Source organism: Musa acuminata, chromosome BXJ3-2 (genome assembly GCF_036884655.1).
Source record: "Musa acuminata AAA Group cultivar baxijiao chromosome BXJ3-2, Cavendish_Baxijiao_AAA, whole genome shotgun sequence".
In the NCBI taxonomy this organism is placed as follows: Eukaryota; Viridiplantae; Streptophyta; class Magnoliopsida; order Zingiberales; family Musaceae; genus Musa; species Musa acuminata.
The window spans coordinates 31,638,547-31,700,137 of record NC_088350.1 but is presented as its reverse complement, the minus strand read 5'-3'; the positions used below and the strand labels follow the sequence as shown (position 1 = coordinate 31,700,137).

The 61,591-nt window shown below is 39.4% G+C and overlaps 10 protein-coding genes and 2 non-coding genes across 19 annotated transcripts; 6 read left to right on the top strand and 6 right to left on the bottom strand.

The window, feature by feature from the left end:
• The first annotated feature begins 5,518 nt into the window (after window positions 1–5,518).
• On the top strand, window positions 5,519–8,269 carry LOC135631900 (tubulin alpha-2 chain). Of its 2 annotated transcripts, XM_065139992.1 has the most exons (5): window positions 5,519–5,726; window positions 6,595–6,829; window positions 6,920–7,290; window positions 7,364–7,822; window positions 7,911–8,269. In XM_065139992.1, the coding sequence occupies exons 1-5, from the start codon at window positions 5,634–5,636 to the stop codon at window positions 8,148–8,150; spliced, it is 1,398 nt and encodes a 465-aa protein (XP_064996064.1). In that variant the 5' UTR covers window positions 5,519–5,633; the 3' UTR covers window positions 8,151–8,269. The 2 variants fall into 2 exon arrangements, with proteins under 2 accessions (XP_064996064.1, XP_064996063.1); XM_065139991.1 differs by having other exon boundaries at window positions 5,520–5,726; window positions 7,364–8,269.
• A 7,275-nt stretch (window positions 8,270–15,544) lies between these two features.
• LOC135631089 (basic leucine zipper 4-like) lies at window positions 15,545–16,213 on the bottom strand. The gene has a single exon (XM_065138492.1). The coding sequence runs from the start codon at window positions 16,165–16,167 to the stop codon at window positions 15,754–15,756; it is 414 nt and encodes a 137-aa protein (XP_064994564.1). The 5' UTR covers window positions 16,168–16,213; the 3' UTR covers window positions 15,545–15,753.
• A 7,477-nt stretch (window positions 16,214–23,690) lies between these two features.
• LOC103975305 (uncharacterized) lies at window positions 23,691–29,294 on the bottom strand. The gene is made up of 4 exons (XM_018822490.2): window positions 28,882–29,294; window positions 27,905–28,586; window positions 25,716–25,903; window positions 23,691–24,541 (listed from the first exon to the last, which is right to left on the bottom strand). Exons 2-4 carry the CDS (start codon window positions 28,551–28,553, stop codon window positions 23,870–23,872), a joined length of 1,509 nt encoding a protein of 502 aa, XP_018678035.2. The 5' UTR covers window positions 28,554–28,586; window positions 28,882–29,294; the 3' UTR covers window positions 23,691–23,869.
• A 423-nt stretch (window positions 29,295–29,717) lies between these two features.
• TRNAL-UAG (transfer RNA leucine (anticodon UAG)) lies at window positions 29,718–29,797 on the top strand. The gene has a single exon. It is a non-coding gene; the product is annotated as a tRNA-Leu (tRNA).
• A 249-nt stretch (window positions 29,798–30,046) lies between these two features.
• On the top strand, window positions 30,047–30,119 carry TRNAK-UUU (transfer RNA lysine (anticodon UUU)). The gene has a single exon. It is a non-coding gene; the product is annotated as a tRNA-Lys (tRNA).
• Window positions 30,120–30,677: 558 nt separating this feature from the next.
• On the bottom strand, window positions 30,678–31,136 carry LOC135631603 (uncharacterized). The gene has a single exon (XM_065139343.1). The coding sequence runs from the start codon at window positions 31,134–31,136 to the stop codon at window positions 30,678–30,680; it is 459 nt and encodes a 152-aa protein (XP_064995415.1).
• A 1,052-nt stretch (window positions 31,137–32,188) lies between these two features.
• LOC103975307 (cytochrome c biogenesis protein CCS1, chloroplastic) lies at window positions 32,189–37,963 on the top strand. The gene is made up of 8 exons (XM_009390233.3): window positions 32,189–32,802; window positions 34,954–35,173; window positions 35,254–35,365; window positions 36,300–36,572; window positions 36,686–36,951; window positions 37,028–37,184; window positions 37,262–37,345; window positions 37,485–37,963. The coding sequence occupies exons 1-8, from the start codon at window positions 32,370–32,372 to the stop codon at window positions 37,623–37,625; spliced, it is 1,686 nt and encodes a 561-aa protein (XP_009388508.2). The 5' UTR covers window positions 32,189–32,369; the 3' UTR covers window positions 37,626–37,963.
• A 1,027-nt stretch (window positions 37,964–38,990) lies between these two features.
• LOC135631928 (BTB/POZ domain-containing protein At3g50780-like) lies at window positions 38,991–43,374 on the bottom strand. 5 transcript variants are annotated; one of them, XM_065140077.1, is made up of 4 exons: window positions 42,823–43,128; window positions 42,459–42,714; window positions 41,491–42,298; window positions 38,991–40,169 (listed from the first exon to the last, which is right to left on the bottom strand). In XM_065140077.1, the coding sequence occupies exons 3-4, from the start codon at window positions 42,148–42,150 to the stop codon at window positions 39,231–39,233; spliced, it is 1,599 nt and encodes a 532-aa protein (XP_064996149.1). In that variant the 5' UTR covers window positions 42,151–42,298; window positions 42,459–42,714; window positions 42,823–43,128; the 3' UTR covers window positions 38,991–39,230. The 5 variants fall into 5 exon arrangements, with proteins under 5 accessions (XP_064996149.1, XP_064996148.1, XP_064996147.1 ...); XM_065140076.1 differs by having other exon boundaries at window positions 42,829–43,128; XM_065140075.1 differs by lacking the exons at window positions 42,459–42,714; window positions 42,823–43,128 and adding an exon at window positions 43,200–43,374.
• Window positions 43,375–46,566: 3,192 nt separating this feature from the next.
• LOC103975310 (small ribosomal subunit protein uS9c) lies at window positions 46,567–51,591 on the top strand. 3 transcript variants are annotated; one of them, XM_009390242.3, is made up of 3 exons: window positions 46,567–46,980; window positions 49,638–49,971; window positions 51,434–51,591. In XM_009390242.3, exons 1-2 carry the CDS (start codon window positions 46,603–46,605, stop codon window positions 49,923–49,925), a joined length of 666 nt encoding a protein of 221 aa, XP_009388517.2. In that variant the 5' UTR covers window positions 46,567–46,602; the 3' UTR covers window positions 49,926–49,971; window positions 51,434–51,591. The 3 variants fall into 3 exon arrangements, with proteins under 3 accessions (XP_009388517.2, XP_009388514.2, XP_009388515.2); XM_009390239.3 differs by lacking the exon at window positions 51,434–51,591 and adding an exon at window positions 50,637–50,843; XM_009390240.3 differs by lacking the exon at window positions 51,434–51,591 and adding an exon at window positions 50,632–50,843.
• An 81-nt stretch (window positions 51,592–51,672) lies between these two features.
• LOC135631768 (protein JINGUBANG-like) lies at window positions 51,673–53,562 on the bottom strand. Its single transcript, XM_065139644.1, has one exon. The coding sequence runs from the start codon at window positions 53,446–53,448 to the stop codon at window positions 52,039–52,041; it is 1,410 nt and encodes a 469-aa protein (XP_064995716.1). The 5' UTR covers window positions 53,449–53,562; the 3' UTR covers window positions 51,673–52,038.
• Window positions 53,563–54,671: 1,109 nt separating this feature from the next.
• LOC135631769 (cytochrome b6-f complex subunit 7, chloroplastic-like) lies at window positions 54,672–55,452 on the bottom strand. Its single transcript, XM_065139645.1, has 2 exons — window positions 55,295–55,452; window positions 54,672–55,212 (listed from the first exon to the last, which is right to left on the bottom strand). The coding sequence occupies exon 2, from the start codon at window positions 55,187–55,189 to the stop codon at window positions 54,800–54,802; it is 390 nt and encodes a 129-aa protein (XP_064995717.1). The 5' UTR covers window positions 55,190–55,212; window positions 55,295–55,452; the 3' UTR covers window positions 54,672–54,799.
• Window positions 55,453–60,406: 4,954 nt separating this feature from the next.
• Window positions 60,407–61,309, top strand: LOC103976222 (LOB domain-containing protein 36-like). Its single transcript, XM_009391433.2, has one exon. The coding sequence runs from the start codon at window positions 60,407–60,409 to the stop codon at window positions 61,307–61,309; it is 903 nt and encodes a 300-aa protein (XP_009389708.2).
• Window positions 61,310–61,591: the final 282 nt, after the last annotated feature.

The following is a 61,591-nucleotide window of genomic DNA, read 5'->3' as shown; positions in this document are numbered from 1 at the left end:
ACAAAAGCCCAATTAATTCTTCCTACGCAGTGATGATAGTGAGGAGAGTTGGTTGGACAAACTCGAATCATAGAGCTGCAGCGCGTCAAAACACGTTCGCTGACGGCTCCATCACTGAGCCAAAGTAACGTAGACGATTAGCGTTAAGTCGTTTTCCGTGTGATTGAATCGTATCTCCTCCACCCAACTAGTGGGCAATTCGGAACAAAAAAGGACGGCCAGGTTTCCTTCCGCTGGCCCGCACGTGAGCGTGACATGCTTGGATTATGTGTCAGCATGACTCTCTATGGAATTGGGACGACTGACCGAGTCAAACGATTCACTACGAGACAAATGAATTGATGTCGCAGAAAATCCAACTGGCATTTAAGATCGGAAACGGCCACAGCATTATTAATTTTCTCGAAGACTTGAATATTTCATTAGCTAATTGAGACTTCGATTCGGTACGTGTTGAGATTGAATGTTTACGTTCTTAAAATGAATAAATGAATGAAATCTCAAGATTACATAGAATCCCAAGTTAACAGAAGCATGGAAAACAAGGAATTCGGCCTCGCTGGGGGTTTATTGGGGCTGAGCCCTATTTGTTTAGGTATCCGACAGGAACGTGTAGCACGAGTTGGCATTAGTCTGAATTCCAATTTAAGACCTGCTAATGACTAGTTCATGTACCAACATATAGTTGACTCTATCTTTGAGTCTACTCTTCTCCTAATCTATATCCAAGACTAACTCGGTTACAACGTGAGTGAGTTACCTTAGACTTTTTGTGACTGCGATCTATGGAGGTCGAAATATACTGATGGAAAACTAGCAAGCTATCCATATAGAACCAAGCCGCCGTATTGCGTCTTGAGAACAACCATTGACATCTCTCATTTGGTTTTGTGTTAGCTCGAAAGGTCATGATGAAAGTTTGAGTTCATCCTCTCTTTCGGTGTCTTCGTTCGTAAGGGTCGTCGATATGATTTGTGCTTGGAGAACTATTGATGAGAGTCACCTTCTTTTTCATGTTTGGTAGCATGGCTAGTTTCACCCCATGGAGACGTGACATCCAAGCTATAACATTATTGATTTAAAAAAGAAAAAAGTTTTATCATTTAACATTTCATTTAAAAAAAACTTTATATAGATATGATATACATGCGACTTTTTCTCTTTCTTTCAAAGTAAATTTTTTTTTTAAATATCTCAACATAATAAAGTAAATTTCAAAGTAAAAAAATTGAAAAAACTTAGTTAAACTTAGATATAAATGATGGAATCATCCCAATAATTTTTCGTTTCGATTAAATCTGTTTCGTAAAGGTAATAACTTGGAAGCGTAGTGACTAAGTAAAGCAGTTTACAGTACGTAAATAACAATAATAGAAATGTAAACTAGATTTTAGAGTGGTTCGGTCGTCGTGACCTACATCCACTTCGCTGATTCATCTTCCGTCAAGGCCACCGGCATCCAATATCGATATTCCTTTAATAGACGAAGATCAACCTCCCCTCTTCTTTTATTTACAGGTTTAGGAGTCAACCTTTATAAGCACTCACTCATCTCTCAAGCTATTCTAACACGACTATAGGAGAATTCTCACAAAAGATTTATACAGCATTTTTTCACTTTAAATTTTCTGTGCTTGTGTATGTTAACCATGGATGAGAGGTGAATTTATAGGCTTCAAGTTGATTCAAACTTGGAGCCTAAAAATATCTCATCCCGAGTTTCCTAGGTACGGACGGTACCATCGCCTATGCTAGGTAGTACCACCGCTTATGTTGGGCGATACCATCGCTTGACACCTTGCCAAGGGTGGTACGATCTCTTAGACTAGCGGTACCATCGCTTGATATAGTCTCGGGGACTGTGCCACGATAATGCCACTTCTCGGGACACTATTTGGGCTTCTAATTAGGCCAAACACAGTCCTTACATGAGCCCAACTAGCCCATAATTGGGTTGGCTCAATTCCAATCTCAATTACATGCTAACTACGATTCCTAAAACATATTCTAAGCTAAACAAGTATGTAAGTCTAGTTTCTTCCGACGAGCTTCCAGCGAACTTCCGACGATCTCTCGGTAATGTTCTAACAGACTCTTAGCAAGCTCCTAGACTTCACGAATATCTTATTGGCGAGTTCCGACGAGCTTCTTTGGCAAGCTCTTAGACTTCTCGACTGGTTCCTGCAGAACTTTCGATAAACGTTTGGACTTCCGACGAACTCTCGAACTCCTAACGAAATCATGTCTTTAACTTCGGAACTTTATTTTGCTTTATGCCTTGCTATCGTAGTTAATCCTACACATATAAAAACACACTTCGATCTAGATAATCAATACTAAGCATTAATCATGTTATCCGACATGTCATTAGTCCCTCGACGCTTCGTCCGATTCTTCGGCGCATCATCCTCTCTTGTAGCCTATTGCCCAATCGGCCAGTTGACTCCGCAACTATGATATCCTTGGCGTAATATCCACTCTTCTTGGCCTGATGCCCGAAGCCTTCTGTCGATACATCGACCGATCATCCAGCCTAACATGATTCTTCCTGCATTAATTGTCTCATCATGATCGAAGCATCATGCATCACTCAAAATGTAGATTAAATCATAAACACTTATCAATTGGTTTTACCATCAAAATTTGAGATTCAATAAATAATACTATCAATATTTAGTTGATAATGTTCGCTTTAAGCTTATTGGTTACTAAAAGGGCTAATATTATTTAGGTTGAGCTCTTGTTTTTTTTTGGGATAGTTTTGACGACCAACATGAAAATACATTGATTTGTGTTTCATGTGCTTAAGCGTAATTGCGAAAAAAATTTGATAGGATTTTAATGATCATAACTATCATTGTGTGGGGTGTCTTCCATGGATTCGGATTCTTACATTCCTCGTTTACTCATGTCTAAAATGAGAAACTCAAGAATTGATGGTAAAAGGTCTTATGCATAATATTATGAGCATCAGAGATTGATATCTATGAATCGATAGTTTTATATCTATTAATTAGTCCATAAGCTGTGGGATGAGGATTTTTTACTGTTCTACTTGACTTCTCAGTTCTCCAAATGGTTTTTTGAATCGATGAAACATTGTTGTTTCTCATGTTATCGGGTTTGACATTGAACATGATCGAGCATGATTTGCAGTCATCATTTGTCCTTTTACTGCTTTATTATTTCATATAATATGTGAGCTTTGTATGTTAATACTAATCTTTTTTTTTTAGAGTTGCACCCCTTATCTATAATTGGCATTTGGCTAATGTTCCTAAGATATTTTTTTTAAACAAATATAAAATTTATTAAGTAGTTAAACAAGCACCTTTAAAAATCAAGACATCCGAAACTAGAATCTTCGATAGATGAGAGAAAAAGTTCTCATCCCATACATACGACATGCACTTTACGTGCTCTAACTTGTCTAAATATATGATCGGAGAAATTTTGAAAAACACTTCGTTAGCTCATATTAGGAAGACCAGCATGCAATACCGTCACACAAAAACTATTAAGACTATTAGTCTTGTTTGTTAGAAATCAAATAGTGTTGATTTATCAAATTCAGACTAATCAAAGTTAATGTATCAATTCAAAATATAACCGAAATCAAATTCAATATATAATATGACTCTTTCTGTCATCACTATTCTCTTATTTCATTTTCTTTAACATGTCTATTTTAGTCCATATAATTTTGGTGATAAATCACTTAGGCCCTTATTAATCGTATCTAAAATAACTCATATATTTTAAAAAAACATAACGTATAAGTTCCTCATATCAAATTTGAGTTAATAGACGTTAGACTATGCTTACGTGACATGTTGACTTACAATAAACCATTAATATAATGATACATATAATTTTAATTTAAAAAATATTAATATCTATTTTAGCTCTTATGATTTTAGTCATGAACTACTTAAGCCTTTGTGATTTACTTATGTCTAAAATAACTCTTATATTTTAAAAAACATAGCATAGAGCTATTCTCATCAAGTTTGAGTTAATGGACATTAGAGTTTGCTTACGTGACATGACATGTTGACTCATAATAAATTATTAATATAACGATATATATAATTTAAGTTTTAAAAAAATATTTAAGATCCATCTTATTGAAGAAGATGAAGTGACGGATGCCATAATGACGGACAACGGCGAAGAGAGACTGGAGGTAAAGGTGAGAGAGAGTTGGACCACCACATTATAGGCATGACGGGTGAGGGCACATGAAAGAACGAGTTGAGAGGTGATGGGGATGAAGACGCTCATGAGGAGGAAAAGGGACCAGGAGACCATCGTGTGCCTAGCATCGAACTCGTCAAGACACATTTACTTGAGGTAGGACTGAAAGCTCTTGAGTTCATCATAAGTGCGAGAGAGGTTGCGTGCATATAATGTCTTGCTAGGCAGCAACAACTCGGTGCTACTAGTGGTGTTCGATTCCACGATAATGCCTCATACTACCGTTAATGATAGTTTAAGTTTTTTAACTTAAATTATATATATTATTATATTAATAATTTATTATGAATCAGCATGTCACGTAAGTAAACTTTAACGTCTTTTAACTGAAACTTAACGGGAGAGTAATATATACTATATTTTTTAAAATATAGAGGTTATTTTAGATACGAACAAACCATAAGGACTTAATTAGTTCATAACCATAATCACAATGGCTAAAATGGATATTAATCTTTTCTAAAATTTAAATTATATATATTATTATATTAATAATTTATTGTGAGCTAGCATATCACATAATCAGACTATAACGTCTATTAACTCATATTTAATTAGATTATATGTTATATTTTAAAATATATATAAATTATTTTAGACACAAGTAAATCATAAATAGTATGACCAAAATTACATGATATAAAATAGACTTTAACTCGTTGATGTCTCTCTTTTTTTTAACACTAACATAAATAAATCAAAACGAAAACGCTTTATAAAAATAAAAAAAAAACTTTTGAGAATTTACCCTATATTTTTTCCTCTAAGGTATGCAGTATTTTCTAATCTTGTTAGTTGGAATTAGTCTCTTAAATTAAATTAAATTATTTCTGATTAAAGTAGATGGTAGCGGGTCTTGCGTTGAGGTGTCCCATCGGTTGTCATGACGTGCCCGTCTAACCAACGTAGACCAAGACCGAAGCGGAACCCCAGAAGGTCCGCCATAACCGTCGTATGTAGAAGGCTAGTTACGATGTATCACACCGCATCTTCTCGCCAACAATCTCCACGCGGCATTGTCCGTCAGATCCACATCCATCTAGTGGCAAGAGAATCGTAATTTTTGTACGGCGGCGAGTCCATTTGGAATTCGAAATCGAATTCAGGCGCCAAAAATAGACGTTAAACCTTCGACGTGGGCGGTTAACCAATGGCCAGATCAGCTTAACAAACCACGGTAAGCTAACCCCGGTTTAGGAGGGGAAGCCCTAGCATCGCGCTCCGCCACCCCCTCTGTCCTATAAAAGGCGCTCGAGGGACGCGAGGGCTTGCAGACAACCTTAGGCGTCTTAGCACACGCCTGCTCTCTACATTTACATTTGCTCTCTCTTCTCTTGATCTACCTCTTCTTGTTTTTTTTGCTTGGATCGGCGAAAATGAGAGAGTGCATCTCGATCCACATCGGGCAGGCCGGGATTCAGGTCGGCAACGCCTGCTGGGAGCTTTACTGCCTCGAGCATGGCATCCAGGTTCGATATCCTCCTTCTATCGGTGGTTGATCTATTTGTTCTCTTTCATCATTCGTTTTAGGCATTATAAGTGTCAGATTAGTAGATCTGTCACACATTGTTCAGATCTATGAAATTTCGGTGGTTAGTGGTTGTATCCTGAGTTCTTGCAGTTTAATTTGTGTTTCCTGACGTATTTTGGCCTTTTTTTCGCTTGATCTCACTTATTGAGCGGTAGATCTGTACTTGCGTACTTAATGTATGGATCTGGAGTGTTAATAGCTATTTCTCAGATCTTCACAGGCTTCTTGGTTTTGGCGCTTTGTTCATTGTTTATTATTTGATGTTCTTTAGTTCTGATATATTTTGAGGCTAATGGACGAACGTAAGTAATGATCAATGTATGTACGTTTTCAACAAATATTTACTCATTAAAATGTCAGATAAGGCGCATTTGATCGTTGAAGGACAATAATCTCTGGTCTTGGACATGCAATAGGTGTAGTGTAAATATGGGTTTCAGTAGGCATGCTAATTATTCGAACACTGTAGAATGTATTCTTTTCGCGGTTTTGTGAACAGATAGTACTCTTTTCAGAATGCACTTGCAACATTTGTTTCTTCGTATACCAGATCGTGTCTACATGGTCAGATCTGGATTGCTAATATGAAATAATCGTAGATCTGTGAAATTTATGGCTTTATTCATCAACTCTCTCTTTCCTGCCAATTTCAAGCAATATGATTATTATTTAGAGGTGTTTGTATAGTATTTTCCTTGCACAATCAATGCATAGATTTTGCTAGCGTTTTTGTTCCCAAAACATTGTAGATCTGGTCCCAAGCAATGCATGTTGTTTGCCTGTGTTGATACCGCCCACTTGTGCAGCCTGATGGCCAAATGCCTGGTGACAAAACCGTTGGTGGCGGTGATGATGCCTTCAACACCTTTTTCAGTGAGACCGGCGCTGGAAAGCATGTTCCTCGTGCAGTCTTTGTCGATCTGGAACCCACCGTCATCGATGAAGTAAGAACTGGAGCTTACCGCCAGCTCTTCCACCCTGAGCAGCTCATCAGTGGCAAGGAAGATGCTGCGAACAACTTTGCTAGAGGCCACTATACCAGTAATTATCTGATCCATCTTCCCATCATCTTTGTAGTGAGTTACGCAATTCCAGTGATGTTTACTGACATTTGTGCGCGTATTCCTGCAGTCGGCAAGGAAATTGTGGATCTCTGCCTCGATCGCATCAGGAAGCTCGCAGACAACTGCACTGGCCTTCAAGGATTCCTTGTTTTCAATGCTGTTGGAGGAGGAACTGGCTCTGGCCTTGGCTCTCTCCTCCTTGAGCGCCTCTCTGTCGACTACGGGAAGAAGTCGAAGCTGGGGTTCACGGTCTACCCTTCACCTCAGGTCTCCACCTCGGTGGTTGAGCCCTACAACAGTGTCCTGTCCACTCACTCCCTTCTGGAGCACACTGATGTGGCTGTTCTTCTTGACAATGAAGCAATCTATGACATCTGCAGGCGATCTCTCGACATCGAACGCCCCACCTACACCAATCTCAACCGTCTTGTTTCTCAGGTCTATTATCCCTACCTAATGAATACTTAAATATTTTTCGGCAGTAAACGTGATGAAGTTTGCTGTTACACAGGTCATTTCTTCTTTGACTGCGTCGCTGAGGTTTGATGGCGCGCTGAATGTTGATGTCACTGAGTTCCAAACCAATCTGGTCCCATATCCAAGGATCCATTTCATGCTTTCATCGTATGCTCCCGTCATCTCCGCTGAAAAGGCCTACCACGAGCAACTCTCTGTTGCCGAAATCACCAACAGTGCTTTCGAGCCCTCTTCCATGATGGCCAAGTGTGATCCCCGCCATGGGAAATACATGGCTTGCTGCCTTATGTACCGTGGAGATGTGGTGCCCAAGGATGTCAATGCCGCTGTTGCTACCATCAAGACCAAGCGGACCATCCAGTTTGTCGATTGGTGTCCGACTGGATTCAAGTGCGGCATCAACTATCAGCCACCCAGTGTTGTTCCCGGGGGCGATCTGGCCAAGGTACAGAGGGCTGTGTGCATGATATCCAACTCCACCAGCGTCGCTGAAGTCTTCTCACGTATCGATCACAAGTTCGACCTCATGTATGCCAAGAGGGCCTTCGTGCACTGGTATGTTGGCGAGGGCATGGAGGAAGGGGAATTTTCCGAGGCTCGTGAGGATCTTGCTGCACTGGAAAAGGACTATGAGGAGGTTGGCGCAGAGTCTGCTGAGGGTGATGAAGGCGATGAAGGGGATGAATACTAAGCGAGCAATGTTCGCAAGCCTTGTGTTTGTCGACTACTGCTGCCACTGCTGCTTTAAGTTTCTGTGTCGTTTTCTTGGCTGTGTTCCGTGTTGTCCTGGGGTCAGGAGTGTGTCACCGGTTCCGTTTTAATTCACTTTGGACTTTGTGCTATTGTCAGTTACGCTGCTTCGTTTGGTACGCTAAGTCCTATGTGCTGTGCTTAAATTTCGATATTTTCTATATGCTAATCATATTATCGGTTCGTTTGATTTTTGAGAAACTTATGGTACTCAGTGGATGCAAATCATAATTTGCACCACTCCTGTGAGAAATTGATTCTACCCATTAGTTCACGGTATATATGAGGCACACAAGTGACAAGCTCTCAACGGGCTGGCAAGAAAACTTCTGACCCAAGTCTGTCTAGGTGATACTTGGGAGCTCAGTGTGTTCATCTCAAACATATCTCGGGCAACTTAGCAACCTAGCGTATATGGATTCAGATTTTGTTAGGTTGACTATAATCTTAATAATTTTTTTCTTAATATTTTTTATACTAGAAGAAGGTCTAACATCGCAAACATAATCACTTACGTCCAATATCGCAAACATAATCACTCGTTGAATGATTTATTTCCGTCAAAGTGTAATTAAATCTCACTTAGGTCCAATATCGTAAATATAATTAAATCTCACTTAGGACATGTAGATGCTAACATGTATGATATAAGTCATCGCTTCGCTTTTTAATGACTTATTTCCGTCAAAGTGTAATTAAATTACACTTAGAAAATGTAGATACTAACATGCATGATATAAGTCATCGTTTCGCTTTTTGCCTAGATAACCTAGCAAGCGGTGCTACCAGCTTAGCCACCATCATCGACTCCACCTTGATCAGCATCGACACCCATCAAGGTTCCTCGATCGGACATGAAATCGACATCCTAAGAGCACCTGAGACATATTGAACCGTCGATTGAGAGGATCCCAACCATAGAATTCGATGGATCACACCACCATTCTATCTTGCTTGAATTGAGGCCCAATCGACAAAGTTGATAGAGGATTCCTTATAGATCTAACTACATTAGATAGACTGATGTTTGGAGGAGATAAGACAAGAGTTCCAATAATCAAAATGAGAAACACTAAACCCCACAATGTGTCGATTGTTATTCACTTAGAAAATCCATGTGGAATCGATTCCAACGAACTTTTGCCTCTCGTCCTTAGAGGCATTCGATGGTAATATCGAATCGACATAGCAAATTATAGTTTTTCGTATCCAAATGTTATTATACAATACTTTACACACTTTGATGTGTTGCCCCTTTCTGTTCATGTTAAGAGGCCTAGCACAAGAATGAAATGCCCGCTAAAAGTCGCTTCCCATCAATTCTTTTGCCTAGCTCACGAAGAAGTTTGAACTTCACTTTCTTAGAAATATATACTCGCGACTATCAATGGCAATGCTTCTCATATTTAAGCAGAGGAAGGAAGTGTTGAATCTCGGATTTTGATGATGAAATCAATTGATAAATTATTTGATCTAATTCATGTATTGAGATAAGTGTGCATGATTAACTACGATAGCAATAAGGCGTAAAGTAGATGATAAACCGGAGTCGAAGACTTAGACGATATACCGGGAGTTCACCGAGAGTTCATTGTGAGATCACCGGAAGTACGCTGGAAGACTCGCCGAAAGCACGCCGGAGACTAGTCGAGAGTTGGTCGGGAGTTCGCTGGAAACTCGCCGGAAGACTCATCGAGAAATTTGCTAGAGAATCGTCGAGTGAAAAATCGACATACCAGACCATGCTTGCCTTAATCATAGTTAGAACAATAATTAGAGTTGATTTAGGAGGTAATCTCATCAACTCTGTTAGAGGCCAACTAGGCTCGGAGATATGATGGTTTGGGCCAAATACAAGGCTCAACCAGGTTGCTGGACTCTAACCAACGATGGCACCGCCTGGAAGACCTAGTCTCCCAGGTGGTTTGGACGATGGTACTGTAAGTAATTATTACTGATAGCGATGGTATCGCCCATGTCAAGCGATGGTATCGTCAAAGCTCGATCTCTGAGCTCTATCAGGCAATAGTACCTTCCAATGTCAGACTACAGGTGATAGTACCGTCAGTATCCCGAAAAATCGAGATACGATACTTTTTAGCTCCATTTTTTAACCTAATATGTGATCATATTTATATTTTTACGGTTAAACCTACGCTTCGATCGTTTATACGCCGGTTCGACTCCTTAGGTAGAAGAAATGGTGAGTGGGTATTAAAACCTTGATAACGACATTGGCGGTGCATTAAAACACATTCGACCGTACATGGAGTACGGCCCATTGATAGAAAGTCAAAATCACTATTACAGGACAAAGGCTTTTCCAAGTAGAGGACATGAAGCTTTGTTGCTCAAAATGTGAATCCGCCCCGTGAAAGAGACTCTGCTGTTGCTCGTCTTAATTCCTTGTCGGCGGCTTAGGCGACGGACAAATCGTGGCGTTGAATCCACCGCTTGTTGTTCACAAGGTACATGGATATTCTTCACAAGGATCACCGAACCACTGACGCTAGCATTCCGTCTTTTATGGTTGAAATGCTATAAATTGGTCGTCCATCGGGGATGCAGAGCATATCTTAGATTTGAGGGAGGTGTTCTTGTGCAGAGATCGGAGACAGGGCAAGGATGTGCTACGAGGTGAAGTGTGGCAAGTGCGGGAAGACCACCTGGGGAGGCTGCGGCCGCCACGTCGCGTCCGTCCACCAGCGGATCGCCGAGGGGCAGCACTGCATGTGCCGGGACTGGCCGGGCGTGAAGCTCGCCCAGTCTTCCGGCGGTGGCGCCGTCGTCGATGACAAAGCGGCAGACAAGAATCACTCCTCTTCGTCCACCTGCACCATCCATTGATCCGCCCCTCGCTGTTGCCCCAAACGATCGTTTGGATTTGGTATGCCGTTGGATTCCAGATGCATAAAGCCTGCGTTGCTACTGTCGTCCTCATCATCCATGGATGATGAGACTTGTGTGCTAATTTACGTTATGTAACTTTGGTTATCTTAATGTTGCCTTTGGTGTTGTTTATTTGGCTTGCAAAATTAGATGTTCGAACTCTCTCGTTTGATCAGTTCGACTTCTCTGCGTGCGTTCGTCTCAGAGGCTTTGGAATGCCCACCATCTGTTTGGTTTGAGAACTCAAAGAATTGCATTTTGAATGTTCGACTTCTCTGTGTGCGTTCGTCTCAGAGGCTTTGGAATGCCCACCATCTGTTTGGTTTGAGAACTCAAAGAATTGCATTTTGAATGTTCGACTTCTCTGTGTGCGTTCGTCTCAGAGGCTTTGGAATGCCCACCATCTGTTTGGTTTGAGAACTCAAAGAATTGCATTTTGAATGTTCGACTTCTCTGTGTGCGTTCGTCTCAGAGGCTTTGGAATGCCCACCATCTGTTTGGTTTGAGAACTCAAAGAATTGCATTTTGAATGTTCGACTTCTCTGTGTGCGTTCGTCTCAGAGGCTTTGGAATGCCCACCATCTGTTTGGTTTGAGAACTCAGAGAATTGCATTTTGAATGTTCGAACTCTCTCGTTTGATCAGGAGACTTCTCTGTGTGCGTTCGTCTCAGAGGCTTTGGAATGCCCACCATCTGTTTGGTTAGAGAACTCAGAGAATTCCATTTTGAGGGAATTACGGGTCAGCGTTGATTTCGATGCGGCCAACAATTCCGCCTGTTCCTCTGCAAGGGTATATATATACATACATATATATACATATATATATATACATATATATATATATATACATACATATATATATATATATATATATATATATATATATATATATATATATATATATATATCTCCATAAAAGATACTGGAAATTGGTGTTTCAGTCATATATCCATAAAAGATTTCTATTTTTTTATCAAAAATTTACTCTTTTAATTCAAGTATCATAAAGTGTGCATACTAAACATTTGCCAAAGGATCCAATCTTTGTGACCTCAAGACTGCAAATGTCTTAATCACTAATACTCTATTATTGTGTAGTTAGCAAATAGGTTAAGCAATACATAAGAACAATCACAATAGATTAGAAGGCTAAAATAATGGATCAAATAAACTCTTTCTTAAAATAATGCTTATTTTATAGAAAACTGTAGAATAAAATTTATTAGGAAAATGAACTTAGAAGTGCTATAAAACTTCATTTATTGCTTCGCTTCCTACCCAACAAAAGCTTATTGTAACGTGTTTGATCATTCGAGATGTGCGTGTCATACTTACACGATCATAGTTATCAAAATCAAACTGGTCATCATCAACTTAACATTGCAAACTGATGACTCAATCAATGGAACCACAGATCTAATAAAACATTTCTAAAAATAATTATAGTTATACATATTTTTTGAATTGATTTATATTTTTTAGCTCTCCTCTCCTCTCCACTCCTCTTCTCTTCTTCTTCTTGTTTCCCTCTTCTCCTTCCTCTCGTTTTCTCTCCCTATTTCCTATCCATATGGTAATCTAACCTCTACCTATCCCATGAAGTCATCCTCCTTTTCTATTTCACAGCAATGCTTTTTTGCATGCACAAAAAATGTAAAGGAATCAGAGAGTAAACATAGTTGGCAACAGTCATAGTGTCCACTCGATCACAAAGCAGATGGAAGAGTCCCAAAACTTTTAGGATAAGCCCTAAGAAAATGCACGAATCACGTCAAATCTCCATCACAGGACCATCCTACACATCAGCTAGGTCAATCCATTCTAAAGCCACTTTTCTTGCGTGAGTCAGTGAGACGACTCGAACACATTCTTGGAGATCCGAACGTTTGAATCCTTTTGAAAAAACGCAGTCGTCGTAAAGTTGGGATATATATGCATGCGAAGAATGCTGAGACCGCAACAATAGTTGACCTCTAATTTGTGCATATATATTTGTATACACAGTTTAATGTGTATGCAAAGGTTTTTGGGGCTAAAGATATGGTAAAATTTTCGTTGTGGAGGGTGTTGTGGAAAGCAAATCGTAGACTGTATGTTGATCCGATTCAATTTGGACTCGAAGGCACAAGGGTGTTTGAGAAACCATATGGTAGTCCTATGAGATAGGTTGATTAGACCCGGAAGCGTGTGAGACGACTCTAAGGTGATCTTTCAGGTAGAGTCGAATTGTTTGATGTGGGCTCGAGATTGGGCTCATGTAGAATCTGACTCGTTGATGGATTCTCGTACAAAGGTTAATATTGGGGGGTGTTTCTTGACCTGATCTCTCTAATACTTAAGTTAGATTTGAGGAGATATGTAGTATAAAAGAGTTATTCTCTTGGAGATCTGATCTTTAGGTTAGCGTCGGGTTGACTTTTATACTCGTCTAGTCGAGGAAATCACCTATAATGATTGTAACGCCTTGCCTCACAATCGAAAATCACTTGTAACGATCGTAATACCTTCCCTCTAGCATTATGTCCATGAGGGCAATAAATATGTAATAATCATAACATGTCCCCTATAACGTTTTATTTACAAGAGTCGACCAAGGAGAGTGGGGGGGGGAGGACCCCAATAGTCGCTTGTAGACAGCTATCCACGAAGGCTGACAAGACTGGCAGAAGGGATCTTATGACTATCGTTCACGAGGGCCAATAAACTAAGTTATCTTTATGTCACTGTCCTGTCGGGTGTGACTAGGCTTTTATTTTCTATGTTAGCACCCTTGTGGTGACTAATTGGCAGGAAGGGATTAATTACCAGAATATTTCCTATCATTTGTCCCACCCTCCGAAGATATACTTCATAGCTCTTACAAAGAGGTTTGAAGCATGTCGTTTAACCCATTTGACACAGGAGCATTTAGGATCTCATCTTTTGAGTCGAATTTTCTAGGTCCAGAGAAAAATTTTATTAACTTAGTGTATTTTCGCTAACTTCAATATTTATTTATTATTCTGAACTCATTAGCTCAATTCTAAAGGAAAAATATTTTTCTTCCTCTTTTTGATTTACAAGGAAGAAATTTTGACAAAAAGCCTCATATCATCTATATAATCTATTATGAGATTTATTTTCTATTTTAATTAATAAATTAACTTTGATTAGTCTAAGGATCGGGGAGGTTTGAATTATCTTGATATGCAAAAAAATTTTTAAAAAGTAAAATATATATATTAAATAATATATGACACTTTTACTTAAACTTAGAACTTGAAATATATCACTTGTACAATAATATAATAGCCGATTGAATTTCTTAGCATAAAAGAGGAATCTAAGTTGAAATAATAGTCTACATTATATCATGATTTTTTTTTTTTCTTTTAGGAATCTTTAAGGAAGATTAGAAGAGAAAGCAAGAAAACTGAAAACACATGAAAAAAAAGAAAAATATTTAAGAATACAGAGAGCCGATCAACATGACAAGAAAAAAATATGTATGATAGAGATTGAGATATGGGATAAGAGATAGAAGAGAGTTGAATACACGAAGAATAAGATGAGTAAAGGAAGGAGTGGATTGAGAAAGCAATTGAGAACTTCTTTTCCCCAAAGTTGTAAGGTCGAGAAATCAGTAACCAAACGCCTTCAACAAATACTGTTCAACAATTCGAAGAAGCTGCTTTCGGTGTCGGCGGTGCTTTAGAATGTTTTTGGATGATAAGGAATATTTGAGCTTGCTTTTATCAGCATAATATCTCATCCTCTCCATCAAGAATATTGCGAACATCACGTTCAACTCCTCTCGTTTTATCCTGGAATCTTAATCCATGGTTGACGTGCCATCTTCTTTGTCTTGCTTGCTCATGCATGACTTGCATAACGCTGATGTATCACAGGCAGCTCCACCTCCTCCCGTCTTTCGACCTTCGCCCCTCACCCTTCTTTACTGAACACTGTCTGTCCTCCATTACCTCCACGCTAAAGCTGTGGACGTTGACCCTAACTTGCTGATATAAAGAAGAAGATATCCGAGAGAAAGAGAGAGAGAGAGAGAGAGAGCAGAAGTCACTAAGAGTGGAATAAAGATTCATTACCAAGATTAAAGAAAAAGGTTGCAGAAGCTTTAACTCACACTGCCGTCAAAAGCAGCTTTAGAAAGAAATGGATCAACGCACGTCACTCCGTCTCTCTCTCTCGGTCTCATTTCTACGCTTCGCAGCTTTAGGCGTTCACCGTCACCGCCAGCGTCATCCCCTCTTTGGACGCTCGACGCACCGAGCTCGATACGTGAGCGATCCAGTAAATATGTACCGACGTCAGATCGCCTTCGGCTTTGCTCATCTCACGACAAACCAATCAATTCCATTAGATCTAGCTGTCGAAGAAAGATCGATTCCACTACATCATGCGCACCATCCTTCCTTTTTTTTATGTGTTGCTTTGAAGTCCCATGGGAAAAAAGCGTTGCTTCGAGATTCGTGCGTTCCAGACCCGACCGTCGGGGAAATTTTTATGACGATTCGTGTGTTCTCTTGATTATGCAACGATCGTCGTCCATCATTACATTACGAATCTTGAGGCAGTTAGAGAACGCCGCGATGCGCGACGCGGATGCGTAAATATTAATTAAAGTGGATTCCACTTTGTTTATTTATTTATTAAACGTTAGACCCGAAAAGGTAAATTATGAATTAGTAATTTACACACGAGAACTTCCACCCAAAACAACACCCGCCAATGTCCACCGCATATAAAAAGGGGACCCGGTCCAGAAACTTCCCAGTTCCGCCAGTTCACGCGATCAGCGACGCTAACTCCTGCTCGTATCCCAAACAACCAAAGCCGCCGTGAGTCAACAGTTGCCGGAGGAGGACCAGCCGGCGGAGTTCGGTGAGTCTCAAGCGGAGGGCGGAGGACTCGGCGAGAAGCCGGCCGTTCGCCCGGCGGAGGAGCAGGGTTTGTTGAGCCAGGGTGCGAACCCGGCTCTCCAGCTCCCGGTTCTCGTCGCGGAGCCGGGAGGACTCAGCACGGAGCTCCCCGAGGTGGCGCTGTTTTCGCATCCGGCACCGGCGGGCGGACTCGCGGTTGGAGATCTTCCGGCGTAGCCTCCGCTGCTCGACCGGGGACAGGGAGGGGCAGGCGGTCGGCTCGGGGTCGAGCCAGGAGAGGTCGAGGGGGGGGAAGTGGTCGTCGACGGGCAGCAGCATGGCGACGTCGAGCGTAGCGGGTGATGGAGAGAGAAGGGAGGGAGAAAAGGGAAGAAAGGCGGAGGCGGGGAGCGGTATTTAAAGGCGGCGGAGAAGGCGACGTGGGAACCGGCGGGCCCCACTGATTCGGTTTGAGGGGTGACGTGGAGGAAGGTGGTTGGCGGTTTGTGGTGTGCGCGGCGGGTGAGCGTGGACTCGTGAGTCAGGGCGCACTCGGCACCGGTGGTGGATGAAAGCTTATGCTCGCATACTTGTCCGGATGCGACCAGTAGATATCTGCCGTTGATTGCTGAAAGTTGGATGAATGGATGGTGGATGAAGCGTGGTGCATAGAAAAAGTAGGTGCGACGAGTTCTTATCCTTTGGAGAACCGCGTGACGGCGTGGGGATGCGTTGATGGGACCCGATGAGAAGTTAGCTTAATGACCAAGAAAACAAGGGGGTTGGATTTAGGGTTTGACGTTTAGAGTTTAGGAACGTAGGTGCTATTTAATCGTGGAATGAGATCGGACTCCTGCAGCTAAATTAACTAAGAATATATATATATATATATATATATATATATATATATATATATATATATATATATATATATATATAATAATAATAATAATAATAATAATAATAATATTATTATTATTATTATTATTATTATTATTATTATTATTAATAAAATACCTTACCATGGCAACTAAAATGAAGGATGTGGTAAGTTTTGTATATTAATAATCGGATGTCTCTTGGATAAAAATATATATATATATACACGATGATTACCGGTTCAATCATGCTTTATGTCGATAGAGGACAGGAAAATAACCCTACTAGTGTTAAGAAAATTATGTGGTGAGATGAAACTAGTCAATTAATTTTATTAGTGTGAGGAGGGATATTGGTTGGATAAGGCAGATTCACAAGAGACGAGAAATAGATATTTAAATGTTTTTTATTTAACCAAAGATATTAGCTCGTACAAATCTTAAATGTTGGAAAGGATCGATATAATGCACTCCATATCGTTGAGACATTAGGGATTGCCATCATAGTTGATGTTATGGAATAGATAGTGCTGCAGTAAAGTTGATCAAATCTAGATGGGGGAGTTCTAGTTTACTTCAATATTGAAAGAACCACAAGCATCATTCTAGATACCTATCTCAAACTTAGATCATCAATCACTTACTGATAGATGTCCTAGACTAGATTGGAGATACTCTCTAACCTAATCTATGCATGGCTAGGTAAGTATAAGCAATATTTAGCCCTTGGTCACCAAAGCTTCCATTTGACTTTGTGTTATCAATCAAGCTATCATCATATTTTGGTGATTTTTGTTTAATTATATGGTAATATCTAATTAAGTAAGATATATTATATATATGATTGAATTTGATCGATAGTTATTAGTAACTAAAAAAAAAGTCAAATTATAATAGGAAAAACTATCATATTACTTATCATAGATATTTTGCTTTTGCTGATAAATAGACAGGATCTCGAGAACAGGAGACTGGCTATGTAATAGTTATTCTCTCATCCTCCATTGTTTCTAATCTATCGATCATTGTAATCCTATGAAGGAAAGTAAGAGAGGAGAAGATGAGTCTAGTTCTCTTTATTTATCGATATAACTATAGTTTTCGAATTCGATGACAATGTGCTTACAAATCAAATAAAGTTTTTTTTTCTAATTAACATCCAAAGCTATACATCGAAAATCTGATATATTGTTATTTGATCTTAATTCTAGCATTAAAGTTTTTCTACGTAATAGCAAGATTTTTTTATGCTCACAATTTCTACACTAATAACAAGTTTATATGTATTTATTTAGTGTGTAAAAGAATGTTACGATTCAAAGTTTTCCAATTCATACACCCAAGAGCATCTAAGAGGAAGGCTAACTATAAAACCCTGTAATGGCCAAATCACCAAACCCACATGAAGCTAAAGATGTACTTTTGTTTAGGTATTTTGATAGCTAGAATGGTCCATCCAGAAGATTTGCACTGCCCTAACCCTAGAAAAAAGGTTGCTGGTGTATCTCAGAATGTGAGAGACAAAAGCTTGCGTCTTCTAATTCTAGGGAGACCTACACAATACAAAATGGATTCATGGGCAGTGGGCATCACAAGATCAAGAGGAAAGATTCGGAGAGACCTGTCCATGATTTCCTCTTTCATGTTTTCCCTTTGTCTTCTTTTTAGTTCTTTGAACATGGCAAGCTTCTGGTGATGGTGGTGGTGGTGGTGGTGGTGGTGGTCACAAGGAAACCTTTGCTTTCGCCCACAACGCATTGCAGATCATGGTATGTCCTCTCTTTTCTCTGCAAATGTTGCCCGACCATGTCTCGTCCACACTGAGTCCATGTTACAGGAACAGTTGCAGGAAGAATGCATGAAGCCAACAACCATGCCTGTTTCAGGGAAAGAGACCATGAACATAAAGAAGGAGAAGCCTGCAAATCTGAAGCAGATCAGCCAGGTTCATCCCACCTGCCAATGGAAAACAATTGTCACTACATGCTCACACAGCTTTTCCGGATCGGAGATGTTTCGTCTTAGCTTTCCAAGTCTTTTCGAGTGACGTGTCCATGGGTTGAGTCCACGTTGTAAAGGCAACAGCACACAAGTGGGTTGCCGAAGACTTTTGGAAAGAAGCTATCTGTTGAAGCCTCGAAATGTCGAGGGAAGGGTATGGCATTGTTGCACGTAATCGTCTTTGACGACAACCATGCAAATGTGACAAGATAGTAGAAGAGAGCTTTCTTTCTGTCTTAGCTTCCATTGATGTAAATACCTTTTCTGGTCAATGAGGGATTCCAAGTAAAAGATGCATGGGAAGAAAGACGGTCAGTGGCTCACAATGGAGCAGTGAAGTGAGCTGGGAAAGGTTAAAGATCTGATGACTTCTACTCATGAAAGCATGCAGGGAAGTTGACCTTCAGGTTAGAGAATCTCTCTTGGATTTCTTGTAGTTTTCATGGAATCACCTGTGATCAATGATAAGCTTTACAAGTGGGCAAAGTATAAGATAATTCCATAAGGTGTGTGGCATGTAAGTGCTTATCATATATATATATATATATATATATGAAGATGTCGGTCATAGTAGTTTAATAAAGATTTTGATATTTTATCGTAAGATTATGGACTTAAATCTCATCTTTGTATAAAGAAAAAATCATCATATATGTAATCTTTAAAACTATACTTTTGCTTCTTATTATAATGAATTAAATAAACTACATGACAAGTGGCCTAAAAAACAAGTGGGTGTAAATGAATGCATTAGGTATCTCAATGACACATGCAATTAAGATGAGTCAGGTGGAAACAAGAAAAGCAAATGGAATTAGGTAGAGGTTGAGAAAGGTGTAAGATCACTTATATATACCATTTTTATGAGCCTATGAACTGATCTGCAATGATACAATGCAGTTGGCTTCTAATGTGCAAATCCATAATCTTGTACTTATATTAGCTAACATCAAAGAAATAAGAAGTTCTCTGAAATATCATTGCTGAACTTTCAATTAGAAGTTCTCTATTTGTAGAGATTCTATGGGGAGGATATCCGCCCATGAAAAGATCAATTATATTTCAATCTCTAATCCTTTTTATATACATTTAGATGTAAGCACATAGCATAAATATAATCAATTAAATTATCAAAATAATATAGATAGAAATCTAGATAAACTGACTTACAATTTCAGGTTCCCAACAATCATAATGGATTTGCTATTATGATTGCCCAAAATGTGATGATACCATAGTAGACATGTCAAATCATTTTGAGGTACATGTAGTTGCACAAGCATGTGATGCCACAATGGACAAGCATGACTTGGGCAAGATTAGCCATCTGCGTGCATGAACCTAATGTAGGGGCCCGTAGCTCACAACGCATGCACTTCATCACTCCAATGGCCTCTTGGATTTAGATCATGTCCAAACCAATATGCCCGACAAGCTTTTCCATTGTCAAAAAGACACGAAGCAAGGAGTTCAGTAGACCTCCTCTTTTTCTTCTTTTCCCCGTCCTTTTTTCTTGATTGATGCCAACATTCGATCTGCATAATCCAACTTCCATTAATTTATTGTCTTGTTGGAGTTGATAAAGTGCAGTGATGGTGGCGCAAGTGGAAAGGAGTACGAGTAGGTCAAGACTCTTGGACAAGTGACATGAAGAAAGCGATGATCTCATGAGAGTTTATATTCTCAAGTGTTATGTAGGAACTTCTTTTTATTTTGAGAATATGGATGGCCAAAAATATGCATCGAAATAATAATAATTATAATAATAACAACAACAACAATAAGATGGTGAGAGACTCTTCAATGTTAAGATTTTTTGAATCTTAATCATAGTCTCAAGTGTAATAGGAACTTCTCTTTGTTTTTAGAATATAGATGGCTAAAATATGCATCAAAATAATAATAACAACAATAAGATTAGACTATGTTATCAACATTTCATTCCATGTAGAGAGAGAGAGAGTTTTGAGGTATTTGATGAGTGGAAAGGATAAGATATGTGGCATGGATACCATTAATGCAAGCTGAAAACATTGGACTTGCTTTTATCCCGTAATAATTTTAATGAAATCTTCATCAAAACAGAAAGAAAAATATTTTGAAACTTCTAGTCAACTCTGATGTGACTGAAGTGGAATGTTGCCACTGAGGTTGATGGAATTGATGGTTGTAATCATATAGGTGCATGAGTGGCAAAGAACTCAAAACCATGACCCAGAATTATGGCAGAATTGATGGAGCAATAGCATTTGAGATGAGTTTTGCAAGATGAGTTAGTATATGAGGGAACTCATACCCAAACTACAAGTTCTTATTTGAAGGAGAGTTTGCATCGATAAGCAATTAAGAAGCCTCTAAACGTGGAAGTCAACGGCATTGCCTAGTAATTGCGTACATTAAGTTTACTTATAAGAGGTCAAAGACATTGTGATAGTTATTATATTTTCATTTGAGAGTAATGAAAACTATCTCATGATATGATATGGCATTAGTTACCTATTAAGAATAGTTTTAATTTTTTATATTTTAATATTTTCGATATATTAAACTATACACACGATTTTCTTATAAGACTAATCAATTGTATAATAAGATAAGAAATATGGTTTCATGTGAGATAACCATTAATTTATCTCAACATAAATAGAAATGTGGTCTCAGCTTTAGTTATTAACTCTTCAAAGTTTGGAAGGCCAAATCATCATTTTTGGACTTTTGTTGATGAATGTGTTTCTAAAATCAATTTATCAATTTTTTTCAATGATGATAAGTAGATCTTAATGGACAATCATCAACTAAAGCTATTGCCTCTCTCTCTCTCTCTCTCACTCTATATATATATATATATATATATATATATATATATATATATGTAAAATAAGCTTTTAGAACTTTATTAATAAAAATATATAAATGATAATTTTTATTTTTAAATTTAAATTAATTAATGTTAATAATACTTAGAAGTGGTTAATATGATTTTTTGGTATATGTGGAAGATCTTAATGATCCGACGGAAGTATATATGAAACATTAGAAATTTTGGTGTGAAAGAATGATTGAAGAATAGCAAGTGAAAGACATGACAAAGATTGAAGTGCCTATCCTTTTTGGACCCTTATAACTCACATGAACAGAGGATAGAAACACGACGTGAACAAAACCAAAGGAAGAAGACGCATACAACACAAAGCATCTGATATAGCCTCGACCAGCTCAGCTTCTTCTACTTGTCATCCATGTACCCCCTCTAAGCTCCCACGGCCACTGCTGCTCTTTCCCTTTCCTCCCCTCCTCCGCCCACGCACCCCGCTCCCTCCACCTTCTCGCACCACGTTGTTGCCGTCGTCGTGCATCAGCGGCACGTCGTTGTCCTCGTCGCGGTCGTCGTCGGTGGCGATGTTGATGCAGGAGCAGCGCTCCAGGGATGCGAAGAACGCGGTGGCGATGCTGCCGCCGACCCAGGCGGCCACCCGGTCGAGCTTGCCGCAGGCCGGCTGCCCGGGCGGCCTCCTCCCCCGGCGCCTCGGTGAGCAGCCGAAGAAGGCGACGCACCCTGGGCTGGGAAAAGTGGACGAAGGCATGAGAGAGAGAGAGAGAGAGAGAGGAGAAGCACAATCGGCAAGAGCAAGGTAGCAGAGTTGCCAAAGAAAGGGGAGTCCGTGAGTGGTGGTCTTAAAAGAAGGCATGGCATCCATTGTGCCTTGTTACTTTTGTTGCACTCATTAAAGTGGCGTTGGTGCAGAATGCTGCGTGCTGCCTTTGTTGGGGAACCTGTGGGCCCCATCACATAGCCGATGGTGGGCCCGTGAACTCCAGATTATATATATATATATATATATATATATATATATATATATATATACATATATATAATATTTATTAGACCCGAATTCCTGTCCCATTACTAAGAGGATAGGTTATGATGATAGATGAGTGGTAGTGTTGATGGCCTTCACTAAACAAACAGCATATAGTAGAGATTATTCCTAAAAACCATAATTATATCAGTACTATTATATTAGATTACATCATAAGAAATTGGACAAGCTTCATTCACATTTAAAAGATTTGCAGAGACCAATAGGCCAATTCAAACTCAGCCCAGTCTCAGCCCATGCAACTCATAAAAGAATCTGACAATATTAAAGTGAACCTTAGGGGACATATAAAATATACAAAAAAGTTGGTTTAAATAACTCTAAAAAGGCACCCTTATAGAAAGACAGCATATGGTGGTCCACTGTTCATGTTAAAGAAAGCCATTCTTCTCCTCCCTGTGTTCAACCCTCTTCCAGGTGTGCTCAGTGGCTAATGCTGGGAGCATAATGATGGGTGGGAATGAAAGAGGAGCTAAATGACATGATGGGAGCCCAAGGTGAAGGCTGCTCCTTGTCGTGGATATGATGGATGAGTGAAGCAATTATGCCCTCCTATTGGTTACATGTGTTGGGCCCCCATGACATTGGTTTATTTCATGGCCAGTAGGCATGGCATCAAAGAAAGGCTCATCTGAGATGACTCTGGCTATAGTTGTGCTCATGTGCAATTCCACAGCCTGGGAATCAAATGCTTGATTAATGGGGATCAAAGCATCATGTGATCTTTTCCCTAGACAGAAATATTTTTTTTATTAAATTATAATTATAATTATAATATTGGTTGTTAGTTGTTATAATAATTTCAATCATAATCTTTCTCGTAGATCATGTCCACCCTAATTTCAGTTTTGGTGAGGCCATGATTTTTATAAATTACAAGGAATCACAATCATGTATGGCATTTAAAGTGTTTTTTTATCAGGTTTGTACACCTCTGATATCATCTTAAATTTTCATCTACAAGGTTCAAGTTGTAGATGGGACAGACAATCTATGAATTTATATTCTTAACAGTAATAAGATTATAAAGATTATTCTCCCACTAGTATTTCTCTTTTCTTTCCACAGTTCTTGCATGATCAAAGCAATCCACAAGTTATCAGAGCTCGAAATAGAGAGTGATCTTATGTAAATCTTAGTTCAAAGACACTGGGCAATGCTGAGACTATGTACAGAACACTACTAGATCATGAACACTTGGAGATAAAGTCAGGATCTCGGTATAAAAGATAGAGAGCTGATTCTTCATAGCACCAACTCCACAAGGATCAGTTCCTTGTGTCATTCCACATCAAAATCTTCAATGTCCATCCAATTGTTATATTCCTCCGACTTTGGGCTGGTGGAGTTGCTACCTTTTACTGAACCCCCAGAAACTTTGTTTGGCTGAACCAAGCCTGTAGATACTGTTGTTTGAGAATCCACTGAAACTGTTTTTGAGCTTCGAGTTGGACCTTGATCATCATCGACATCCTCCAGATCACTGAAGGATACATCCTCTTCTTGCCCTAAAGGAATAGCCACAGCCCTTACGCTACTAGTTTCACCACTGTCATCCTCCAACCACTCGTCACCGTCCTCGTACTTCATCGGAGTGGCGTCTTTAAATGTCAAGCTGGATATATTCTTACTTGCTGGCCCTTCTTCTACAACCGCTTTGTCGACAACTTTTACCTCGGTAGTTTGGACAGGATGCTTTTCAGTCTCGGCATCTTCCATTGTATCAGAGGGTATCTCAATGTCTTTCATAGAATCAGAAGCTGGTTCTTCACATGGAAGTGTTGCGGGTGCGGAAGTGACATTAACAGCATCCAGAGGTCCCATGACATTCTCTTCAATAGGAATCATTGTTACATCATCTTTACTATGAGAAACTTCTATCCATAGCCTCTCAGATATCGGTTTTGTCCGGCTGTGCATATCTTGCAGAAGCCTGGCTCTAGCTTCAACAATCTGCAAGAAAATAAAAGGGATGTTGGAGCATATAAATAACATAATATGTAAAGCATTTGTAATTTACAGTTCAACAAAAGTTCCATATAGATTTAAAGATGTGAAAACTAGAACACAACATATCTCTATGCTAATCTGATGAATTCTACTGAGTGTGAACTTGCAATAATGCAGAGTGGAGCACATTAGGAAAGCCACATATGTAGCATTGCGATAATGCAGTTTAAATTTGCAGCAGCTACTATACAGTATCTATGGTTTCATAGTGATGTGGGACCATTTTGATTTATTTTCCCTTGAATAATTTTAACTAGTTTAGGACTTTCTCTTCGGAAATTTTACAAGTTGTCAATTGAAAACATCTACTATAATCCTATATCGGGTATCAAAATTGTTCCATAAAACTAAAAAAAAAACAGAAGGAAGGTGGCAATCATTGATTTGATTGAAGATTTTAAAGAAAAAAGAAGGAGATAAGCCTTGAACTTGACTGAAGATTTTATCCCACAAGAAAGTTTTCTCTTGATTGAAGATTACATTAAAGATGGAAGTAATCAAAAAAATATACATCAAAAAAGAAGATTATCCTCTAAATCAATGCTGAAATGTTGTCTTCTTTGAAAAAGGAAAGAATAAGTATTTCATTTGAATTGACGTGATTGTAAATTTTTCTTATATATTTCTTTTCTTCTTGTACTTGAGGAATATATAAAAAGAGGGAAAGGGGTTATAACTAAGATATGCAACGCATCAATGAGTGAAGAATAAGTTATTTTCTCATGCTATGTGTAAATAGTACCATGTCACTTTTTTTTTCTCTCACTAGTGAGACGTGTGAAGGCATGAGACTTTCATCCCCCAGAGTTTCTACATAGGTGAGTCTAATGATTATTTCTTTTTCCATCCTGGTTTTTGGCATATTATTGCAGAGTTCACAAGTTCAAAGTACGAGTATGTGAAAGAATAACTTGCAGGAAGTTTAAATGTAATGAAAGAAATTCAATGTTTTTCGAAGAACATGATGTCATCAAATAACAAAAATCTGCAGTATATGAATATAATAGGTTAATATTAAAATAATCCTGTATCCATATGTTATCCATCAAAAAAAGGTTAAATTTTAAAAACAAAAGGAATCAAGACAAACAAAATAATGACAGTAGCCTAACATTACCTGAGGCGTAGACAGGAGTTCAGCATCACGCCTATTGAGTCTAGAATGCAGAAGCACAAAATAGATCTTCCAGAAATACCCTTCGCTCATTTGACTAGGGCAAAGCTCAGTCTTCAGAACTGCAAATTCGGGTGCATGAAGTTCAACCATCGAGGCATGTTTTAGCTGGGCATCTGACATTTCAAAATCTAGCAGGAAAAAGGAAACAAGAGTTACTAAAAACAAAGCTGAACGAAAATCAGGGAAATAATTTACTCTCCCTGAGATGAAGTCTAGTATGCTAAAGTGGTTAAATAAGACAATCTGCAACCAGCAAAAGAATTGTCAATATAGATCACGTGAAAAATGTACATGCTTAGGAACATATATGAATGCCTAAAATAGACTAATGTCTGAAAGTGATTACACTCATAATAAGGCTCCAATGTTAGAACTCAAATGCTTTTTAATGCACCAACTGAAGCATATTGATGTTATGTAAGCAATAAAACTATGCTGGTATCTTGATAACACTTGCACAATGTCTTTTGAGGGTAAACACTCAAAGAGATGGAAGCGGAACACATCTTAATGATCAATGACCCATGCTTAATTCTCAATTTGACACAAAAAGATACATTTTCGTATCTGTGTAACCAACAATACCTTGTATCATTCCTTCCTTACAAGGACAGAAGTAGGTTCAAGCTTCATCCTCACATGAACCCTTTATATAAACAAATTTTGTTTTATTTATGCAAAACCCACCCTTGAGCTTTCCTAACTCAACGAAGAATGAGGCAAACCCTTATAAACCAAAAACATTACCCCCATTTGTGACTGTCACTGAGAAACTCAAGCGTGCAATACACATACCTATTCCAGTTTTACTCTCATAGAAATTAATATAACCTGGTGCACTGGCAAAGTATATTTAAAGAATCAAACCAAGTGAGACAGAACCAATGGACTATTAAAGCACTACCAATACATGATAAAATGGCAACAACATATTGAAGAAAATATTGATGTGAGAAATACATCATATTACATAAATTTCAGCATCATGCATGAAAGCTAAAACCATGATCATGAAGATTCTTTAGCAAACTGTGTCATATCTAATCAGCTCGTAGCTATAAGTAACAAAAACAGCCTACGTAAAGATGGGTTCAACTTAGAGAGGCTGAAAATCAAAATGATTAAACATTATTAATCGGATGAGATTGAGACAACCAACAATCATTTTACCAGCAATGTGAGCAATCAACATCATGGCATAACAATCAGAGACAATCAATGCTATCCTTTAACCTAAATTTTTTATACTCTATGGAAGTGCTGCATCCGCACCATCCTAATCTTCTCTTGGCTCTAAAGAAACATTTCTGAAGCAATAGAAATGCAGAAACTTCTCATAGATTACACTGTACTAGCACCTCAGTTTCCAAGATTTTTCATCTATATTCATCAAGACTCATCGTAACAGCCAAAGAGATCAATGGTGGCTCCTACTCACAACTCCTTAAGCAACTTCATGTACAATCATCATAACTTCATGTAGAATCATTACAAATTCATGTGATGGTCTAAAGAACTCAAATTCCCTTGCAAACCACTTCAAATATAATCATCACAACTTTTAGACTCCAACATCAGATAATCTTGTTAACTGATCACCATCGAAGCATGGGTTAAACTGATCCAATGGTAGCGAAAAGGAAAGGAACTAGAATCATGACAATTTTGACATTTAACAACATGTGCACCTTAACATATGCAAAAGAAGATTACGTTAGAAAGAAGTTTAAGAGGATCTCATATACCTACTTATGATCAAAATTGTGCATCTAAGTGACTTCATATAGAAATATTCGACAAATAAGTGTAAGTAACCCATAAATTTATCCTTGTATTTAACCAACAATCCAGAAGACACAAGACAAAGACAGTTTTGTTGATTTTTCTAGGACACCGCTACATGATTAATACTAAACCTGTAAATTCCTCATTCTTTCAGATAAATATATAAAAGAGAAAAAAAAATGTTTTTATTGAATCCACTGCATGATTAAGATGTAACCGTTGAATTAGGTAATAAAAGTCTGTGATGATACACAATTTCATGCTAACTCATGAATTAATCAATAAACTATCCAGATCTAATGCCTTGCAATCTGAAAAAAATTAAGAGTAGGGAAAAAGCATACCATCAGAGTCATCTTCATAATGGGGCAAAGGGAAATCCAGCCAAGTCTCCGGATGCATGGCAATATTCCTTGCAAAAGCCAAAACTTGCTCATTAACACCAACAGCATCAACTCCAACCCCATCATTCTCCTCATCCTCCTCCAACTCCTCTTCGTCCGATCCAAACGGCAAAAGGGAAGACGCGAACTTAGAAATCTCCGTCACGGCCTTGGATTGTGACAGCACCTGCGAGATCCCACTCTTAAACTTCCCGCCGATCTCCGCAAAATCGCTGCGGATTCCTGCGATCCTCGGCGAATCCGCAGCCGCCGGCGGGAGGTCAACCGCACCGGGCTGCCCGGCGAGCGCCCGATCGCCGTGGTCGGGCCCGGGAGGGGCGGGGGCGAGGAAGGAGGCGACGCCCCAGAACTGGCGGGTGAGGGTCTCAGTGAGCTCGGAGAGGTCATCTTTAACGCCCCGCGTCGGCGTTTCCCCCTCCTCTTCGTCTTCTTCTTCTTCTATTTGCCCTTGTTCTTGCGCTATTGATGGGGATCCGACGCGGGATTTCTCATTCCTCGCTGCTGCTTTTTCCTCGAATTCCTCCGATTCGTCGTCTTCGTCGTCGCCGCCCCGCAGGGAGTTCACCAGGGACCGCGCCCACCATGACATCCTTTTTCGTCTCTCCGGTTAAGGAACGACGCGCTTCATTATTAGACGGAGAAGACGATCAGCGAAGCATCGACGAGAAAGGAAAAGCTTGTATTATTGGTCGTAAAAGTTTCTATATACGGGATCAGATCTGTCGTTACTATATCAATCATGTTAAGATTGGTTAAATCGGACGGTCATTATGTATTTCCTATAGATGTTTTCTATGAGCTCATTTGAAAGATTTGTTTTCTGTTTGGAATGGTCTTCGGGCATTGGTGGGATTAGATGGATCTGCATTCGAGAAAAATAACAATAATATGGGACGATTTTATAATCCCGAAAACACCTTCCATCGCTTCCCCGCCGGCCTCGCCTGTGCTTCCCTGTCTGTCACCTCCGCCTCCGCTCGCTTCCCTGCCGCCATGAGGCCCGCCCTTCCCCATCGCCCGCCTCACCTCTTCCCAGGCGAGAGGCAACCGTTGCCCCTTGTGCCACCGCCGACAACGCAAACAGCCTGCTGCCTCGCTGCCACCGTTGTGGGTCCCAGCCACCTCGTACGTGGGTCCCCGTTCTTCCTTCGCTACATACGCCTCCGACCACCGCCCCTCATGCTCCTCTGTCGACAGCAAGGGAGGGGGCGACGGAGGCGTCGGCAGTGGGCTATCTTGCTGTCGGCTGCGGCACAAGGGACAATGGTACCCTCTCGCTTGGGGCGGAGGTGAGAAGCTCAACTGGGAAGGATGGGGGCCCACTTGCGGGGAAGAGCACACGCGGAGGTGAGGAACATGACGAGGAAGGGCGGACCACAAGCTTGGGAGCAGGGGCGGAGGTGACGCCGGTGGGACGAAGGCGACGTTCAGGGAAAGCACAGGCGGCGTCGGCGCCGAGGAAGGGTATTTTCGGAACATGAAAAAATCGAAAACAAGAGTGTTATATGGGAAAACACGAAAAAGAGGAGACTTTTCAAAGAAATCTTCCAATAATATCTATCACTTTGAAAAAATTTAAAATTTAAAGTATTTTTAAAAAATCATGATGCATCTTAATCTTTATCAATAAATTTGACGGTAATCTTTTCGTCCTGCCGTTGCAACTATTCAGAAGAAGAGAATAAAATATCGTTTATTTAGGAAACCAAACAGAATAATTATATTTTATTTTAAGAGAAAAACAAACAATAGAGACAGTTTGGCCGAGTGGTCTAAGGCGCCAGATTTAGGCTCTGGTCCGAAAGGGCGTGGGTTCAAATCCCACAGCTGTCAAATTAATTAATTGTTATCTTTTTTATTTTTTCAGTGTGTCTTGTCAGGCACTTATGTTCTTTGCAGTCTCCGGAATACTTTATCGAGAGAAAAGCACTTTTATCAATATCTCATCAGTTCACAAATCGGTTCATCAAAACGATTCATTGCTGCACCACAGCATCAATTTGGCACCAAATGTATATTTCAAGTATTCCAGAATCCATATGATAATTCCTTATAATATAAGGATTGATTTTGAGTAATATAGCCGTCTTAGCTCAGCTGGTAGAGCGCGTGGCTTTTAACCACGTGGTCGTGGGTTCGATTCCCACAGACGGCGAAAATATGTGTTTTTCCTTAATAATAAGAGAAAAAGTTTTACCTATTTTGAGCTGAAATTTGATTTTTCGTTCATGTTTTCTTTGATGGGTTTTCTGTATGTTTCTCTTGCAATGCTTGGGTTTCATGCAAACCTCAGTGAAGATTTCGATATAGGTGCTTCTTAAAGCTTTGCTACAAAACAAACAAGAACTCGATTGAGGTTGATTAATATCGATCAAGAACAGAAGAAGAATTCAATTGCCTTGTTACTGAAGTTGGATCAGCGTTTGAAGTGTACGCAGTTTGTTCTTCGACTCCCCCTCTTTTTTTACATTTGTTAATACTCGTTAGTCAGCAGCTTAAGAGAGATGTGTGATGGGATGCTTTCACCAGCTGAAGGTGAGGAAGAAATCTCCAGCTCATGATCTCTATTAAACAAGAACAGGAAGATTAAAACTTTTGTTATTTATGTCCTGCTAAAGTTAGCATTTTGCTCCACTACATGCAGAAATAACATGGCAGTCAAATACACTGATCAAAGGATCAACACAAACAATAATACAAAGAGTGTAGACTGCTATATATGCCCCATACTCTCGATTGGACCTGCAGGACTCAGAAGTGGGAACGAACACAAACTCGAGTAGAAGGAAGGAGACAGCAGCCCCAGAAATCCTGTAGGAGATTGGACGCCGGAAACTGCGTCCGTGCCAACGTTTTCACCGTCAGCAAATAGCGATTGTACCGTCAACGCTGGGGCCGCCAATTTGAGCGGAGGCGGCGGAGGGGCGGTTTCCCTCAGTGGTTGCGGCGTCGATCGGGCTACGCCCGTCAGCCGCTGCACCAACTGCCGGAAGCCCCGGGGATCCACCCGGTACACCCTGGGCTGCGGTGGTGGTGCTTGGTCGGGCTTCTTCCAGGGCTTCCCCGGCGGTTTCTGCACCGAGTGGAGCGCCGCGTGGTACAGCGGCGCCCTCCCTCGCCTCTCTGAGGCCGGCGGTTCTGCGCGCAGGGAGAGAGAAGGGTTGCGATCCATTGCAGAAGACTGACGAGGAGGTGAAGGTTGAACACCGATCTTATAGACATCAATGGCAGCGTGCAACGGCGAATGTTGAACGGGTCAGGTGAGCGTGGCGGCTGGGTTGACTACCACGTGGAAATTGGTGGTCAAACAAGGCGGCGACGGTGAACTCCGCACTGCAGTCATTGGATTCTGTTTAAATAAACTCATTAAATAAAGGAATTATAAGATAAATTTTAAAAAAGAAAAGAAAAACAATTAAGCCCTTTCTATTTATTTAGTTTAAATAGGCACTTTATGAAGTCTATTTAAGTGTCTTCGAGTCAACTATACAGAAAGGAAATAATATTTATCATTAAAATAATAACAAAAAAGAGTACTAAGTCAGTACGTCTTTCCATATTTAGCAACCTGGAAAGGATATGGCACACGACTTAGTTGCCAAACTTTCTGTTGTTCACATGCTATCTATACTGAGTGTGAACGTGTCCACGTTGATGAATGATGGAGGACAAAATGCCATGGTAAGTTAAGCCACGTGGAGTGGTATGATTATTACCGGTTGGCATTAACAATCACAGGCAATAAGAAGCCGCTATCACATGGAGGACCAATTTGGGCATTTTACCTTCACCTCTAACTAGTTTTCACCTCGGGCATCAATTCGACAAAAATGCGCAGCCTCTGACCGTAATAGCCCCCACTGCCCCCCTCTCCGACGGTGAGTGGCGCCACCCTCTCCTCCTCCCCTGTTACCAGCACTGCCTCCTCCGCTGGCGCCATCGTCGCATGTCGCTGCGCCCTCCCCACTCGGTGCTGGCGCCCTCGTCACCCGCCTCCCTCAGCAAGGCCGAAGCCACTGTGGTCACCTCTCCCCCTCCTTCCTCACGATCGAGGGAAGGAAAGGGGAAGGAGGACACGGCACCGCCGCCCGTGGTCATAGTAGGGGGCGGGGGCCCAACGACGGTCGGAGGCTGCTGGTACAGGGAAGCGGTGCCCCTAAGTAAAAATCAATTAGGGGCGTCACTTGGAAAAGCCTAATATTAAGATTTTTTTTGAAGGTAAAATGCCCTCAATCTTGATTCGACTTAATTTGAGGCACACTTCGAGCCCAATCTTTCCTAAGACGTGTCCACAGACATCAAATCCCACCTTATCCAATGGCCTTGTGATCTCGTCTCCACAAATAAAAATCCGACCTTTAGCCCAATCTAACGCACCTCCACTCTGCTGGTGCAGTAATCGCCGATGTCTTCCCTTCTTCTAAACCCCAACAGAGCCTTCTCTCCACTCTCCCGACAATTCCTCAAAGCATCTTTCTCTTCTCTCTGCTCCATCTCCAATGCTCGAATTCTGCTTGGCAGCCGTCCTACCGCCCATAGAGTCGTTGGGTTTAAGCCGCGAGCCTCGCGAGATAGCTTTGACGCAGAAGCACTGCCGGAGAGCAACACCAAGAAGAAGAGCAGGAACAATAACAAAAAGATCATTCTCTTCGGTTCTACGCCGCCGCCGTTGTCGGAGGAGAGAGGAGGCAGCGCCGGAAACTCGAGCGGGAAGCCGGCCGCCGAAGGTTCCTCGTGGGTTTTCTTGCAGAGGGCGTTCAAGAGAGTGTTGGCCGTTCTGTCGAACCTCCCGTTGGCGATCGGGGAGATGTTCACCATCGCGGCTTTGATGGCTTTGGGTATGTGAGCGACGGCAACCACTTTGATTCGGCCATTCTTTTTTGCTTTATATTGGTGAATTATCCCATCTTAAATTGTTTACAGTATAGATGATTTTTACAGTTCTTATTTTCCGTTGAGTAATTTCCTTTGAGGAATCATTTACCTGCATTTGCCATTAGCATTATCAAAAAGAAAACAAGGGCCATTAGCTGAATGGAATTACTTTGAAAATCTATAACAATTCATGATGAATAATAACAATGAGAAATCATCACCGAGGAGGCATCCTGGTGGTTAGCACACCTTTGTGCATTCATATATAATGAGCAGATTTTATTTTTTTTTCAATAAAGAAAAAAAGAAATTAGGAAAAATTGACCATAAATGTTTTTTAATATCTATCTGAAATGCCAAAAATTCATGAAAGAGAACTAATAGTAAAACATAAAGCGATTAGTTGTGGTGGTGGCTCATATGATGTATTTAGATAATGGATGATTGAGGTTATGGGTTGAGAAGTAATTTAAGATGGAATCATCCTAGGATTAGGTTAAGGTTTAATTAAGTCTAGGTTAGGGTTGAACTGAGTCTTATTAAATCTAGGTCTTAGAAGCGGTTTAATAAGATAATTTTTTGTTGGTGGTAAATTTCTTTTTAATTATGATTGAAGTAAGAAAATTTTGAATTTAATCCATCAACGTTTCTGGACTTCAACCGATTCTGTTTTGTTTATTCAAATCATCTATTCCATATGAGTTGGTGTATGTTTTTGAGATTAATTGACTTGCAATATGTTATAGGCCTTTGATTTTGTTAATCTCCCTTCTTTGTCTCTTTTATTTTCTCTTCCCTCCCTTTCTTTCTCCAATCTCTGAACTTATACCTCTCTGTTATTTACTACTGTTTAGTTTTATGCTGTAAATAATACTCAGTAGCAATTTTCTTCCAAGTTGCTGGCTGGCTTAGTTGATTGCAACTATCTTTGCCACTTCCCATTTGCCAAAAAAGATGAATTTTTTCAAGCTAAAGGCCAGCTACCACCAGTAGCTATGTTATGATGCCTCAGTCAATGATTTGTGAAGGTCCTTCCATGTTGTTTGGTATCAGAGCATCCTTTACCACTGAGAGCTGCACTATTTTGGTGTAGAAGCCAAAAACTGATAGAAGTAGCAAAACCTGGGGAGTAAAACCAAGAAGAACAAAGATATAAGACTACAAAATGAAAATAATTTAATGCAAACATAAGATTGAGGGTCTAGTTGAAATAGATGATCTATAAGTTTCAAAAGAATAAATTCTTCCAATACTCTTGCTTTTTTATTAATTAAGAAAGAGAGATTAATGAAGTTATCATTTAGATTCTGGAGGTTTATGTGACTCTTGAGCCCTAATTAAGCTAAAAGAGATTTTGTAAGAAGCTGAAAGCCTTTCATAATTTACGTTTCTTTAGTGTTGGGCGATCAGGAAGAAGTACATCCGAAACAGTTAATATCATAATAGATAAAAGTATGGGGATGGAAATTCTGGGGCCAGAAAATTTTGAAAGAACAACTAATGTCTGCATTTCTGAAAATTAGGAATAGTATGGATTGATGATAATTTTAAGGGAAATTCATTATTAGTGATTTGAAAAATGTTTGCAAGAGATGTAGTAACACATTGGTGATGTGGATGAAATAATGCAAATTACTGGGGTCAGGTAAGGTGGAGGAAGGCATAAGAAGTTTTATTGGAAACAATAACGTAGATTTTAATATCTTTTGTTGGAAACAACAAAAAAAGGTTTTGGTATCTCTTGTTTTAGCCTGTGACATTACTTTTAGCATGTACCAACAGGTTGAAATGAAATATGTTTTGAATGATACCATAGTAGGTAGGGGGTAGAAGATTAAAACGCGAGAACTTTGATGCATCCTTCAACTGTAACATCAAATTTTCATTGTCTGGCAATTTTCTTTGGAAATGAATATGAGATATAGTAAACAAATGGAAAGCCCTCAGTTCTTAAACCTTCCCCTTGATATGTTGCTTCAAGTATGTGCTTTTCTTCAGTTTAGAAGTTGTCTTTGCATATTAGAGCTGCTGCTTGCTCACTATTATAGTAATTGCTAAACATGTAATTAATATTTAGCAATGCGTTACATTTTTGTACTTCTTGAATTTCATAGGCACGGTTATAGATCAGGGAGAGGCTCCAGATTACTACTTCCAGAAATATCCAGAAGAAAATCCTGTGTTTGGGTTTGTAACTTGGCGATGGGTACTTGCTCTTGGTTTTGATCACATGTTCACCTCTCCAGTTTTTTTGGGCATGTTGATCCTGCTTGCAGCTTCACTAATGGCCTGTACATACACAACTCAGATCCCTTTGGTTAAAGTTGCTAGAAGGTTTGCTTCCTCTTGATTTGGTGTCAGAAACTGCAGCTAAGCAATATAACTAGAATTGTTTCTTATTTCCTTACATGCAGATGGTCTTTTATACACTCTGCAGAGACTATTCGCAAGCAGGATTTTGCAGACTCCCTTCCACAAGCATCCATTCAGGATTTGGGCATTATTTTGATGGGTGCAGGTTATGAGGTAATGGACAAAACACGTCACCTGTTTAACCAGAGTCTATCAGGGCTTTTTTTTTTTTTCTGTTGTCATTGAAATCTTTGGATTATGCATTCAATTGATAAAAACATCAGAAAAAAGACAACCCGCCATCATAGAGTTAGGAACAAAGGAACAAGATGAGATATTTACATAGGCAGCATCATAGATGGTGCTCATCGTTAATAGTTACAATGTGGTGTATGCTTAAAGAAAAGGCCAAGTTTTGTCTAACTTTTACATTCTTATATGTGGAAAATTATAAAATCAGAATAATTTTATATGGTTTTTTTATTACTAATCAATTTGAAATTTTAAGCCATAACAAGTAAATAGAAAAAATAAGAGGGGGCAAGTATTATAAAAAGGGGATTAAGAAATATCATAGGTAGTATGGACTTCTGTTGAATGTTGGTTGAGTTCAGTTCTGTAAAAATGTAAGCCACAAAAGTTGATGCATGTAAAGTTTAGCATAAACAAATATTAAAGAGAAATATGCAAGGATTTTTGTAACAAAGTTAGATATAGGTGGATCAGATCATAATGTATTTAATGATTGTCAGAAATACTATTATCTCAAATAGGTGCTCCTTAGTCCTGAGGTATACATGGAGACAAAAGAAGTAACAAAATGATAGGATGAGAGCAGTTGTGATTATTTGCATTTTATGCAGCAGTGCCATGTCTTAGTCCATACCTTTGAACATGTATCTCAATTACCATTACGTTTAGTTTCATGTGGCTGGACGAGTAGATCTGATGCAGTTACCCTGAGTTGCATTGTCTTTACAACATTTATTATCTTTGATAGTATATATGTTGCATGATACATGTTGTTATATTTGCTTAGAAGTTCTGGAATACAAGTTTGTGCTATGTAATATTGAGATTTCTTATCATTTCTGGTTTGAATGTGCAGATCTTCCTAAAAGGGCCATCTTTGTATGCTTTCAAGGGAATGGCTGGCCGATTTGCTCCCATTGGTGTGCATTTAGCTATGCTTCTGATCATGGCAGGAGGTACGCTTAGTGCTGCTGGAAGCTTTCGAGGATCCGTAACAGTACCCCAAGGCCTGAATTTTGTTGTGGGTGATGTGATGAATCCTAATGGTGTTCTTTCTTTTCCTAGTCAAGAATTTGATACTGAAGTTCATGTTAACAGATTCTACATGGATTACTATGACAGTGGAGAGGTAAATTACCACAATCAGAATGCTTTTCTTTAGCCTCCATCATTCTTGACATTAACATGACTCTTGAGATGGAAAGAAATAGTTCACCTGATGCTTCTTTTGAAAATGCCCAGGTATCACAATTTTATACTGATATTTCACTGTACAGTCTCGATGGGAAAGAACTAATGAGAAAAACAATCAGGGTGAATGATCCATTAAGATATGGAGGAATTACAATTTACCAGACTGACTGGGGTTTCTCAGCGCTTCAAATTACTAAGAATGGTGAAGGTCCTTTTAATCTAGCAATGGCTCCTTTACAGTTGAATGGTGACAAGAAGCTTTTTGGAACATTCTTACCAACTGGAGATGCTGATTCACCAAATGTTAAGGGAATGTATGTAAGCTTTTATTTCTCATATTGTGAAAATGAATTAAAAGGAGCTAAGCTGTTCTTTTGGGGAAAATCTCAGATCAATGCTGGCTCGTGACCTACAGTCCATTGTCTTGTATGATCAAGAGGGAAAATTTGCTGGAGTTCGCCGACCTAGCTCGAAACTTCCAATTGACATCGACAGTACAAGGATCGTTATCGAAGATGCTATTGGTAGCAGTGGCCTTGATTTGAAGGTAATGCTTGATAATTCAATAGAAAGATCCATGAAAAATACCATTCGTGACTGAGTTGTTGGTACTTTAATTCACAGACTGATCCAGGGGTGCCCCTTGTGTATGCTGGATTTGGTGCTCTGATGCTGACAACCTGCATCAGCTACTTCTCTCATTCACAGGTCAGTAAGTGTCTTTTGCCTTTGTAGATGCTGAGAAAGTGTACTTGATTACCCAACACAGCAATGGTTGTGAATCCAACTAAACTGGGATCTAGCTATAATCCATGCTCTTTAAGTGTTGTAAGGATCTATTCTGCAGATATGGGCACTGCAAGATGGAACAACAGTCATCATCGGAGGGAAGACCAACCGGGCAATGCTCGAGTTTCGTGATGAGGTGAACCGATTACTAGATGAAGTACCAGAACTTGTTACCATTGACAAGAACTTCAATGGATAATTGTGATTGGTTTGCTTCTGGCTTCGATTTGAATGGATTGGTGATGAGTTCATCGGAGTTCTCAAGGCCTTGGTGATACTTCTATCGATCGCTTTCAGACATATACTGTGCTTAAGCTGACATTTTTACAAACACTTCGTTCGCCTCAGTCACAATTCAAGAGGAGGATCTACAGACACATAAACTTCGGAGAAGATTGTCAATTCAATTATATAGTCCTTAACATTTGTATAGCATTTTTGGTTAATTGTGAAGGCACCATTTCCAAATGTAAAGAAGAAAGAATTCTTTTTTACCTAAATTACACAAGTTCAAAAGCCCTGAAACTGCAATATTTAGTTGGTGTGTCATCTCATTAGATCAAAATGTCTGTTCTAAAGCTGAAGAAGCAGCAACTGTTGCCATTGTAATACAAGCTACTGCATTCAGAGATAAACTTGTCCATCTATTCATCAAAACAAAACACACAGACACTGCCCATAGGCTTAAAACTCATCACTAACAACTTTGCTGAATCCAAGAGAATTCCTACTATCATGTGCTGCATTGTGGATGGCTTGAGCAAACCAACATCTAGCAAAGTGATCTAATAGAAAACAGAGGACTTCGATAGTAAATCTATAGCACACCCCTTAACCAAGCTAATGAGATTGATGGACTACTCACACATACACAAATTAAGCACAAATTGCTAGGTCTGATTACTCATCTTTCCAGTAAAAATCAATTATTAACATGAACCGATATCAAATAATCCTTTCATTTAACCATATCATAATCCTAAAAATCGATTATTGACAGGCAGGTTTCAACTTTTCTTTGTTCTAAATGCAGGACTAGTCAAATCAGTTATTGCTTAATGGAATAATCTAAGAACTCATTGTTAATAGATAATACTAAGCATGGAATAGATTTTTAGTACATTAACTGAGGTGATCACCAGCTAGAGTTGAAGATATTTTATTTCCAATTATGCGAATTCTGCTCTTTCATCTGTATGATTTCCCTTCCATTCAAATAATTTCCTTCAGGACACAAGGTGGAAAGACTCCTGGAGTTTGTACAATCTTCATTATTGCTACACCATGTTGCAACTCGAGCCTTGCCAGGCCTTGACATAAATTGGTCACATGATATGAAAATTACGGGACACTATCTTACACACTGACATGAAATTTTCATTTATGACCTAGTATTGCACATCCAGTGTAAGGAGAAACATTAGAAACATCACGATCGACATGAAACTTGATAAAAGAAATATTTATCTAATGCAAATATGTAGAATGCATCTGATTGATCTGTCAAAACCCAATAACATTGAACATGCACTGTCAGTTAATATTTGGAGCATTTTGATAAACCTGATGAGCAAACATCAACTTCAACATACCTTTGCATTTCTCACAAGCCAAAAGTGCCATTTTATCAGCTGAGCAGATGTTACAGTCACACTTTCTACATGTGTTTCACGCAAAAACATACCTGATGTTGCCTCTCCAATCTTCCCATCCAGTACAAATTTTGTGCAGAGTTTTCATTCAAACTAAGATTATACAATCCGAAGGCAGCCATTTTCTTCAAGCCTAACTACAAGTCTAAAAGTTAACTTTTATCTGACTGCGGATTTATGCCCTGGTATTCAACATAGGGCCTTATGAAAGTTCTCCTCCACCAAACTTCAAAGGCTCTCTGAAGATTTGGGCAGTTGTCGCCAACCTTCAGGAAACTTCCCAACCAAGAAAGCAGAATACTCTGCTGATCTTCTAAAGGAAGTGTCAAAATGGTTTGGCCAATTCCTTCCTCCACAACCTTCCGATCAAATGATCTGCAACCATGTTGTAACCAGCTGTAGTCACCAATGAGTGGCTGTAGCCAAACTTGTAATAGCAGCTGCCTGGTGTCCCGCGGCGGAAGTATCTCTCCTTTTCCAATACCAACAAAAAGCCTCGCAGTGATGCAGCTAACGAGGTGGCGTGACATGATTGGTAGCTTTGAGTGTAATTCAGCAAGCTCGTGCTGGCCAGCCCACAACACAGCAAATTCATCTGCTGCATGCCTGTCAGCCAGAATCTCAACTAACCAAAGAAGATTATCTGCCTCGAGAGCAATATGCCGCATTACAGGGTCTTTGCTGTCCAAAGATTTATCTGAGAAACCAGGCTCAGATGCTTGTCTAAACAGATCCAACAGTGATTCCATGCAGCTCCTACATGAACTGTAAAACAACTCAATGCATATGTTTACAGATCCATTTGTCCAAATATTGTTTTCTTTCAGAAGTTTCAGCACTAAGGATTTCATTTCTCGCCGACCTCTATCTTCATTGCTTTTGAGGACTAACTCCATTATATGTGCAAGAGTGTCATTTGGTGGATCTGATAAATCGGAAGCTACTCGCTTCAACAGAGGGCTTGCACCATAATTCTGCAGATGTCGGATAGAAGATACCACATTTTCTTCTTCCTCTGCAACCCAAGGGACTGCTTCCAAATAATCTAAGCAGGATTTGATGCATGCACGGAAGCCAAGTGATTCTGCAACCTGTTAAAGACCAATTCCAATTACGTGAAGTCCTTATCAAGTTAATAAGACTTGGTAGACTAAAGTAAAGAAACTTGGAACATCTTGCAACATAAAAGAATGTAGAAGTTGGACCTGATAGAGCCATCTAATTTCTATACCATGCTCACCACAAGGGCTAAAGCGGGTCGCGTAATACCTCATCCAAATCCATTTTGCATTGTATTAGAACAGATAGTATTATATAATTGTGTACTTTATAATATCATATTCATGTATCTAAATTGGCTACCTGTAAACTATTGGATATGGATGCTTATATGAATTTTCTATCTATAACTTAAAATTGAAAAGGAACAATGACTTACTGTAAAATTATTGGTTTACCTAATAAACAGAAGCATAATGTTCAAGTAAACCTACTTTATATATACTTCTAATATCACTTCAACTGCCAAAATTAAATAAATATCCAGTAAGTAGATGCATACATCCAGAATATGGAAAAAGCAACAATTTGCATATGGTAATTATATGACCCTGTTTTACTGTTCATTCTAACATCTCAATATTACATCATGAAGCAACCATTCCCAAATTCTCTTTCACAACTTGCATGGATATATTAAGCGAAATCTTCTCTTCTCCTCAAAGCTAAGTCAATATTAGAGTTCATTATAGACTATTGGTCATACTCCATCATAGTCACTATGGCATCTTAGTATGGGATTCCATTATCACATAATATGACAAAGATTTTCTCAATTTGACTTAACAAAAAAACTACTTCAACCTTCTAATATCTACTGTTGACTTTGGCTGCATCTTCCTTTTCTAATTTCTATTCCTAGATAACATCATGTCAGTAGCTAATTATGTCCTTAGAAAGTTCCCATTCTTGGTTTTTAAGCAATGGGACACCATGGAGAAAATGCATTACTTTTGAATCGAAGTACATAAGATGTTTTCATAGTAAATCTCAACAAAATATAAGCTTCTTGAAAATGTGGCCATTATTTGATGCTTAAAATCTTATTTGTTTCTGAGTCCTCGAAGACTTTTCTATTTGTAGTTATAACGACCACAAAAAGGGCAGCCTGCATTTGAGCTGCTTTGGACTCTTGAAAGTACATGAGCTATAACCCACAAGTTAACAGCAAAAAAAGAACCTTTTGTAACTTAATAAAAACATCATATCAAAGCTGAGTTCATTTGGCTAGGTCATTGTATTGTGTCAGTTTATTGGTTTGCAGATAATTCTATATGTAAAACCAGAAACTAAAGCTTGGATCAGGAAAACAAAAAATAAAGATAATTCTGACAACACAAAGCATGAATGAACCTTGATTATGCGTAGCACACGCGGAACACTTTGCTTGATCAGTTTGTGCTTAAGTTCTTTGCAGTACATCAATCCCACTGTCTCAACATAGATCTCCACATCTTCACAGTCTGCTACTTCAAGGCATGGTACTGGAGACTGCACAGCAAGCTTATCTGCAAAGAAACGACTATTTTCTGCAAGAATGTTCCAATGCACACTCATCCTCACACAGATTCCTTCCTTACCAAACAAAATCACTTTCAAATCGCTGGTCTCAGGCTGGCCAAACCCCACTGATATCTTGCGTTGCAGATTATCAACATTTGGTTTTGGTGGCCTCTCTGATGGCCTCTCAGGCACACTTGCTGGACTGACAGCAGCAGGAACAGCAGTATCGGAAGTCGGACATCTCTGATCATCCGAAACAACCTTAGACCCTAATGAGCCGGAATGTGTTTTCTTATCGACTGTCGAAGTCGCTGTCCTCTGAAGTGATGAAGCCCTCGATCGCAATGGAGATGATGCTTTGCTTTTGCTTTGGTGATTATGATTTTTGAGGGACTTCTGAAGAACTGCAGGAGAGGGACAACACCAAAACCCTTCCGGGGTTACTGCAATGGGTACATTCCGGATCTTTGTCTGGCCCTGCTCAAGCCTGCCAACTCTAAAATCTGCCATTTATGTGACTTCTACTTCCTAATAATCTTCCAAACAAGAAAGCATTCGCTCGAGGTGGGCGTCAGCTGTGAATCTATCAACTTCAAAACCTTATTTTCTCATAACAAGAAAAAACTGTCATCTTTAGAAAATGGCACAACATTTATACCTGCAAAGAAAACCGAAAAAGAAATTACAAAACATAAACCGCATAAGGATTCAAGAAAAGCACTTTCAAATAGCATTTCAGGATCCAATAACTGAAACATAAATGAGATTGCAAGAGACATCATCAAAGAATAGAGAGATTTAAGCATGAGGTTAAATACCGTGAACTTCACAATATCCGGACTACAGTATGGAATCAAATGGTGCTTAACTTTGTTCGACATCGAGTTAGATTCAGCAATTATAGGACAGAAAAGGATCCAAAACCTAAGAACCACAGGATGTAATGCAAAGTTTCAAACTTTATTCTGAACTCTTCGCAGAACGTTGAAAGATACAAGCTTTCTCCTACTATTTTCTATGCAAAGAAGAAAGATCCAATTTTTCAGCAACTGAAGACCGGGTCTCGGTGAAAACCTAAGAAAACATCAACGGGGAGAAAGATTCGCATATAAGCAAGGAAGAAAAGAAGGCTACGATGCAACTATAGCACCAAAAAAGGGCTTTAAGAGAGCTGAAAGTAACATTTACGCCATCTAGGCATGGGCTTCTCGTTCCATCCACCATCTCCTCGTTTTGCTCCACATATTATCCTTGCCCTGTTTTCGGATCCTAATGATGGAAGCGAGCTCCTGTGTCGAGCATGGATAGCGAGAAATGATGGGTTGCTCGAATCATTTCCCTCCGATTCAAGTGGCAGAAAAGATGTAAACTTTTGCTTTACCAGATACGAGTGTCGCCACTTTATCCCTCCAATTTATTCCAAGCCATGAACCTCTCGCTGTCCATCTCTTTCTCTCTCTCTCTCTCTCTCAAACTTTTGTACAATATTAACAGAGCACCGCTCTGTTTTCGAGTTTTTTAGACGAGAGGAAGATGATATGACCAAAATGCCTCTTTACCTGTGATGAGCTCGATAGAACAAGGAGATTTCGCACGAGGTGCGATCACTGTTCACCGAAATCCCACTCTCAAGTCCCAGCAGCAGCAAAGAAGCCATTAGAGGGCGAGAGAAGGATAGGCCTTTTGCAACAAGAGATCTGGCATTCGAGTCTCCAGCTAAAGCTTGTCATGGGGACCGAGAAGTAGCGGGAGACCGGTTTCCATTCCAATTGGGTGCTTCTGTGTGCTGGTACTCGAATACTTTACGGTGCTCCACACAAAACAACAAAGCATGTTCATTTCTGGGGCCACACACTGCAATTCCTGCAGCAGGAAGGAGCAAAGAACGTTGGATTCATTCACTCAATAATGTTGGTGGGTGTGTTTAGTTAATTAGTGGAAGCTATTGGGATGTGCATGGTGCACATGGAGAGACACAGAGAGATAGAGAGAGAGAGAGATGAAGATGTCTTGGGGAAAGATTTAGGACATATATATTTGGATTGCATGGTTGGATTCTAGAGAAAAGGATGGATTTTGTGTTAAGGAATAACGATGGTAAACTTGTTCTCTTGTGTGTTTGGACTCACTGCACTGTCCCCATATAATTTGCTCTTTCCACTGGTTTGCATCATTAGCTTGTATTGGACTAAGACTGATGGAATGTTTGAACTTAAAAAATATGAACATCAATCAAAATGCCCACTTTTGGTTTTTAATTCATGAGATTTGATCATTGGAAAGGGAATCAGAATAATCAAATTGTTGGTGGTGGTGTGTGGTGTGTGGTGGGGGAGTGAGATTCCAATGCTTGTTTCCTGGAATTCAAATCCCTTATTTGAGGGAAGTAGAAACCAATCTCCCCCTAAAAAATAAATAAAATGAGCTTTTAAGATGATCAAAAATCAATTTTATAATTAAAGTACATATAAAAAAAATGTACTAGTATTAGGTTCTATGTAAAGCAAATAAAATAATACAGAAATGGAGTAATATAAAATATAACATATAGATAATTATAAATAGTTACATTGCACTTTTGATCAACTGTCCTATTGTTTCATGAGAAATAAATAAATATATATATATATATATATTATTTTAGATTGAAAGAAAGACTCGAACATTTACTTCAATACTTAAAATGAGTCAAGTTTATAATATATGATTGATCTATATGAAAATAGAGGTGAGCCGAGATTTTCGACTTGATCTCTTCGATACTAAATCACTATGTCAAATCATTATTGGAACAAATAAATCCCATCACAACTCAAAAAACTTAAAGCTGAAGGCTTCCTTGCCATTTGTATGCATGGAGGACCGACCAGAGCTTACATCCGGAAGTCCTCCAGAGTCCTGCAACCCACCACCTGTTCGATGAATTGCGACCTTCCTCTTCCTTCAGAATGTTTATATGGAAGGTAAAGATTTCGCTGCTATTATTATTGTTTTAGCCAATCACACAGATAGAGAAGCTAACAAAAAAGACTCACAAGTTAGCGTACCTTAGTGGCACTACTGGCCTGGAAAGACGAACGGTGTGGGAGGAATTGAAGGCGAAGTTCTTGTTTCAGACTTGGTCTGGCTCAGTCCCCTTCCCATTCAACAAGTTGAAGATATGTCACTGTTCACTTGTTTTGTCAACTTCACCCGTGGGTAGTATGGCGACAAGGCAACTTTACAGGGCACCGAGTTTCTAGTTTTGGGGCGTTTCCTCTTTCTTTCTTATTGGAGATACAGAGGTGGAAGATAAGGTTGAGTTGGAAGCTTGTGAAGGGCTCAATTATGCTTGCTATGTACGATGGATTTGCCAGAAGTCGCCAACCAGGCATAAAGCGTGATATTGGTATGTATTGTTGATCGCATGACTTCTTGGTCTTGCAAAATTGAGCAGCGGATTGACAAGGAGGAAGAAAGGTGGAAGAGAGACGAAAGAAGAAGAGGGAAAAGAGAAAAAGGTTTAAGAAACTTAGTGCAGCCAAGTGGTAGAGAAAGGAAAGGAAGGCTAAAAATAAACAGTAAGTTACAAAGATAAATGTGTATATTTTAGTTCATACTTATTTAATAATGAAACTTATTAGTGTCAAAATTGATTGTCCATCTATGTCACAAAATTGATCCACTTTCTCAAGATCATGACATTTAGAGAACTGAATCTTTAAGAGGTAGATGTTTGTTTGTAAGATGATACCTTAAAACAAAGTCTCTTATGTCATAAGAAGTCACATGCAAAATTAGTGTTGGGATGTATTCAACATGATTACTCTGATGTTTAAATTAATTCGTGAGAGTGAAAAAGAAAATATTATATCTTAAATCATATCAAATATATTTATATTTGAATTGATTGTATGGAGGATGATTTAAAAAAAAAACTTATATTTTAGGTATTTTTCAAACAATGCCTGTAAGAAGATTACTATTTGCACCTTTATTTTTACTATTTATAATTTTATCTTAATTTGTTTTAATATTTATAAATTATCCCTTAACAAATGATGTAAATAAATTTTTTTTTCATCCTCCTCCTCCTCTTCTTCTTCGTCTTCTAATATTTCTCATCTCCCTCATCTTTTTCTTCCTTAGAAGATGACATCAAAGGGGGCAACAGGGTTAGATAGTCCGACAGCAATAATGAATAATGTTGAGGACAAATGATAGGGTAACAACGTGCGATGATAGCAATAAGCAAATCATTATCGATAACGAGAGTGAAGTAAGATATTGTGAGGAAGAAAAAAAAATAAAATAGATAATATAAAGACTATAAATAATAAAAATAATATTTTTTTATAGATCGCCAATAATAAAAGAGAGGTTGTAAATAGTAAGTTTCTTTCTTGAATTATACTTTAATTTAAAAAATATTATAACTATTGTTTCTCCTCTATCGCCCATCTTTCATTGTTTATCATAACCCATCATTCATTGTTCAGAAAGGAAGAAGAGGGGAGGAGAGAAGGGAAGAAAAAGAAAGGCGAAAAGATGAGGAGGAGAGATAGTTTGAATAGCTTTTGAATTTGATGATATTTTACATATAAAATAAAATAAATATATTATTTAAGAAATAATCAAATTATAAATTTTTTTAGAAAATTTATCCTTTATCAAATTTATTTGAAAGATGCATGTTAAAGAGATTACACGGATGCCTGCATATAAATACATCCTAGAAATCAGAAATGAAAATCTAGATATCAAAATTATATATATATATATATATATATATGAGTTCCAAGCAACTAAATATAACGATTCAAGATGTCCGTTGCATCTTATATAACGGTATATAGAATGTTTCACCATAACCCCGAAATCGACGGTGAAGATATCAGCCGTTATCCACCAGCTTCTTCTCCCGGCTTAAAGCCTATCCACACTCTTATCCCTAGAAATGGTGAAGAGGAATAGCGAGTGCTAATGGCGACTACCTCGCTCTCCTCCCTCACCGTCGCCTTCTCCTCTCTATCCTTCTCTTCCCACGTCTCCTCTAGTAATAAGACCTTATACTCTCCTTGGATACGACGTCGTCGGACCGCCTCGCCCCTTCGGTGGAACTCTCCCACCGCGATCGCCTCCTCCACCGCCTCCTTCCCCATCGCTGCCGTATCCGGCGGTGCGGCTGTCTCCGCCGAGGACTTCGAGGGGGTGAGCCTCGAGAAGTACGTGAAGTCCCGGCTCCCTGGCGGGTTCGCCGCCCAGAGGCTCATCGGGACCGGCCGGAGGAAGTGTGCCATAGCTCGCGTCGTTCTCCAAGAGGGAACCGGGAAGTTTGTCATCAATTACCGTGATGCTAAGGTTTGGAACTTTTGCTCTCTTTCGCCTAAGGTCTGTGATATACTCGTAGAATTAGGCGCTTTCATCCTTATTCGAAATACAAAATTGCTATTAAAAAAAAAGATAAATAAAAAATTGATTCTTTATGCTAATACTGCAAACAAGTAACGATTTTGGCAGTATGCTAGCTTTGATTTTGGGGATATTAGTTGTATCGGATCGGGATTTGAGTCTTGAGTCATTGCTCCCCATTGTGAAATTTCATTAAGCTAGAAGTGAAAACGGAGATAGGGTTGATATTAAATTTTATTTCTGCCTCCTAACTAGACTGAATGGAACTAAGATACTCCTTTTTCCTGTCTCAGGCAAATTTGTTGATGCTGGCAAACTGATTTACACGTGTTATTTCAGTTGTTGTTGTCGTTTATCTTGAAACACAATTAGTGCCTCTTTGTGTTCATCAAATATAGAGGAGTTACTAGAATCTCAAGCATAACTCATGCCAACTCTGCACAGAAATGAGAAAAGAGTAGTGCTTTAAATGCACACGAGAAACTCAGACAAACGAGTCATGCAAAATGTGTCAGTGATCTAGGAGGAGTGATGCAATTCATTTACAGTCATTAGATTAACGGAATCGACAGTTAGGATTATCTGGGTATCCTTTTTGGGTTTCTCTTGTGGTTCCAGAAAACATTTCTCAGTGAGAAAAGCTGGCATAACAACCACCTTATATAATCTTGCTAGTTATGTTTCTGCTAGCCCAAGATAATCATGTTCTACATAACAACCACCTTATGATGTGACAATCAATGGTGTTTTATATCGCAACCATGATAGCATCTTAGGGTAGTGCATGGCAAATGACAGTGTACAGCCCATGCCTCCTTTTTATCAGCAGAAACTTTTTTAAAATGAATGAATCCATCTAGTTAGTCTTTCATTTGGTTGCTAAGTTCATATGGTTGCTAAGTTCATATGCTAATGTTGGTGATGTGAGGAAGGAGGAAAATATTGAAGGGTTTGTCCCAATCAATGTTTCAAAACATCAGTGCCAGTTTGATACTAGTTCTGCCTTGGAAGGATTGCTGATGTTTTTAAAGTTTATGCCTAGGGATTGCAATAAACGCCTAGAAGAAAATTCCACAGACATAGTATGAGTTTGGTATTGTTAGGTAACAATTGTATCCAAACATGTAGTAAGCTCTCAACATGCATATGATGATATGCATATATCCTACTATTAGAGATGTAATCTCAGCGGTACTTGTGGTGCCTATTCACTGCTCATGATAACAAATTGTCAAACACTATAGATATGTAGGTTGGTTCAGTTCGAACATGGATTGTCTTCTTAGGCACTTGTTTTAAATGCAATGGATTTCGCTTTCTTCAGCTAGGATCTTTTTCGGAAAATTACTATATGATTTGATCATTGGACAGGATCCTGTTGATGGATACTCCGCCGTCCCTTCTAACCTTCCTTTTGCAAGTGGCCACATCATTCATGAAACTTGCATCAATACCTGAGACTCGTAGAATAAGGCCCAATTGGCTTTTTTACTTGCAGCATGAATAATGGTCAAATTTGACCACAATATTTTGCACTAGGAGGGGCCTATTCCTGACCACTTGCTCCATGTCAGTGATCACCATGATGATTGTGCGTCAAACAACCTAAAGTTGAGTAGTCGAGCAAGATCCATCTCAGGCTATTTGGAGTGCCCCTCTCGCAGTTGATCGACCATCAACAGTGGTTAATGCGATCAACCCTATGTCATCTTGTGTCATGCTACAACCATCTTCCTTTGCACATGATTGTTAGGGCATAGTACGATCTACTGCTGCGAGCATATTCCATGTTTCACATGCCTGTGATACATTTGTGTCTTGAAAGGTTGGGTTATGCTATTTGAATCATTGAAATTAGAGATCCAACATCATAAATGTTATTTGGCTTTGCAAAAATAACCCAAATAAGCACATTAAAGAAATCCATATTAAATAATCTTACTATAGGATCCATACCAAAGAAGTTGAAAACAACTAAAGAACCAAACTATTAAAAATATCACTGATCTTTTGGTCTTCTGTCCTTGTTGTTTTTGACCCAATCAAATTGGTAGCTAATAATTTAGCAATGACAGTGTTGCCAAGTCTAGTAAAGTATAGTAAACAACCTAGACAATCCAACCATGTCATGTCAAAAATAACTAGTTAACCATATCCCTCTTGTATTTTTGGATCAGTCAGTGTGCCCTATGTCTGCAGATATATCTTGCATGTACCAGATTACCACGACTTGGAAAGTTCCACGTCATGTGTAACTGTGGTTCAAGAATTGAGACAAAAACAGTCTCTTTGTGTGAAGGTACAAGGTTGCACGTATCTGATCCTCACTGATTGCACACTAGGTTAAGCCTCTTGCATTAATTTGTCCTTTTTGACGCACTTTAACATTAAGATGCAATGAATCAAGTGATGCCATTGGAACTTAATGTTAAGGTTTTTACTGTCTATGACTTAATGTGCTCTCTAAACTAGCACTATTGTTATTTAAGTTTCACATTCAGTATATTATAGTTCTTATTTTCTGTGAGTACTCGTCAGTGTTGAACATTCTTATAGCTGCAGAAGCTTTTTAACAACTTTACTAATAACTGGAATGAAATGTACAGGAATATTTACAGGGGAATCCTTTGTGGCTGCAATACATCAAAACTCCATTATTAACCTTAGGTTTTGAGAGCAGCTATGATGTCTTTGTCAAAGCTCAGGGGGGAGGACTCTCGGGTCAGGCCCAGGCAATTTCTCTGGGTATCGCACGTGCTTTGCTTAAAGTCAGTCAGAACCACAGGTCTCCTTTGAAGAAAGAAGGTCTTTTGACTAGAGACTCGAGAGTTGTTGAAAGGAAGAAAGTTGGTCTGAAGAAGGCTCGAAAAGCTCCTCAATATTCGAAGCGTTGAAGTATTAGCATTTTGATCAACTATCTGCTACTTGAACTTATTTCTTGTAAGTATTTTACATATTCTTGCTTTCAGCTTCATGTGGTCTACTGTCAATTTTTTTAGAAAAAATAGTTGACTAGCTTTAACAGTAAATTTTTTTATATTTTGGATTGAAGGCTAATTCCTTGTAACAAAAAGGATTTGTTTTTATAAAGCAGATAAATTTGATCGAAATAGATCCTTGAGGTTTAGCATTATTTGGACTTAAGAATAGATATCACACTTCTTCCCTGGCTGCTGTCGGGAGATATTTATTCTTAACCTTTACAAGTCTAACATGTCATCTTTCATCTGGTTTTGACACTTATTTTTAAAATTTTTCATATCTAAACTTTGTTTCATTCATCCTTCTGCTAACTGCAAAAGTATATCTTGGTTGATATATACGGAAACTATTCTTTTTTTTCCTGGATGCTTGAGTATTTTCTGCTTTGTTCTTTTCACCGATGATAATTTTGACAGTCAAAACATCCCCAAGGGGAAGTTCCACTGGAAACTTCTTTTGAAATCCACACATCTAAATCAAGTTGGTGTTGTGTTGTAAATGGACTTGGTGGGGAAAAAAAAGCGAAAAGATGACTGTGTCAGTCGCAACTGCACTCTAAAGGTTGTTCGAACTGATTATACTGGTTTGTTCCATATATTTGACTGTTATCTTTTCCAGTGCAGGTTTTTTAATATAATCCCAGCACACTCAGATGTTTCTTTTCGGTTTGCCTATTCTCTAACTTTGGTCGGAACCCAAACTCTCTTTGAGATAGGCTTCTCCTTACTTGAGCTGGGAAATGCATCTGGCTTTTGTTTTCGATGGACCATGTGATGTAGCGAATTTCCATTATGCCCTAATTATTTGGGAATACATTATCATTCACAGCTTGTTGGTCTTTTTCTCTTTTGACTGTGTATGACAAGTTGGATTCTCTTGCTGCCATCCGTCCATGTTAACTATGTAAAATTTAAGCTTCCATGGATTATCAGGGTGGTTTATCCTATCCAAAAAGGGAAATCAAAGAATTTTTTTTTTTAAATTGCTTTTACAATTGGATGTAGACCAGTTTATTTTATCTCAAAATGTGGTTGACAGACCCATCATGAAATTGGAATTATGTAAATCTTTGGTCCTTCACTTGGATAATCCTTTTTGTTTCCAAAGATCATTGGACAAAATAGGTTATCACAATGTTTCAGTTGATTACTTCACTAAGGTACTATTTGGTTGCTCATAAGTGAGCTACCATCAAGTTTACTTTGCATCAAGCTGTTCACTATCATTTTATTACTTGCAAGTAAATTATTTGCAGTATATATATTTGGCTAAAAGTTAATATTTCTCATAGAATCTCACAAATGCATTATATGCAGATACCAAGGGCCCATGATTGGGCTTTCTCTTCTTAATTAGAGTTATCCATCAAGTTTTCTTTATGTATTCTCACAATTTGTATCTCACTATCGTCTACTTACAGGTGTCATGCCCACCTAAATATCAATTGGAGCCCTGCCCTGCAAACAAACTTTCCCCACCTACCTACCTTCCCAAGTTGTGTGGATGAACACTGTCTCTCATTCTTCAACTCTGCTTTCCAACTGCTCATGCCTAATATCTGTTGTGCTTGATGTGGCATTTCTTGTGCAGGTAAACTTGTTCTCAATCATCCGCTCTCACAGGCTGGTTTAGTCCTTCCAAACTTGTGAAAGATCAAACTCAGTTCTCAAACCACAATAATACTATACAAAAAGAAACCCACCATACAAAGTCTCATGGAAAACTATGTTTATCTGCCATCCCATCTTTCCACACCCTCTTATGTCTCTTTTCCTTCCATGCTTGGACTTAACCGCCTCCGTTACGGATTCTAGTGGGACCCAGACTCCAACGATCTTTCCAACTGTCGGGCAGGTTGCTGACACTGTTCCATAACCTTTCTGATGGGGCCCAGTTATGGAGGTCTGTGATAGGGCCAGGCTGGAGGAGAGTGAGTATTGGGTGGAACGACCGGGAAACGTCTTCTTTCTCCTGTAATTAGTATGTGGATGTTGTGCCGAGTAGCAGTACACGTGGCCACCGGTATCAGGGGCTGCGGCCAGCACACGCGTGCGAGGGCGACCGCCGTGATGGATAGCCGGCGCTCGCCCGCACGTGCCGTGGAGCTCCACGCGCCGCCTCGGGGGACCACCTCCGCTCCGCCACCCGCCATATCTTGATAGACTTGTCCAGGCTCCCGCTGTATACCACGTACCGCCGGCCGGCCGCCCTGTCTTCCTGCCCCTGCTCCTCGGCTTCCGCTTCCACTGCCAGGCACTTGATTGGCCCTGCGTGACCGGAGAGGACGGCGACGGCACCGTGCGCCCCGCTGCTTTCGTCTCTCCGCCACACGCGCACCGTTTTGTCCGCCGATCCGCTCGCCACAATGCTCCCGGCGGCCGCGAGGCAGAGAACCGACATCCTGTGCCCCCGCAGCGCCCCGCCGCTGGCCAGCGATCCTCCTCTTCCTTCCCGCTGCCAGTGGTTCACCACCCCATCGGACGATCCGCAGTACACGAACCATGCGGTCGTCACCACCGCGGTCACGGCGCTGTCTTGTCGCAGCAGTGTCTGCACCGCCACGTGCCTGGTGGCGAAGGCGCCTCCGACCTTGCCCCCCGCTGCCACCTCCCGTCGCCACGCCTTCACCGTCCCGTCCGCTGACCCCGTGAACACCAGGCCGTCGAACCCGGCGGCCACTGCGTTGACGGCGTCGTCGTGCGCGTTGAACGACTCGAGGCACTTGGAGTCTGACATCCGCCACACCTTGACGGTCTTGTCCCAAGAGCCGGAGTAGAGTATCCCGGAATCTTCCTCCAGGCTGAGGCACGAGACGGCGTCGAAATGGCGGAGCCACACGGCGGTCCTGTGCCGCCTCGCCTCGACGTAGTTGGAGGGTTTGATGGAGCTCATGAGGAAGTCCGCGAGAGTGGGGAGAGTGCCGACCCGCTTATTGACGGAGGAGTCCTTGGAAGAGGTACGCCACACCCGGATCTTACCGTCCTGGTGGCCGGTGAATACTCTGTTCCCGGCGATGACGATGGCCTTGACGAGGCCGCTGCTGGACCTGAAGCTGGAGAACTCTTGCCAGCCCTTCCAGACACGGATGTTCCGGCTGTCGGATCCGGCGTACAAAAGATCGCCAGCGGCGGCGAGGGAGTATACGTGGCCTTCTTGGCAGACGAGGGAGCCCACGAGGCCGGTGGTGATGGCGGCGGCGGTGGGGAGATCAGGAGGGAGCTGTTGCACCCAGGGGGAATTTGGGAGTGGGGAGGAGCCAGTCGCCGGGTGACATGGGGAGATATTGCGAGGGAAGGTCCCGGTGCTCGTCAAGAAGCGGGCGGCGCCTTCGCCGGTGGCGGGACGGGGCTCGTCAACGGAAGGGTTAGTACGTAGGAGGTCGAGGAGCTTGGAGGAGCGCAGAAGACTTGCACGAGCTCCCTTTTGATCTCCCATGATCAATGTAGATCGAGAACAAACACTGACGCAAAAGTACAAAACGTTGGAAGCGAAGAAGAAGGTGGTGGAAAGAGGTCGCTCATAAAGCAAAGAAGCACAAAGGCCATATCGTGCCTTTATATCTATCCCCCATCTATCCATATTAGTACAGAAAATTACTTACATATTCCTCAAAGTTATTGATTGAAGTATATAGCATGCCATCATTAATTTTGTTGTAGAAGCAATGTTTTCTTGATAAACGATTTTTGATGAAATATTTTGATTACTTTCAAAGAGTAATAAGTAGATTTAATGATCTCCCACAAAGGAAATGATCAGCACACACCTATGTCTTCAAAGTTAATACGAAGAGTTTGATGCTTATATGTCAGTGATATCCATAGCATATGCTTTCACCATTGATTGCGTAGTCAAGTAGGTTGGTTTCTTGCCCAAATGCTGAAGCTGATGGCAAGAAGGTTGCTAAGAGGACAATATCAATCAAAGACATGCATTCTGTCTTCCACAAACAAAGGTGAGCTTAGCAGCTGGCGATGCAACACAGCCGAAAGCCAGTGGCCACTGAGTTGCACAGTGTCTCAAGAACTGTGAGATCACTGCTCCATCTTCTTTTTATGATCACTGCTTTCTTTTCTCTTTCTTGGCCTAACTTCTTAATCCTATCCTGATTCATAATTTTAGATGCCTGAGATAACAATGACATTATCTATACTCCTTATTTTGCTCGCTTCCTACAAGAAATCCTGTAAAGTGGCTGAAAGCAGATCGTAGCCAGATGAACCTCCTTGTGATCGTGATCCGTAATTTTGGATGCATGATTGCTTATACATGTTTGTTGATGTCTATTTGGCGATTTTGTGACAGCATATTTGTTGTGTACTCGTGTTCTTGGGGTTCCACGATGGACAGAGGATGTGGAATTGTCCTATATGAATTGACCAATAGGTAAGGCGTAGAGGTTTCGTGCATGAAGTTGATCGATAGTTTCGTGCAAAGAAGTGACCAACCAAGTTTGAGTTTCCTTTTGTGCTCTGATGAGCAGAGGATTGGTTTTCACCATTTCTTAAAGGAATCTAATTTCTCTTTTAAGGACAATAACACTATCTGAAGCAAGCAGTCCTGCATGTTCGTGATTCTTCAGATAATGAACTCTTTATCTTGACAGGAAATTTATAGAATCAATGCACTGTTGCTAGTCTCTCTTAGAGGACTTGGAATCAAGAAATTGCCGGCAATATAGATTAGCCAAATTACCATCTTGAATCGAGTTCATATCAGCCAATACCAGAAATGGCAGAGTTCCGCCACCTGACGAAGAAGGAACTTACAAGCAACCACTACTTGCCTACGACTCTGATTCCTCCACCCACGCCTCCACCCGCAGAAGCACGAACCCGACCGCGACGCCGACCAGCACCAGGCCGTTCATGATCGCGGCGATCCGGAAGATCTCCTCCGCTGCGTTGCAGGTGGAGGACAACGCTCCACCCTTGCTCTTCGTCTTCCCCTTGGGTGGCGCCCTCAGAGAGCTCAGAACCTTGGCGAAGGAGGCGGCGGTGCATGCCGGGAGGCCCAGGGACGACACGTTGTTGTTGGCTTTGAGCCCTCCGAAGCTGTTCATGCCTTGCATGTATTTCACACTGTGCTTCCTCCTCATCGAGGAGTTGAGGCTGGAGCATGACACGGCCGCCGCTGCAGGGACTGCTGCTGCTGCTGCTGCAGAGATTGCTGCCATTGGTTGGTGTGAGAACCCACACTCTGTATACAAAACAAAGTCACGCACAGGTTAGTGCTGATAGGATGCTGCCGCAGGCACAATGGTAAAGGAAGTGGTCATCACCTGTGTTGTGCTGTGGGTTCAGTGATGGAAGAGTTGCAGTGGTGGAGGGGAGAGGGGAGAGTTTTGTATGAGAAAGGAAAGGAGACGAGAAGAGGATAAGGTGGAGGAGAAGATGACTGGCTGCCAATCAAACTATATCCTTGGCTGCTGTTGCTGACCAAGAGAAAGTGAGGTCCAAAAAATGATCCAAATTGCTTGGTGAAGGGCCACTTCTTTTATGAGCCCAGATTGATCCCCTCATCCCCATCAAATTTCCAGCCATGGTTAATCATACAATATCATCCTATTTCATATCAAACTCATGATTTGTTTATGTTGGGTCTAACCATACTTGGATTGATTGATACTAAATTTAATTTATTAAAAAAATAAAGAAAATAAGGAGAAGAGGAGAGATAAAGTTTGGTTTTGAGGCTTTTGCTAGTGATCAAATGGTTAAACTTCGTTGGTTTTCACCCAAATTTTATGTAAAGAATCTTTGCAATAAGCTCTATAATCCTAACGGTATCGATCTACAATTTATCTTCTATAATATATTTTTTTATTATACTCACTTGATAAGATGTAAAATTTTTTTTTCATGAAATCTAGGATGATGATATGAGTTCTGTGTTCTTAATGTTATTACGGTTCTCTAGTTATTTTGAAGAAGATTTATTATAAATCTATTATCATTATTGAAAATTTGAAGTGGATTACGGTCTTGTGATTTTTTTTGAGTTTTTTATATAAAAAATTCGATGTCTCACTTTATGATTAGATCATTATTCTACTATTTACGCTGCTCTAGTTAGTATTCATTTTTTTTTTGTAACAAGTTGATATTTTGACGATGAACCCATTTTGATACATAAAAGGAATTAAATTATTCTACTACGTTAGTTTTTCCAAGTGTATCAATTGTGTGAAATCATTAAGCTCCATTTCTTGACACGTCCCTTGTACTCACTTATAGCGTATATACATGTTAAGTATTAGAATGCTCGTAGACATATATTTTGTGGTGCAACCATACACCTCAATGACCTATCAATCAACTCAGAAAATAAATGAAAACCTTCATACATATGTCTATATATAAAAAAATAAATTATACATGTATATATTAATATTGAGTTATATGTTATGGTACATGCACTTGGAACCATATTATAAATTAGTTGAAGCATAAGGATCATTATGTTAAAGGAGGACTGTCAAAATAAAGTCAAATTAGTTCAACATCATGTGTGTGTGAGTGTGATTTAATGTCATGGAATTAGAATTATGAGCATGATCAGGTGGATTAAAAGGATTACTCAACAAGTAAAAAATATGCGTTTATGGAATACTTTCTTTGGGTTGTAAATATAAATATATATTCACACAATATGTTTATGTGGAACTATAGCTTCATCTTCCCTTATCACTAATAATTATATTTGGCACGTTATAATTTATCATATAACTGCATTTCCTACCTTATCATTAAAATTTGTGATGAAGACTTTATTGTAGAAGTTAGAATAACTTGATTTTTGGACCAATGAAAATGCTTTGAATATAAAAATATATATAATTAGTTATTTATTTATTTTTTTAAATAATCTATTATATATGAGACTAAAAACGATTAACGAATGAAGAGAGAGAGAGGACAAGACAGAAGAATAATAAAAAAAAACGAATCAATAAGATGAGGAAACATAATATACTACTCCTAATAAGATGGAGACGACAATCGATGATGACTAATAGAAGGCATAAGAATATCTTTATTAAAGTAATAAAAAAGAATACTCCTAATTAAAAATAAATTAGAGGTGTCTTTGAGTAAAGCCCAGTAAAAATCTAAAAAAAAAAAAAGTAACTTTGAGCATAACAGGAAAAGGTAGGATTACTTTTATAAAAGAAGTAAAAAAAAAAACTACAAATTAGCCTAAGAAATCACAAATCTATATGAACAAATTCTCAGAAAAAAAATATATAATTTTGGGTTTTTTTTTGACAGAGCATCCCAAGTTTCGAAAATTCTGAAATAATTAAGGCACTATTTTTATTTTCACTCAAAATAAGGTTTCAATGTTAGACCGACTCACAATTGATTTAGTATGGATGAGAAAACATACACAGTTTTTGAGGCTCAGAGCTCGATGTATATTGTACGGTTTAACTCTGTCTTTTTTGTTAGTTTGAGCATTGAATCTTGAAGAACACAAACGTCGTATAAGTAAATTATTTTTTTTGGTTTTTTATCAATTAATAGTTATTTATACATGAGAAAATGAGTTTATTGAAAGTATAAAATCTGTAATATATTATATTAAATACGAAGAGCGGAAGGTCTAGAATAAATAATTATGATAGTTTCTCCCAACATCTTCTAAAGAATTTTAATTTATCTAATTATAAAGGATTAGTTATATTATATATATCTTATTCAATTATAAATGATCATAAAATCTAACATTTCTTGCTCAAAAATAATGTTTCAAAAGTTGATTGTTGTTTAAATCGTCTGAGCAATGAATCTAGAAACTGCTAAAATCAATTTTACCATAAAAAAAACATTGCAAGAAAACTCTTACATTTTAGTAGAAATGAGAAAAAAAAATAAGGAGAATAAGAAAAGCAAACTATTAAGAAGGTGAATAATCCTTAAAAATACTTTAAAAAATATTCTACTAAAAATATCAAGATATTGCATAAATCCAATGGTGGTTTGGTTGAAATGAAAAAAAAAATGAAGAAAAAAAAAACCACAGACTGGCCATATACTGAATATATCTGAAATATATAGAAAATATTCTATAAATTCAAGTTTTGTTATAGAAGTCCATTTGATTGGAATTAAAAGCTTTCCTCCTAATTTTAAAGCATTTGAATGAGATTAATAATCTAATTTTAAAATCAGACCAAAATCAAGTTATTGGATACCACTTTTTTGACCAAAATTTTACCATAACTTTAGAACATATTTAAAAGTTTAAATGTAAAAAATTATTAGATAAATGCATCATATTTTGATAAAAATAAGAAAATTATAAAAATAAAAAAATGGGAACTATATATATTCTGAATAAATCACAAAAATATCAAGACAATTCTCTAAATTAGAATAGTTGTTATAGAGATTCATCTGGTAGTAATTTAAAGTTATCTTTAATAAGGTTAATATACTGATTTTGAGATCAAACCAAAATTAAGATATCGAATACCAATAATTAACTTATTTGGACCAAATATTTACTATAACCTTAGGACATATTACAAGCTCAAATGTCAATAAATAAATAAATAAATAATATTATTTTTTTAATTGGAAAAGTGTTATAGAGGTTCATTTGGTTACAATTGACAGTTATTTAAATTTTAAAATATTTGGATTATTCCTTGAGATCGATACTTTAATTTCAGATCAAACTAAAATTATGGTATCAGATACCAAGAGTTAACTTTTTTAGACTAAATTTTTGCCATAACTTTAGAAAATGTTTAGAAGCTTAAACATCAAAAATATTATATAAATACATCAAATTTTGATAGAAATGTAAAATTATAATAAAAATTAAAAAAACCATAGATTGTGTAGATTTTAAAAAATAGAAAAAAATATCAAACAATTTTTTTAATAAGTAAATGTTGAAAAAATATGGAGAAAATAAAAAAAAGGGTAAACTCTTAATATGTTGAATAAATTAGAAAAACAAAAAAATAAAATATCTAAATTAGAAAATATCTTGTACATGTCCATATGGGTATAATGTAAATATTTTATGAAGATTTCAAATGATTTGGACTCCTCCTCATATGTGATATCTTATTTTTTGATTTTACCTCAAAAATAGAGTATCTATCATATATCAAGAGTTGACTTTTCGAAGTTCAATTTTTTTGCTATGGGTTGTTCATATATTTAGATGCTCAAATGTTAAAGAACAATTAGATGGATTTATACTAATTTTCTTGAAATAAAAATATTAATAAAATAAAAATAATATAATAGTTTTATTTGAATAAATAAAAATAAAATAAAATATCTAAATTATAAATATATAAATAAATAAATAAAATAAATAAATATATATATATATATATATATATATATATAAAGCGAAGAACACACGTCCATGGCAACCAGCAAACAGATAGGACTGCCGTACACGTACGCACAGGGTGCAACATTCATTGCATTCACATCGCCTCTTGTGCAGTCTTCTTTTCTTTCCCTTTCCCGCAGTGAACACGAATCATTTTGGCATCCACAATTTAACACTCCATTAATCTTACCATCATATATCTTTCTCATAAATAACACCAATCTTGCATAAACTAATACCACGATGATGCCGACGTACCGACGATGGAAAACAAACAAAGAATTACAAGAAATAAACAAACGTAGGAAGTCTTTTTCTTGGTAATTATTACTGTCATTTCTTCCTTGTCTTGAAACTCCATCATCTTCTTGTAGGCTTCTTTTGGGATCTGAACCTCCTCCCTCCTCCTCACATCCTTCCTATCGAAGCGGGCAAATAAAGGCGACGAGCTTTTAGTTTCTTCTTCGTCTTCTTCACTCTCTTTCTCCCTTTTTTGCCTTCTGAGGCTTAGCTCTTGTGCGTCTCTTGTTTGGCTGTTCAATGGAAGAGTCATATATGGTATATCAGATCTACTGATATCTCCGATCACCGTCTTCTTTCCTACTCTGTAGAAGACAAGTCGAGGGAGACCGGAGGGGATCTAAAAGCTTTGTTCGGGAAGATCTCGTCCTTTTTCTCTTTCCTATTTCTCCCCTTATCGTCGAGCCTTTCGGACTGCGACGTGCTTCCACTCGAAGAGGTGGTGGAGGAGGAGGCGGAGGAGACATGTTATGCTTTGTTCCGATTTAGAGCAGGTCATGAAAGCCGGAAAGGTAGTCTGTCAGATCTCTGTCTTCTGAAACGCCCTGAAGTTGTCTTTCCTGAAACCCTAATTCTATTATTAGAGTGCCTTGTTCTTGTTTTGGTGCAATTATTAGTAGCAATTAATGACCGGAAGAGGCTGACAGGCATTTCGACCTTCAAGATTTGTGAACTAGTTTCTTTTCTCCGATCAGGCTCTTTCCTCTTTTAAGAAGGACAAGGAGAGGAGTGGATGTCATCGAACGCGCCGTGCGGGGCCTGCAAGTTCCTGCGGCGAAAGTGCACGCCGAATTGCTTGTTTGCACCATACTTTCCGCCGGATCAGGTGACGAACTTCGTGTATGTGCACCGCATGTTTGGGGCAAGCAAATTGGCGCGCATGCTCGGTGACCTGAACCCCGCGCAACGACAGGATGCCGTCAATACGCTGGTCTATGAAGCGGAGGCGCGGCTCCGCGAGCCCGTTTATGGCTGTGCGGGCTACATCTGCCTTCTCCAACAGAGGCTCGAGCGAATCCAGAATGAACTCTACAACGTCGAGAAAGAGCTTGCCACCTACATCGACCCTGCTGCCTTCGATCCCTTCCTCCCCCCTCCCCACCACCAGCATCAGGACCAACACGGCCACCACCACCGCCAAGGGTTCTATCCTTCGTCCACAGCGACCTACGGCGTCCTGGGAATGGGGACCATTGCGGGGCTTGGTGTTGCCGCACCCGGCACATCGCACTACCCGCAGATCTTGATACCTGAACAGGCGCAGCAGCAGCAGCCGCAGCCGCCGCGGATAGTGGAGGCGCAACAAATGGCCATGGCTGCTTTGGCTGCAGCGAGAGAGCAAGACATGCTGAGGAGCTTCGAGCAGCAGCAAGAACTGGCCAGATTCAATTCCGAGTTTCTGGACAGCGGTCAGGGCTATAATAAGATCGATTCTGGCACCATGGTGTCTGCAATGCCGGCGGGGTCGCCCTGTGAGCTCCCGCTGGTTCCGGCGCAGCCATTCGAGTTGTCATTTGCTGTGCATCCTCAGCACTACCCCGAACAGCAACCCCAGCAGCAGCAGTGGCAGACACAGACGCAGCACCATAGAGACCAGAGCCATTACGGGAGGAGTGACATCGGTCCGTCATATTGAAAGAACGAAAGAAGCATTCAAATATATCCCTTTTAACTCCTGGCAAAAATCAGAGATCTCTCTTCCTTCTCAGATGTATAGAATTCTCCTCCTCCTCTCTCTCTCTCTCTCTCTCTCTCTCTCTCTCTTATATATATATATAATAACTTAAATTGTATTTTCCTTTCCACTCATCCCAACATGTAAATCTGGACGTTCCTAAAACTTGGACTTCTTGAAGCATTTTCGAGTTCACAAGCAATGTAGTAAAGACTGCAGCGCTCTGCAGAAGCCTCAGATATA

Coding starts and splice junctions, on each gene's coding strand:
- LOC135631900 (XM_065139992.1), top strand. CDS start 5,634: ATGAGAGAGTGCATCTCGATCCACATCGGGCAGGCCGGGATTCAGGTC. Junction 7,291..7,363: donor TCAACCGTCTTGTTTCTCAG/GTCTATTATCCC, acceptor GCTGTTACACAG/GTCATTTCTTCTTTGACTGC. Junction 7,823..7,910: donor ACTCCACCAGCGTCGCTGAA/GTCTTCTCACGT, acceptor GCATGGAGGAAG/GGGAATTTTCCGAGGCTCGT.
- LOC135631089 (XM_065138492.1), bottom strand. CDS start 16,167: ATGCTGCTGCCCGTCGACGACCACTTCCCCCCCCTCGACCTCTCCTGG.
- LOC103975305 (XM_018822490.2), bottom strand. CDS start 28,553: ATGTCATGGTGGGCGCGGTCCCTGGTGAACTCCCTGCGGGGCGGCGAC. Junction 25,904..27,904: donor TTATGAAGATGACTCTGATG/GTATGCTTTTTC, acceptor TTTTCCTGCTAG/ATTTTGAAATGTCAGATGCC. Junction 24,542..25,715: donor AACTCCTGTCTACGCCTCAG/GTAATGTTAGGC, acceptor ATTTTCTTGCAG/ATTGTTGAAGCTAGAGCCAG.
- LOC135631603 (XM_065139343.1), bottom strand. CDS start 31,136: ATGGATCGCAACCCTTCTCTCTCCCTGCGCGCAGAACCGCCGGCCTCA.
- LOC103975307 (XM_009390233.3), top strand. CDS start 32,370: ATGTCTTCCCTTCTTCTAAACCCCAACAGAGCCTTCTCTCCACTCTCC. Junction 32,803..34,953: donor CGCGGCTTTGATGGCTTTGG/GTATGTGAGCGA, acceptor TGAATTTCATAG/GCACGGTTATAGATCAGGGA. Junction 37,346..37,484: donor GCTACTTCTCTCATTCACAG/GTCAGTAAGTGT, acceptor TCTATTCTGCAG/ATATGGGCACTGCAAGATGG.
- LOC135631928 (XM_065140075.1), bottom strand. CDS start 42,150: ATGGCAGATTTTAGAGTTGGCAGGCTTGAGCAGGGCCAGACAAAGATC. Junction 40,170..41,490: donor GTGTGCTACGCATAATCAAG/GTTCATTCATGC, acceptor GGTCTTTAACAG/GTTGCAGAATCACTTGGCTT.
- LOC103975310 (XM_009390242.3), top strand. CDS start 46,603: ATGGCGACTACCTCGCTCTCCTCCCTCACCGTCGCCTTCTCCTCTCTA. Junction 46,981..49,637: donor TCAATTACCGTGATGCTAAG/GTTTGGAACTTT, acceptor TGAAATGTACAG/GAATATTTACAGGGGAATCC.
- LOC135631768 (XM_065139644.1), bottom strand. CDS start 53,448: ATGGGAGATCAAAAGGGAGCTCGTGCAAGTCTTCTGCGCTCCTCCAAG.
- LOC135631769 (XM_065139645.1), bottom strand. CDS start 55,189: ATGGCAGCAATCTCTGCAGCAGCAGCAGCAGCAGTCCCTGCAGCGGCG.
- LOC103976222 (XM_009391433.2), top strand. CDS start 60,407: ATGTCATCGAACGCGCCGTGCGGGGCCTGCAAGTTCCTGCGGCGAAAG.